Source organism: Mustela erminea, chromosome 6 (assembly GCF_009829155.1).
Source record: "Mustela erminea isolate mMusErm1 chromosome 6, mMusErm1.Pri, whole genome shotgun sequence".
Lineage (NCBI taxonomy): Eukaryota > Metazoa > Chordata > Mammalia > Carnivora > Mustelidae > Mustela > Mustela erminea.
The window spans coordinates 9,631,003-9,700,465 of NC_045619.1; the positions used below are offsets into that span (position 1 = coordinate 9,631,003).

General features: G+C 49.8%; 3 protein-coding genes across 6 annotated transcripts in view; 2 read left to right on the forward strand and 1 right to left on the reverse strand.

Annotated features, from left to right (window-relative positions):
* Nucleotides 1-12,940: 12,940 nt before the first annotated feature.
* Nucleotides 12,941-32,832, forward strand: DDX17 (DEAD-box helicase 17). 2 transcript variants are annotated; one of them, XM_032346275.1, is made up of 13 exons: nucleotides 12,941-13,232; nucleotides 17,560-17,710; nucleotides 18,131-18,230; nucleotides 18,828-18,961; nucleotides 19,273-19,338; nucleotides 21,452-21,593; nucleotides 21,961-22,121; nucleotides 22,206-22,378; nucleotides 22,716-22,826; nucleotides 23,072-23,133; nucleotides 24,528-24,587; nucleotides 28,581-28,823; nucleotides 29,820-32,832. In XM_032346275.1, the coding sequence occupies exons 1-13, from the start codon at nucleotides 13,183-13,185 to the stop codon at nucleotides 30,323-30,325; spliced, it is 1,959 nt and encodes a 652-aa protein (XP_032202166.1). In that variant the 5' UTR covers nucleotides 12,941-13,182; the 3' UTR covers nucleotides 30,326-32,832. The 2 variants fall into 2 exon arrangements, with proteins under 2 accessions (XP_032202166.1, XP_032202167.1); XM_032346276.1 differs by having other exon boundaries at nucleotides 28,581-28,817.
* A 231-nt stretch (nucleotides 32,833-33,063) lies between these two features.
* On the reverse strand, nucleotides 33,064-44,308 carry KDELR3 (KDEL endoplasmic reticulum protein retention receptor 3). Its single transcript, XM_032346277.1, has 5 exons — nucleotides 43,998-44,308; nucleotides 39,433-39,533; nucleotides 35,679-35,837; nucleotides 34,579-34,831; nucleotides 33,064-33,757 (listed from the first exon to the last, which is right to left on the reverse strand). The coding sequence occupies exons 1-5, from the start codon at nucleotides 44,086-44,088 to the stop codon at nucleotides 33,717-33,719; spliced, it is 645 nt and encodes a 214-aa protein (XP_032202168.1). The 5' UTR covers nucleotides 44,089-44,308; the 3' UTR covers nucleotides 33,064-33,716.
* Nucleotides 44,309-54,273: 9,965 nt separating this feature from the next.
* KCNJ4 (potassium inwardly rectifying channel subfamily J member 4) overlaps nucleotides 54,274-69,463 on the forward strand; it is a 23,634-nt gene continuing 8,444 nt past the window's right edge. The window contains exons 1-2 of one of the 3 annotated variants that reach the window (XM_032346280.1): nucleotides 54,274-55,189; nucleotides 58,141-58,241. The gene's annotated coding sequence lies outside the window, so the exon portion shown is untranslated. Of the gene's footprint in view, nucleotides 55,190-57,512; nucleotides 58,047-58,140; nucleotides 58,242-69,463 lie in introns of those variants that run through there. The other 2 variants (XM_032346279.1, XM_032346278.1) reach the window with 2 other exon arrangements.

Below are 69,463 nucleotides of genomic sequence, written 5' to 3' on the forward strand. Positions count from 1 at the left end.
AAAGGAAGCAAGGAAGGGCTTGCTTAACAGCCAGATGAGAGATTCATTATTCATACTCTTCATATACTTTCCTATGCCAGCCTTTTCTTGTTTTGTTAAGTGTGTTGCAAAGCCTGAACTCAACGACCCTGAGATCAAGACCTGAGCTGAGATCAAGAGCCAGGCACTTAACCCACTGAGCCACCCAGGCACCCCAGCCTTTAATATTTTAAAAGGAAAGTTGGGATTTTACTTAGCTGAATATAAAAGAAAAACTGAAAATAACAGTGTCTTAAACAAAATCAAGGTTTCTATTTCTCTCGTTAACAAGCAATCTGAAGCCAGGCTGTCCAGAGATGCTCTGGGGCCTCCATCTTGTCCTCGGGACCCCTACTTTGTCATCAGGCTTCTGTCTTTCTGCTTGACCATCCTTGCTCTTGGCTTCCATCCTCAAGGTCACCTTATGGCCTAAGACAGTGCTTGGAACTCTTGTCAGAGAAACCAAGCTGGGGGAAGAGCGAAGAAAGGCAGAAGGGCAGGAAAAAAGTTCCTCGCAGCTGAGTCAGCCCCTGTGAAGCAGTTCTCCCACACACTTCTGCTTGTATCTCATTGGCCAGAGCTCAGTCACGCAGCCATATCTACACACAAAGAAGTTGGGAATTAGTCTTTTGTTCTAGACAGCAATATGCCCAGCTAGAACTGAGAGTTCTTTAATTAAGGGGGAAAGCGACTGGCAGTCTCTACCACAAAATCTTTTACTTCCTCAGCAGAGATAAACTCATTGAAGGTCTGTTACATACAATGCAAGGGCATTTCAGAAGTTTTCTATTTGTACCAGTGGAGCTGGTTGAGGAGCCTATCAATTAGAATGCCTCCAGCTGCCGAGCACCAGGCTGGTTCAGTGGGGGGAGGATGAGATCCTAGATCTCAGAGTCATGACTTCCGAGCCCCACATCTGCTGTAGAGAATACTTCAAGAAAAAAAGAAATGCCTTCAGCAGCAGGTAACAGAAACCCCACTCAAAGGACTTAAGCTATGAGGAAATATGCCTTCTCATATAATGAAGAGTCCAGAAGCTGACCTTCATTAATTAACTAGTCAGTTCATTAATATAATTAATATAGTAATTAAGTTAATAGCAACTATATAATGTTGCTATTATATAGCAACAACAAGAAACAGAAAGAACGTCTTTCTGTTTCTTCACTTTCCCATCCTCAGTGCTGGTTGGTTCTCCAAAAGCTCCCCTCATGGTGAAAAGATGGTTACAGCACTTGTGCTTTACATCCTAATATGGCAACATCTAGATAAAGGGACAAGGAAACAAGCTGCTCACACAGCCACCTTCAGCTCATGGGTTGGCTGGAAGGTCTTAGATGACTTTACCCACATGTCTGGGATATTGGCAGGGATGGATGAAAGAGTGAGACTTCTGTCATCTTTCCATAGTCTAGCCTGAGCTTCTACATGGCACCGGGTTCCAGGATGGCAAGAGCTTATCAAGCTTCTGCTTGTCTCATACTTGCTAAGGTCCCATTGGCCAAAGCAAGTCATCAACCAAGCCCAGATCCTTGTGGGAGGGGACTATGCAGGAGCTCGAATGTCAGGAGTTATGGTACCTTGGAAGTCATCAGTGTAACAGTATTCTACAGGATACAATGTTGGGCTCTTATTGGCTGGGAGAATTCACCTTCAAGAGCTTACAATATGGTCAGAAACATGAGACACGAGATATTAGAAAGTTAAATGGCAACACGGGATTTAAATAACATTTTTAAGACTATGTAAACCTAAAAGCAGGCACAGACAAAGGGGTTTTGACCTGGGAAAGCTAGCTGAAATTTTCTCAAGAGGTGTCATATGGTGGCAAACGCTCCATGCCTCAGGGTCAGGCCTTCATACCTTAAGACAAAAAGGTATAAAAAATAATGCAGCTGATACTTGTGAAATGAAACATTACCAATACAATTGAAGACCCCTGAATATCCTCTAGAATTGAGTCTCTTTCCTCCCCCCAAGAGAATTAACCATTTTTCTGAATTTGTTGTCAAACACTCCCATACATTTCTTTGTTCTTAGATATCTGTGCATCCCTAAGTTAAAAAGCATACTGCCTTGTACTCCGCCAATACAAAGACACCAGTTAGTTGCCAAGTTCAACAGAAATAAATAGGAATGATTAATCAAGACAGTCCCTGAGCCATGGATTTGCAGGGGAAATCACCCAAATGATTCCAAATGTGGCTAAGAGACACAAAGCAAAAATACAGGTAGCTATGAGACCATTCACGCAGGGAACTGCCTCGTCTGGGGTGTGCTTGAGCAAGTTTGGGGCAGGTTCAAAGAACTGCCAGGCAGCCTGGACATTCACATTATCTTGACAAGGCACCCTCTACCTTGAGTAGCTCTTGCCAACCTTCCCTCCACCCCTTTGCCTCAAGGAGTTCCGCTCCTTGGCAGAGAGCAAAGAGCCTGTCCTGAACGTTACAATCCCTATTGGATTTACAAGTACTGCCAAGGGAGTCAACTCCCACATTTCCCAATTTAAGAACTGGTCTTTGCAGCCATTTCAATGGGTAGAAGAGGGAAAACCATGTGAAACTACTTACAGGGACTTATTTCCTCTGAGCACGAGCCCTTTTTTGGGGGGAGAACCCTGTAAGTTCTCAAACATAGATGCCTAGAATTATATATGTATGCAAAAGCAAAGGTCTCCTCTTTTGACTCTACCCAGGACCAATGAAAACCACCCCCAGATCAGGTAGGGTGTGTGTGTGTGTGTGTGTGTGTGTGTGTAGGCTTGGTGTCCTTGTTTCACAAAGTCCTTCCTAGGAGATCACCCTGATGCTGGTTGGTTTTCCTCCAAGTGTGTGCAAACTATATTTTGCCTCTGTGATCAAAATTATGTAAACACCAGAACTTTCCTTCTCATTATATAATACCTTAGAGACACCAGTTGGTGTTTAACTGACCCATCGATGTTTTCACTGTCTTGGTCCTTATGTTCTGATTTTTGGTGCCAGCCTGTTCTTCTTCACATTATTAAGTCTATGTATTTCCAAAGTACAATTGTAATTCTTAAGTGCAATTCTAAAGGTACAATTAAAGTACATAATTATATACTTTCTGGTCAATTCTCTTCCTTTCCACTCTGTTCCTCAGCAGGTCGCTGCCTGCTCTCCTCTCAGACACCCCACTCGGCTCCATACCTGATCAACATCCCCGTATTTGTCTGGAGAACACAGAGGAATCTATTTAAAAACATGACCTGGTCCCTCGACTTCCTGTTCAGTCGCTCTAGCATATAGCTACTCCCTCCCCTCCAGCTTGCGAAGGCTGATGTTTCCTCTCTAGGGTTGTCAAAAGTAAACCAAGGTTGCCAATCCCCTGTTCTTTGGGTCTGGATTTCCCAGCCAAGACAAGGCCCTGCTATAGTTCCAGAGATCATCAGAGCCTCTGAAACACGCACAGTGCCAGTCACACAGCTCTGGCAGTTCTGATCTTTAACCTTTGAGCTACACCTTGGCCGCAGTGACCCAGAAGTTTGCTCGGGTCCGTTTTATGCTTCTCCAGAACCAAAAAGCCACCACGGAAATGGCCTCAGTCGGTCAGTCTGTGGTCAGGCCAAGCCTGTGATAGTTGTTTTTCTATCGCTAGCACGCGAGGAGGGGCCCATAATGTCAGCCGTACCCGTACCTGGATTCAACTGCTGCAAAGCCTGGGATTGGCGGCACACTTGGCAGCCGTGGTCATGGGTGGGGGATGGGGACTGTAGGAGTGAAGAGTAACAGAGAATTCAGGGAGCTGGGAATCTAAAGAAAATTACATCACTATGCCTTATAATCTACTGGAACTTCACGGAATTTTCTCTGGACTGAGAACCAGTTACCTCCCATGTGGCTGCTTCTGCGCAGTCTCTGCTCTCAACCAGGATCCATCTTGAACAGGAACTCAGCCCTCCATGGGATCTTAATGGCCCCTCCGTTGAACACCCTCTACGGAGCACTGGACAACATTACTGCTTTTCTGAAGGTAAAACATTGCGTTCTTGCCTCCTCCTCCATGTCCCCCGTGCAAAACATTTTTACTTCCTCTGGCTTCTCAGGTTTTGCACTCCCATACACACCATTTAACAGTCTTTAAATTCATTCGTATTTGGCAAACCAAAGAGCCTTCAGCTACTAGGATCCCTTGATTTAGAAGGCTGCTAGGGAATTAATACAATTTTTTCTGTCACCAAGAAAATTTTTCTTGTCCCACCCTCTTTAGAAAGGTACTATTTGCTGAGGCAAAGGGCAGGGCGGATGCAATTCTGGGCTTTCCAAAAGATAAGTGCCAAGCATTTGTGTATGCGAATGTAGTATTCGTCACACCTTGATAATTATAATCCCTTCTTTCTCATCTAGAGTTTTTAAGACGCAGTAACACTGTTCATCTCTGTGCTTGTGAGTCATTCTCTTTAATCCTTGACTATGTCACCCCTAGTGAGCTGACTGTAGAGTCTCGACTCTATTCCTCCTCGGCTTGCTTGCATGCTGCGCTGAAGGGAGGAACTGAACAGCTGCCCCCGTTATCTATCAAGAGAACAGAAAAAATATCGTTTCCAGGTGGTGACTAATACTTCTAAATGCCAGAGGACAGACATAAGATCATGTCTCAGGGGCACCTGGGTGGCTCAGTGTGTTAAGCCTCTGCCTTTGGCTCAGGTCATGATCGCAGGGTCCTCTGAATCAGGCTCTCTGCTCAGCAGGAAGCCTGCTTCCCCCCTCTCTCTGTCTCCTTCTGCTCTGCCTACTTGTGATCTCTCTCCATCAAATAAGTAAATATGATCTTTAAAAAAAGAAGAAGAAGAAGAAGAAAATCACCTCTCTAAGTTTCCAAGCAGAGAGGGGACAGAAGTAGACTTTGAGCATTTTTATTTGCATGTATGGACAGGCATTAACAAAAATCACAAAAGTTTGAGCACTGTGAAGTGTGTAAACCTGGTGATTCGCAGACTTGTACCCCTGGGGCTAATAATACATTATATGTTAATTTTAAAAAAAGTAAAAATAATAAAAAATAAAAATAAAATCACAAAAGTTGGCATAAATAAATATTTTAAATGTGGGTGAAGATAGAGAACAGGGATTTGCTGAGGCAGGGAGGTGGAGAGGTTGGGCCCAGAATTTGGAAAACCTTCAATGTCAGACTGTGGAGCTAAGATCAGATCTTCTGGTCATGGGGAACGATAGAAAATCTTAAGCAAGAGACTTATATAGAAGAGAGAAGTAAAAACAGTGACGGTGGGATTCTGTTCTTCTAGGTCTCTCTAAAACAGCAGCCACTAACACACAAGTTCATCTGGAGTCAATGATTCATACCTCTCAGCCTGATTTCTGCCTGGCAGCAATTAACAGCACAGCCACTTTAGATGGAGCATGGCAACATGGTCTGGGTTCATCTCTTTAAGATTAGCGGTCTTCAAAGAGTTCCCCTAAGGAAATTCTGAAAACGGATTTTATGTTGATGCGACTTTTTCATTGTAGGTTACATTGTTGGTTTTTTTGTTTTGTTTTGTTTTTCTTTTTTTTTTTAGTTAGGCTTCACACTCAGTATGGAGCCCAGTGAGGAGCTTAAACTCACCACCCTGAGAACTAGACCCCAGCTGAGATCAAGAGCTGGATAATTAACCAGCTGAGCCACCCAGGTGCCCCAAAAGTGCTTTAAAAGCTCAAATTTATAACATGGTGAAGTACTGCCATTTTAACATGAAACTGTCACCTCCACATCACTCTTTTGAATGTATCCCAGTGGAATTTAAATACCTTAGCAGTTTGATACCCAACATCATCCTTTAAAAATACACTCGGAAGAGGGCCCCTGGCTGGCTGAGTCCGTAGAACATGCGACTCTTGATCTTGGTGTTGTAAGTTCAAGTCCCATACTGGGTATAGAGATTACTTAAAAATTAAAAAGTCTTTTAGTCTTTTTTTTTTTTTTAAGATTTTATTTGGCAGGGCGCCTGGGTGGCTCAGTGGTTAAGCCGCTGCCTTCGGCTCAGGTCATGATCTCAGGGTCCTGGGATCGAGTCCCGCATCGGGCTCTCTGCTCGGCAGGGAGCCTGCTTCCTCCTCTCTCTCTCTCTGCCTGCCTCTCTGCCTACTTGTGATTTCTCTCTGTCAAATAAATAAATAAAATCTTTGAGAAAAAAAAAAAAAAAGATTTTATTTGGCAGAGAGAGACAGCGAGAGAGGGAATACAAGAAGGCTCCCGGCTGAGCAGGGAGCCCAATGCGGGGCTCGATTCCAGGACCTTGGGATCATGACCTGAGCTGAAGGTAGACGCTTAGTGACTGAGCCACCCAGGTGCCCCCCCAAAAAAAAAAAATCTTTAAAAATAATAAAAATACATGAATGGGTTCTTCTTTAAGAGTTGGACATCTTATGTGGTTCTGTTTTCTCTTTGAACTCCTATTTTGTTTCCAGAATCTTATCCCACATTTTTATATCAAATGTGTTATTCCTCATTTATTTCTGTCACACAGAATTGTGGCACAAATACTAAAATTTTTTTTCTCATTTCATTTTTTTGAAGATTTTATTTGAGAGAGAGAGAGTGAAAGAGCAAGCACAAGCGGGATGGGAGGGCAGAGGGAGAAGCAAACTCACTACTAAGCAGGGAAACCAATATGGCGCTTGATCCCAGGACTCTGGGATCATGATCTGAGCTGAAGGCAGATGCTTAATTGACTGAGCCACCCAGGTGTCCCTTTTTTCTCATTTCTTATGATCCTAACGCTCCACATACTAAAATTTCTTCTGGATTAAGTTACCATAATTATTATTAGAACACAATTAAATAAAGCAACATAAATACATTAAAACTCTAAATAACTACTAAACAGAAACTTTTTATTGGGGATGTATCTTTTATTTTTTAATTTTTTAAAACGTTTTTAGTTAGTTAGTTTGTTTATTTTAGGAATCTCTACACCCAACATGGGGTTTGAACTCACAACACCAAGATCAAGAGTCACATGCTCTTCCTACTGGGCCAGCCAGGTGCCCTGGGAATAGTATCTCTTAATAAGATACAGGCAGATTAAGAAAAAAAGATCCTATATCCATGGAAGAATATTACTTTGGGCTATTTAACCCCCCCTCCCCTTCTATAGCTTATAGGTGCTGATAAACTTTGATCCATATAATTCTATAGGTAGAAATCAAAAAGAGTTTTGTTCTGGTAATGCCACTCAATTTTTTAATCTCCTTTCAAGTTATATGCCAAAAATCATATAATCTTGTTACTTTAATGATCTGCCATTTTAATATGAAACTATCACGTCCACATCACTCTTCTGAATGTATCCCGATGGAATTTAAATACCATAGCAGTTTGATATCCAACATCATCCTTTAAAATCCTGAAAGTTCCTAAAAATTCCACATAGCTCTCTTTTCATTTTGTTGAAAGCAAAAAACTAGAATTTTCCTAATTTGCAACGGGATGTGTTACCAAGTCATTAGGATCATTTACTTTTCTTACTTTTATGTCATCATTTCTAATTGTCCCTATATTTAGAACCTCTGAGATCGTACATACATGGCAAAGTCCATGGTCAGATTTTGGGTAGAAAAGAAGTATTCTTTTTGCTTATAAAATAGGAGGATGACATTTTATTTATTTATATTTTTAAAATATTTTATTTATTCATTTGAGAGAGAGAGACAGAGAAGGAACACAAACAGGGGAAGCAGGAGAGGGAGAAGCAGGCTTCCTGGTGAGCAGGGAGCTTGATGTGGGGCTCGATCCTATGACCCTGGGATCATGACCTGAGCCGAAGGCTGACATTTAACCCACCGAGCCACCCAGGTGCACAGGAGTGTGACATTTTAAACAAATTTCTCAGTTTTATCAACTTTAGAAAAGAGTGTATATAAAAGTTCATGTTTTAGAAATAGATTTCCTGTGTGTCCCTCCTATACCATGGTTGGAAGGCAAATTCTTTAGGTTACCTTGTTGACTGAAGAATGTCAGGATTCTCATCCTCTTATATCCAAAGTACAGTTAGTACAATTAGTTAGTTTTTTCAAAAAACTAACCTCGGGGGATGCCTGGGTGGCTCAGAGGGTTGGTCCTCTACCTTTGGCTCCTGTCATGATCCCAGCTTCCTGGGATCAAGCCCCGCATCACTGGGGAGCGTGCTTCTTCCTCTCTCTCTCTGTCAGCCTCTCTGCCTACTCTCTGTCAAATAAATAAAACCTTAAAAAAAAAAAAAAAAAAGACTAACTAACCTTGGTCCTACCAAAGCAGAAAGCAGAGGCAACTGTATTTCACATTTGGGGAGTTTAATGACATGAAATTGCAGAGTTGTAACACTGAGAGGAGAGAATATAGGTACAGAACTTAGCATAGGTGGTTGACATTCAAAGTAGTGTAAAAACCTATGGTTTTAAAATCTAAACAAAAGAAATAATTCTCTTAGTGGTTGGAAACTGAGTCTTGAATATAAATTTTACTGCTATAATAACAAACAGATAAAATGAAAAATGGCATTGTATTGTTGGCAGGTGGAGTGCAGAAGACAAACCAAATTTGCAGAAAAAATTGACAGTTGAAAGAGAATAATCATCATCTTATGATCCCATGGGGAGGTAGTACAGCATAGGGCTTCTTGAGCAGCTGTCAATTAGAGTCATTCTCAGCGTTCCCTAGGAGGCATTTTCTGACATTTTGTTGTCACAGCTTGGAGGAGGGGGGAGATTCCACTGGCATGTAGTTGGTAGAGTCCAGAATGCTGCTAACATCTTATCGCACATGAGATAACCGGCACAACAAATTGACCCCAGATGTCAGCAGGACCACGTGAAAGCTGTGCTAGAGCACCTAGGGTTGCGTCTCAGCTAAGCCAATTGCTGTGTGACCATGAGCCCTCGAGTGACTTGGGCTCCTAAGCCTCAGCTTTCTCATCCAGGAAAGTGGAGGGATGATAACAGGTAACATTCACTGAGTGTTAATGTGCCCAGGTACCGCTCTGAGTGTGTATTTTCATTTGCTCCTTCTAAAATCTTTTTGAGGCACTGTTGTTTCATTTACAGATGTCAACAAAATAAAGCACATAGCACATGCCTAGGATACAGTAAGCATGAGTACACAATAGCTGTCAGTTCTTAGGGTTTTGGGTTTTTTTTAAGGATTTTTTTTTTTTTTTTAGAGAAGTTTTAGGTTTACAACAAAATTGAGAGGAAGGTCCAGAGATTTCCTATATACCTCCGACCCCACACATGCATGATAGAGGAAAGATGTTGGGGTTCGGAGCTAACGCACAGGAAAGAATTCTTGAGATGTCTTTGGTGCAAAAAGGTGGTTTTATTAAAGCATAGGGACAGGACCCGTGGGCAGAAAGAGCTGCACTGGGATTGTGAGGAGAGGCCGATTATACACTTTCAAGTGGGGAGGGGGTTAGGGATGGCCTAAGTCTCTAAGGAATTTTGGAAGCAAGGTTTCCAGGACCTTGAGGGGCTAGCCATTGTTTGGAAAAGGTCATTTATTACTGTCTAATAAAACCTTAGTCACGAGGCCCTTCAGATGCGTATCAGTGGGTCATATGCTTGGGGGATGATCACCAACATATATCTTGGGTAGTAGAGAGAAAAGAACTTTCCAAAGGAATTTTTATATGTTAAAGTAGACTTACAGGATCCTGGGGATTGGGCTCTCTTAGCAAAGTATCAACATTCCTCAAGGAATGTCACTCTGCCTGTTTCATGGACTTGTCAGCGGGCTGTAGGTAGCCAGGAAATTTTTTTCTCTTGCCTTTGTTTCCCTATCAATGCACAGCCATTATCAACACTTTCACATTCATTACAATTGACGAACCTACATGGGCGTATCACCATCACCCAAAGTCCATAGTGTACGTTATGGTTCATTCTTAATGTTGTACATTCTCTGGGTTTAGATAAATGCATAATGATATGTATTCACCATCATGGTCCCATACAGAATAGTTTCACTCTCCTAAAAATCCTCTGTCTGTTGATCTCTCCCTCCCTGCTAATCCCTGGCTATCACTGATCTGTTTATTGTCTTCATAGTTCTACCTTTTCCAGAACGTTATGTAGTTAGAATCATACGTTATAGGACCTTTTTAGATTGGCTTCTTTCACTTAGCAATACACAGTTAAGATTTCTCAGTGTCTTTTTATGGCTCAATAGCTCATTTGTTTTTATTGCTGAATAATATTCCTCTACCCTGAGGTACCACAGTTTTTCTGAAGGATACACAGCTGAAGGACATCTTGGTTGTTTCCAAGTTTCGGCAATTATGAATAAAGCTGCTGGGAACATCTGTGTGCAGGTTTGTGTGTGGATGTAAGTTTCCAAATCTTACAGGAAATATCAAGGAGCATAACTGCTGGTCAGTACTTAGGTTTCAAAAAAAGATGAAGTGAACAAAGCATATTTCCTTTTCCCCAACAGTCTTAGCTATTCCTAATGAAATTCCTAGGTTCTCTGACCTCTCTATTTAAAGAAAATCCTTCTCTGTATTTAGGAAAAAATGTAGTAACTTTTAACCATCTTGGGTAAGAAAACAGATATACCAAGAATGAGAAAGCATACTATGAATTCACTTAATAATAAAAAACTTGTCTGCCATAGGAAAACAAAGTTCATGTTTTTTGGAGGTGGTATTAACCAAATAATGACGTAAATATATAATTATGTACTGCGAAAAGCCTTATGAAAACAAAGGAACCATGAGATTCTGTAAGATGGGGACCTAATCAAGTAGCAAAATATTATTTTACTTCAGCAAAACATAGGGAGGGTTTCAATGGACCTACCTTAGTTTATAAATTATTGTTATATAGAGAGCTTCAGATTTAATTACTTAGCAAATATGATAAATAGGCAAAACGGTCCAAATTATTCCTTAAGTGCCTGTACAGTCTAAATCACAGGAGCTTAATTATTGTGTCACTCCTACAAGGTTATCCTGGAGTCTTCTTTCATATCCCACTCATTAGCAAATTATTGGTTAAATTTTCATTTAGACCATTTTTCCTTTACACATTGCCATTAATCTGTACCAAGCCCCATCATCTCTTGCCTGAACTACTACACTTGCCTCCTAATTTCCTGCTTCTGCTCTAGCTCACTCTCAACTTATTCTCTATACCGTAGTCATAGGGGTCCTTTTATTGTGTCACTCTGAGAACTTTCTAGAGATTTCCATTTTACCTAAAGGAAAAGGCAAAATCCAATAGCAGCCTACAAAACCTTTAAATCTAGTCCTCTCCAGTCTTTATTCCTTGCTAAGTCAGCCACATTCTGCCTCAGGGCCTTTGCACTTGCTCTTTCCGCTGCCGGCAAGGCTAGCTCTCTCCCTTTAGGGCTCTGCTCAAGTGTCACTTGATCAGGGAAGCCTTCCCCCAGGGCACCCCATGTAACACTATGACACCCATACACCCCCCCTCCCCCACAGGCACAGAATCCCTATCCCCTTTCCGTGCTTTATTTTTCTATTTTAGTTAGCAATATTTAACTAACATAGAGACTCATTGTCCTAGCTCCCCCCACTAGGGCATACACACCACGAGGGCAGGAACCCATGTGTTGGCCCTAGCACAGCGCTTGGCCCATGTGGCGTTCGACACCCGTCCGGTGCTGCTTCTTGCCCATCTGCATCTACAGCCCCAGAGACAATTGATGGGCTTGTCGCGAAGCTCCTTTCCTTACACTCCTTTTGCAATAATTTGGGAAACATTCACAACAGAGTAGGAGACAACACTTGGCCCCCACAGTGAGGGACCCCCAATCTCCCCCCGGCACCCATCTGTAGAGAGAAAGAGACGTCGGATGAACGGCTCTCCGAGGGCCTTAGCTCCTGACCATTGTGGAGGCGATCTGGCCAGGCTCGTGAGACGGTCGAGTCCAGCTTGAGGGAGAAGGAAGCACTTAGTTTGGAAACCAGGTTAGAAGGAATTGAGAGGAATGCGGTCCGGCCTGATTAAAAACATGTGCTTACGCCTTCACCTTTTCTGTGTCCAAGGGCCATCGCCTTTAGCCCTTCTCGTCTGGGGAAAGCGCTAAGGGTCAGCCAGGGCCTCCTGAGGCAGGGCCGAGGAATGGCCACCAAGCGTCCCAGGTGTCTACCTCAACAGCTCTACCCACGTTTTGGTTGTTAGCCAACCGTGCTCAGCCAGGGACAGTGTAAATATTCTGCTCAGAAAATGCACTTCAGTGATAGTAAGAAGTGCTTTAACCTAACTGGGACGTCCTCAACCGATCACCTCCCAAAGAACGGACAACGTGCATCCATCATGGCCGCCGGCAACAGCGCAGCAACAGGCAAGCAAAGAAAATGGCGCCGGGGCGCGCGGCCAGTGACGGTAGGCCCAGGCTGGTGCGGCCATCTACGAGCGCCAGCCGGGGCCCCTAAAGACCTGCCCGGGCTTAAGACGCCTGAACACCCTGACACTTGGCGACTGCAATATGGAGGACAGTTATTGTGTCCGCAAAGCCACTTGCGCAAGGAGGCCCGGGTTCCGGCTCGCGTTCGGAACCCGGCAAAATCCTCTATTCTCCAAACAGAATGCGTTACGCACACTGCGCATCTTCGCAATAGTGGGCCGGGTAACGACGCAAAGAATGTTACGTCGCACGGGAGGCTCTTCCCCCTCACCCCACCCCACGTTCTAGTTCAGGTGGCGCGAGAGCTCTACGCCCGCTTCGTACTTTATTTTTCTTCTATTGACTGCAAAACGTGCCCGTCTGCGCAAGTGACGTAAAGTGCTTCCAAGAATAACCGTAGTACTCCGCCAAGCCCTCGGGCTATTCCAAGACGCTGTTTACGTATCGTCTCCGACGTACGTAGCGTTAAGCTGGAGCAGTCTCAGCGCCGGCCGCCATTTTGTGCAGTAGCTGGGAAGGAAGGAGACGCCTAAACCGCGGCACTGCCGGGTTTGAGCGTAGCCAAACCTACCCACTGTTTTTATAACCCCGATTCTCTGTGTTTTGCTCCCGTCTCCGACGAGAGAGGCGGCGACGGTGGCGTCTGCGACGGGAGACAGCGCGTCGGAGCGAGAGAGCGCCGCGCCTGCCGCCGCCCCAACAGCGGAGGCGCCGCCGCCATCGGTCGTCACCAGACCGGAGCCGCAGGCCCTCCCGAGCCCGGCCATCCGTGCCCCGCTCCCAGATCTTTATCCGTTTGGGACCATGCGCGGAGGCGGCTTTGGGGACCGGGACCGGGATCGTGACCGTGGAGGGTAAGGGGGGAGGGGGAGAGGGAAGGCCTCGAGTGTGCGTGGGCCGGGGGGAGGGGGAAGGTTGTTTGCTGAGGGAACCGCAGCTTGCGGCCGAGAGGGGGACCTGGAGCGGACTGCGGGCCTGGGACCGACGCCTCCGACAACGGGAGGCGACGCGTTCCTGGGACATAAGAGCGGTTATGGTGGGTGGGCCTGCGCCCCGGGATCACGGGTGACCCGGCGGGGGGGGGCGGCCTGGTGACGCCCCAGCCCCTCCTTGCGGACCGCCGTCGTGGCGGGGAGCGGGAGCGACCCCCGAGCGCCGCGGACCTGGCCGGGCCTCGCCTCGCTGCCCGGCTTTCGAGCCCCGCCGATTTGGGCAAGTCATTTGATCTCCAGGCCTCCGCGTTCCTCTGTAAAACACGGATGTTCTTGCTGAGAAGAGGAGGAGGTCTCCGAGTGCGGCCTGGGAAAATCTTGATGCCAAATGGCTTCCCTTACGTTATCTGTCGCCAGAGAGGACTGTGAATGGCGCTGCAAAGTAGAGACCAAGAGCCTGATTGCTAGTTTAAATACATCTTTAAATCCCCTTTAGTCGTATTTCAGATAATTCGAAGGGAGCACATTGGACAGTGAAGCCCGGGAATTGTTCACCATCTAAAGGATCATATTTGAGGAGGAAGGGGTTTTTTGTTTGTTTGTTTAATTATTACTACAGGATTCGTCCCCATAGCGCGTTCTTTTTTCCTCCAGTTGGCCTGGGGTATTTTCCCAGCGTGGGTAGAAAGTTTTCGATGGGATAATGCCACAGTTGAAAGTTAACAAGATTAAACCTGAAGTCTTCCCAGATAACAGTTTGAGATCTTAACATCAGTTAAAGGAAAAAGTTGATTAAGAGATTGATGTTCCTCTGTGCTGTTACTTTTTTGTAATAAACCTCTTACCTCTGGATAAAAAGTAATGGAAGGCCAGTTATTGATACATACATGACCTTGTGCAAGATCCTGGACCTTTTTGTGAGCCTAGTGGGCATCGTCATTGCCTTTACTTTGCATTGTTCTCAGGAATTGAGGTACCACGTAAAATTGTCTCTTAGTAGTAGGTGTTCTGTTAATGATACTTTCTCCAAACATTGTCTTTTGTGGTTCAAACACAGGACTCCCGTTCTAGTCACAAGCACTTCAATTATCACCTGAATTACAAAATAAAAAATTTATACCTTGTTAGAAAGGAAAATACATAATGTTAAATTTGGAGGGCTAGAAGTGGAATATTTGCTTAGTGTTTCACAGTATAGCTATATTTAGAAGTGAATTTCAGTGCAACCACTTAAGACAAAGAACTTGACATTACCCAGCAGAAAATGACCCAGTAATTCCTCTCTTAAGCTTTATACCCCAGATGGTAAAGCCCAGAGAAATCCTTGTACACGTTCCCCGGGATTCACGGACAAAAATGTTTTTACCAGCACTGTTTGTGACAGTTTTGGAAGCCATTCTTATGTCTGGATAAAGTGGGGGTGTCCATACAGTAGAATATAATACAGCAGTGAAAAGAGAAAACTTATATCAACACGGATGACTCACAAGTGAAAACTCAAGTTGTGGTAAAAAAGGATAATACCTATAAGGATACATACAACAAGACTCAAAAAGCAAAATTAGTGGTGGTAGGTACAGGGTTTGTAAACTTGAAATAGGTACAGGGAGCTACCAAGGTACTGATAATCTGTTTCTTGGATGTGGGTGTTTGGTTTAGAAGTTTAACCATAATACGTTTTAACAAAAATTAATTTGAAAAAGTGAATTATCCATACCTAACCCCATATTGACTATCAGATGACATTTTTTTAAAAGCTTTAAAAATTTGAAACAAAATGGCAGTTTTTCATAAGGTCTGTGTCCTAATTCTCCATTTACCATGAAATTTCATTTATGATTTGAATAGATATATTCTTTTTTTTTAATTATTACTATTTCTTTAAAAAATTTTCTATTTTTTATTAACATAATGTATTATTAGCCCCAGGGGTACAGGTCTGTGAATCACCAGGTTAGATAGCTGTATTCTTAACTGAATGTTAATGAAGCTGAAATGGATTATTATTTTGAAAAGGAAATGGAAGTGTGGTCAGTGTACATGTAAAATCCAAGTTATGTGCCTTGTACATTCAAACTAGCATGATAATTGCATGTAAATCTTCAGACCTGCATTTATTGCAAAGCAATCAAAATATTTAATGAGCAGTATAGTATGCCAGGGATTAGGATGTGTGCATCTTCGAAGGATGGCAAGAACGTGCTCAAAAATTCTGTAAGAGTAAAGAGGCCATCTTGAATATTGAGGGAAGCTTTAATTAGAAAGGTGGAAGACAGCATATTTTTAAAGAACCCTGTGTTTCAAATTACATCTGTGGTGTAGAATGATAGATCTTGGTTAAATGGTCAGGGCAGTAGAGAGATAAGAGAAACCTCTTTCTTCCTTTGAGTAAGCCTTAAAAGGAATGTCGCTTTCCAGAGTTCTGTGTTCTTGTGGATCATTAGTTTAAGGTCCAGGTAGCATGGGAATGCAGAAGCGTTGGAATGCAGGAGAAGCATTGAAACAGCATCTACTAGGAGCCACGTAAATTACTATAAACTAGGGTGACAGTCTCTAAAAATTGGTATTACAATTCTTCGTAAACCTGACGATCTAAAAACTTGGCTTACCTATTACAGATGTGCGATGGTTCATTTGTAAAAGGGGGGGGCGGGTTTATCCAGGTGGTCTTTAAAGATCATTGTCTGTTCAGTATTGAGCTTTGGGCCTGAGGGCAAGGTGAGGATGTAATCGATACTGTTTCTTCAATATATGTATATATCTTAGCTTCTGTTTTGATTCCTGATCTCTTACCAGTTCAGTAGTGTAAATGGAATCCATCAAGTTCTACCTATTGAGTGAAGATACTTAGTGGTCCCAAGAAAATTTTCCTGCCATCAGTCATTGTATGTTTGTATTTAGAGAAATGTCTAGCTGAGTAAGTTTTAGGAACACTCTGAATTCCAGGAAATTGAGACCCTTTAAAATAATACAGCTACTGCCTGTTAATTAGAAAGTGGAACCATCAGCAAGATGATATGAGTGGCTTAGAGTGAAAAAGGGAAGTTAAATTCAAATTCAGGAGTAAGGAAACTGAATGAAAACACAGTGTAAGTGTATACTACTTGTATAAGCAGCAATGCCCCACACTTTAATAGGTCAAAGTATGGAAATGAGGAAAAGTTGGAACATTGTGAGTTTGTATTCCAGTTGAACTTGTCTGTTAGGAATGTTAGATAAAACAAAGATTGGCTTTAAACGTTAGTTTTTTAAACCTTAAATAAGGGGTGCCTGGCAGGTTCAGTAGAGCATGTGACTCTTGATCTTGGGATCGTGAGTTTGAACCCTGTATTGGGTGTAGAGATTACTGAAAAGAATAAACTTAAGGTAAAACCTTAAGACTTTATGGTAAATTTATAGTTACTAATACTATTTCCCTGGGAACAAAAAGGTGGGGATGAAGAGGAAAAAGAGGTTATAAAACAGTTCTGGCTGTTCATTAGCACACTAAATGGAAGAATAGCCTACTAGCTTTGAGGGGGCCGAGTAGTTTTCTTTAGATTAGCAGGCAGTAGGAGTGCTTACCACAGTTCTAGATAAAAGGTTCAAGATACTCTTCCAAGTGTGGGGCGACAGGGCTTGAAATACTTTTTTTTTAACCTGTCCACAGTATTGCCTTTAATATTGAACATAAGCTAATGTCTTCCCTTGCATATATGTCTGAATATTACACAGGAATAGAGACTTCTGTTACACTCAATATCTCCAGCACCACTTAAAACACTACTTGGTACAGTGACTATTTGCTCAATGAATACAGTTATGCCAAATTGTACTGAGTGATTACTATGCCAGATACTTTCTTAAGCACTTTATATTCATCTCAGTCTCTGAAGTGATAGTATTTTGTCTACATAAGAAACGAGTACAGAGAAGTTAAATTGTTAAAAATCATACCATAAAAGGCAGAATAAAATTTCAAACCTTTTCAGTGATTCTAGAATCTGGTTGTAACCCCTATTAGTTTTCTAAACATAGGAGTTTGATTTTTTTCAGCTATTGTAATCATACCTATAACAATATTATTGGATAATAAAGGAAGTTCTATAAACTTTTCCCCATACCTTTGAATAAGAATTAAAAAAACAAAAACAAAAACTTGTTGAAGGGGGCTGGTAGTATCCTAAGAGAAAATCTTTTGCTTGTTTTATGCCACCTAAAGTATATTGCTTTTAAAATACTAAAAAACTAAAAATTTTGATGTTTCTAGATTTGGTGCAAGAGGTGGTGGTGGCCTTCCCCCGAAGAAATTTGGTAATCCTGGGGAGCGTTTACGTAAAAAGAAGTGGGATTTGAGTGAGCTCCCCAAGTTTGAGAAGAATTTTTATGTAGAACATCCAGAAGTGGCAAGGCTGACTCCAGTAAGTTTTGGGGATTGATTTCTTCATTTACCTTTTCTATACACAATAATGACCAAGTTGACATATTAGGCATATGATGGAAAGAGTACTTGGTCCTAAATTCCACTATTTCTCCCTCTTCCTAGTTCTCACCATGGGCAGATTACTTTTAATATTTCTGAGTATCTGTTTTTCTCCTGGGGAAAATGGAACTCTTATCACTTGCTACATTGACTAACAAAGTGGGGGGGGGGGTCCTTACAAATTGGTTGAAGTTAAGTATGTAGGAAAGTGCTGTTACAGCTATTAGAGATGTATTTTCCAGTGTAATCGTGGATTAAATCATTGTTCAGCTTCACTGGAACATAAAGTTTTGCATGTTTGGAATAACTTACTCTTTGTTGTTTTTTTTTTTTTTTTTAACTGTGTTTTCTTCCATAGTATGAGGTTGATGAACTACGCCGAAAGAAGGAAATAACAGTGAGAGGGGGAGATGTTTGTCCTAAACCTGTATTTGCCTTTCATCATGCTAACTTCCCACGTAAGTGTTCTTCAAACCAGGATTGTAAATTGTTAATTTTTATTGAACAGTACATATGGGTAATGGGTTATTTAAAGGTTTTGATTCAGGTTCAGTATTTTGTTGAAGAGTCAAGTAGAAACCTTTCACAAAGATGGTAATATATGTTCTGTTTTGTTTTTTAACTTCAAGGCTGGAAGTAAATGCTGTATTGTTGCATAAGAGTTTTTTTATATTTATAAGTTCTTTGTTTTAAAACTGAGTTTTTCATCTTCTTCTAGAAGTTTGCCTCTGCCTTTTAGAAAACAAAGAATTGGCTTTCTAGCTGGGTATAACTTGGCAAATAATATCTGACCAACAACCATGTGCCCATGCTCTGTTAGAGACACTAGGTCTGTGGTTTTAAAGTATTGAAAGGAAGGGGGATAGATAGCTAAGGCAACAGTCCTCTGAGGTAGTAGTCAGCAGGTCAGAGATTAAGTAACTATAGAAAGAAATGGCACTTTTCTTGGAGAGATACAAAGCTGGGTAAATCTTTCCCTTAAGTTGAACAGTTTTTTAGAGTTCTGGCTGTGTCCTTAGTTGTACCTAAAAGTGCTGACATCTGTTCCCTTACAGAGTATGTGATGGATGTGTTGATGGATCAGCACTTTACAGAACCAACTCCAATTCAGTGCCAGGGATTTCCTTTGGCTCTCAGTGGCCGAGACATGGTGGGCATCGCTCAGACTGGCTCTGGGAAGACTCTGGCGGTAGGTACCACCAGCAAGGGAATGTTAACATGATGGTAATTTATTTTGCTATTCTGACTATCCTGCTAATTCTTAATTCTTAAAAAATTCTGATTGAGATAGTATAGGTAATATTTCAGGTTTCTTAGCTATGGGAAATGTGTGCAAGTATTTTGTGTTCTAATTCACCTTGCACATAATGTGTAACAGCTGTGAGTTCTGATTTCACTTTTGTGGTTAGGCGTTATCAGTTAACTGTGATAATTTATGATAATGGTTTAGTTTTAGAATAAAACTATTGTTTTATTGTTCTTTCTCCCCTTCTCCCCTAGTATTTGCTGCCGGCGATTGTCCATATTAACCACCAGCCGTACTTGGAAAGGGGGGATGGCCCAATTGTAAGTGTGTTCATAATTCTAAAAATAAGCATAATTTAATGATAACTGTTTCAGGCACTGTGCTTGGCCTGTGTTTTCAGATTTCATTCTCCAACCCACCCTCCATACCTGGAAATAAAGTTACCTCTACCTTCTTGATAAAATTTTGATACAGCGCTATTAAGTGATCAGTCTAAAGTCATACAGCTGTTAAGTGGCTGAGCTTGAATTTGAACCAGTCTTACTCTTAACCGCTATGGGTACTGCCTTAATACTGCTTCATAATACTGCATTTATTCTGCAGTAAATTTTTTTTTTTTTTAAATAAAGATTTTTATTTATTTATTTATGTATTTGACAGAGATCACAAGTAGGCAGAGAGGCAGGCAGAGAGAGGAAGGGAAGCAGGCTCCCTGCTGAGCAGAGAACCCGATGCAGGGCTCAATCCCAGGACCCCGGGATCATGACCTGAGCCGAAGGCAGAGGCTCAACCCACTGAGCCACCCAGGCACCCCTCTGCAGTAAATTCTAATACAGTTTTGAATTGCTTGTTGATTGTGTGAGGAATAAGGAAGTATGAAATGATGTCCCTGCCATGTATATGTAAGTCAGATTTAGGCTATGTATTATTTGTGGTTAAGTAATATTTTTTTGTAAAGCTTTTACTTATTTATTTGACAGAGATCACAAGTAGGCAGAGAGGTAGGCAGAGAGAGAGGAAGGGAAGCAGGGTCCCTGCTGAGCAGAGAGCCCGATGCAGGGCTCGATCCCAGGACCCTAGGATCATGACCTGAGCCGAAGACAAGAGGCTTAACCCACTGAGCCACCCAGGTGCCCGGGTTAAGTAATATTTTTGTAAATGTTTATAGGGCAGTCTGGTTTTCTGGCTTTATTATTTTCACTTAAGCTACTTTGTGTAAAATGTGTGTAGTGGTTATGGAACGTTTTTTAATACCTTCTTAACCTGCTTTTTAAGAATTGAGGGAGGTCTGACGGGCTCTTGAGCTCAGGGTTGTGAGTTGGAGCCCCATGATGGGTGTAGAGATAACTTAAAAATAAAATCTTTTTTTTTTTTTTTTTTAAGATTTTATTTATTTATTTGACAGAAGGAGTGGGAGAGGGAGATGCAGGCTCCCCACTGAGCAGGGAGCCCAATGCGGAGATCGATCCCAGAACCCTGGGATCATGACCTGAGCTGAAGGCAGACGCCTAACAACTGAGCCACTGAGGTGCCCCTTAAAAATAGAATTTAAAAAAAAAAAAAAAATGAGCTTGCATTTGATATGTTTTTACAGACAAGTACATTGTTACAGTGTGTCTCAAAATGTTCACAGAAAGGATAATATGTTACTTTGTGATACGAAATCTATTCCCTATGGCCAGTAGAATTAGCTTCATTATTGTTGGCTAATATCTCATGTATTTGTACACAGAACAAGGTGTGTTGTTAACAGTGTATAGGATAACCTATTTCAAAGAGTTCTAATTTTGTGGTGTTTATGTATAAGTCATTGTTTTTGCTTACAAGTCTAAGCTTAAGATAGAGGTCAGAGAAGTATCTGCTTGTCTATTTCCTTATTCATTTGTTTTTTTCCTAATAGTTAATCCATGGTTAAAGCCACTTGTTCATCTTGTAAGAGTTGTTTAGTTAAAAGTAGGTAACAATCTGTAAATGCACTCAAACAGCACACAGACTATAATGCATCCTGTATCAAAAGTAAATTCCGGGGCAACTGGGTGGCTCAGTGGATTAAGCCTCTGCCTTCAGCTGGGGTCATGATCTCCGGGTCCTGGGATCGAGCCCCGCATCGGGCTCTCTGCCTAGTTGGGAGCCTGCTTCCCCCGCTCTCTTTCTGCTTGCTTCTCTGCCTGCTTGTGATCTCTGTCAAATAAACAAATAAAATATTAAAAAGGAAAAGTAAATCCTGTATCAAAAGCACATGTCATTTTATAAGCTAAATGTTCTCCATTTTTTGCCACACTCCAGTGCACTTGTCTTAACCTGTGCCTTTCCCATCTCCTCACATAATTTTAAAGTACCAGATTAGACAATACAGAAAGAACTTAGATTACCTTTTTGGGTTTTTTTCTTTTTTAACTTGGGATAGGTGTCTTAAACATGTGTTTGTTTTAGTGTCTAGTTCTGGCTCCTACCAGAGAGCTTGCCCAGCAAGTGCAGCAGGTGGCTGATGACTACGGCAAATGTTCTAGATTGAAGAGTACTTGCATTTATGGAGGTGCTCCTAAGGGTCCTCAGATTCGAGACTTGGAGAGAGGTAATTTTTTAAAAAATTAATGATTTTTCTCATTTTACCAGTTTTTATGAGTGAAGTTGGAGAGGAAAATAAAATAGTGGGTTCTTGTTGGGGAAAAAAGGTGTTTCAGCATCTTAGAAATTCTCAGGTGTGGTTTAATTGCTCTTAAAGGAATGCTTAACGTAGTTAGAGACTGAAACTTTGTGGCGATTTGATGATTATACATAAACCTTGTTACGTCATGCTTTCCAAGTACTGTGTTAAAATTCAACTGGTCCTCTGCAGCATCAAATGCAGCCACCAGAGCTGGCACTTCTTAGTTAGCTGAGACTGGTACAGTTTTCATAAATAATTCTTAATTGGCTCCATCTTTGGTGGTGTTTTATAGGTGTTGAGATCTGTATAGCTACTCCTGGACGCCTGATAGATTTCCTGGAGTCAGGGAAGACAAATCTTCGCCGATGTACTTACCTTGTTTTGGATGAGGCCGACAGGATGCTTGATATGGGCTTTGAACCGCAGATCCGTAAAATTGTGGACCAAATCAGGGTGTGTAAAACTGATGGTACCCTGTCTTTATGCTCTTTGGCTGTCACAGTTCTTTAGCCTAAAAGAAAGCTTTTTTCCTGGTAGCCTGATAGGCAGACATTGATGTGGAGCGCAACCTGGCCGAAAGAAGTAAGACAGCTTGCAGAGGATTTCCTTCGGGATTACACCCAGATCAATGTGGGCAATCTGGAGTTGAGTGCCAACCACAACATCCTCCAGATTGTGGATGTCTGCATGGAAAGTGAAAAAGACCACAAGTAAGATTTTACTCTTTTGATAATGCTGTTAAAGCTTTCCTAATAATCCTCCCAAGAGTTAAAGCACGGAAGTCTGAAATTTTTTGAGGCCCCAAAACAGTAAAAGCAGCACTAGCTTTCCAACTATCCATTCTTTATCTCATTCTCCAGAGCATTGTGGTTATAAGCAAGGATTCTGCACCCTTAAAATTAAGTCCCAGTTCACATAGTTATCAGCTGTATAAAAAAACGTGAAAAGAAAGTACTGTGGCTTTGGGGAGTTGATATTGTAGACGTAGCTTTTACATTATGTATGGGGAGGTCATCTCTGAATGTGTTTATTTTTACTCGTCTTCAGGTTGATCCAACTCATGGAGGAAATAATGGCTGAGAAAGAAAATAAGACAATAATATTTGTAGAAACAAAGAGACGCTGTGATGACCTCACTCGAAGGATGCGCAGAGATGGGTGAGTCCTGCGCGGAAGTAATTAGCCACAGGTATATATAGTTCAGTAGGACTTTCTAAGTTGGTGTGATGGATGTTCTATACTATTTCAGTAATATCTGACTGCACTTAGCTCTTCGGATGGACAGGGTAGTCTATTCATGTAGCGTAATAAACCTTGAGAACTCCATGTGGTAGTGCTTTTTAAAGTTTAGTTCGCCTCTCTTGAAAGTATTTCTGAAATATTGGTCACTTTTCTTCTGACAGTTGGCCAGCTATGTGTATCCATGGAGACAAGAGTCAACCAGAAAGAGATTGGGTACTTAATGGTGAGTTCAGAACTGAACATTGTCCATATTCTGTTTTAGGAATGGGCAGACTTTCTGTAAAGGGTCAAGAAGTAAATATTTTCTGCTTTGCAAACTGTACAGTGGCTTGTGTCACAGTCATTGGCTGTGGTGTAATAGCAAAAAGATGGTCCTAGGCAGTGTGTAAAGAAACAATCTTGCTTTGTTGTAGTAAAATAGTTAAGACAGATATTGCCAGATTGAATCTGTAGGCCAGTTGGCCCACCTTTGCTCTTGTTAAATGAGCATTAGGGACGTTTTGTAACATATCTCTACTGTCCTTGAAGGTCAGTAATACTGGCTGTTCATACTTTCTCGTAACTTAAACCACCCTTTATTTAATAAGATCTTGTCCTTTTTGATGTTCTGATGTTTATCCACCTGGGAATTACCCAAAACCCTATTCTTCTGGGGCTTGGGGTTGGGGGGTGGTGGTGTTGTTTTTAAGAGAGAGCTGTTGAGCAGGGGGAGGGGCAGAGGGAGAGGGAGAGAGACTCTCAAGCTGACTCTGCGCTGAGCTCAGAGTCTGTGTGGGTGTCAGTCTCACGACCCTGAGATCATGACCCAAGCTGAAACCAAGAGTTGGATACTCAGTGGATGATGCCACCCAGATGTTCCTACTTTGGGGATTTTTATGGAGGCTTCATGGCATAGGCCTGATTCTCTCTTCCCTTCCCCAAGGATGGGGGGTGAGGCTGAAAGTTCCAAGCTCCCTTATAAGCATGGCTTGGTTTTTCTAGTGACCAGCCCCATCCCGAAGCTCTCCAGGATTCCACAAAGTAGTGTCTCAGCACAAGACAGCTCTCATCACTCAGGAAATTCTGAGGGACTTGGGGTCTCCGTGTCGGGAACCAGGCAGGGTCAAAGACCAGGAATAAAAGATTCCCCTAACCGTCTCTGTACAAGGGTTTTAGGAGCTCAGGGCCAGGACTAGGGGGCAGAGACTAATACACATACTTTGTTACTTCAAAGGAAAGTAGTGTTTCTCCTTTGATACCACATCTTAAAATTGCTTTCTTCCCCACCCCCTACTTCTGGCTTTATTTCATTTGGAAGGTCGTAATTCCAGGGGAAAAATTCTAGCTCACTTTAATTTTGTTATAAATTGCTACATAGTTAGTAGTACTTCATTATTAGAGGTGTTTTTTGGTCCGTTGTCCCTCTGTTACGAGTGAGTATAATAAAGCTATTCAAAGAAGTACTGTTTCCCTTGAATTTAAAAGAGCTCGGCATGTTCTGACACCATTATTTGAAGTTTAACCTGGTAAAATAAAAAGGCCAGATGGTTAGGAATGTTTGTATGGTCATTTTATAAAGGTAACCACTCAGCCTTGGTTGTATAACTTGGCTTTCTTGGCACTCTGCTTGTTTTACAGAGTTCCGTTCAGGAAAGGCGCCCATCCTCATTGCCACAGATGTAGCCTCCCGTGGGCTAGGTTTGTATAGATAGGGGTCTCTGTCAATGGTATATGTATCTTTCGGTTTAAAGATTTGTTTGTCATTTCAAACTAGAGTTTGTATATACGTTTGTTGAGGTAATTGTTTACAAGAGAAGAATACAAAGTGTGACCCCCCCCCCACTTCTTTTAACCTTGGTTCTTGTTTTTTTGTTTTTTTGTTTTTCCTTTTATTTTCAAAGTCTCTTCCTGCTCCTGACAAATAGGCTTTGGTCTGCAGCAAGGCCTAGGCATGACTGTGGAAACAGTTAGAGGGGCAGGAGACATTCAGTTGAACAGCTCAGCTTCTTCCTGGTTTTATTCTCTTCCCTGGCTGGGTGGAAGGAGCCTGATTGAACCTGGCTGATGGAAGCTGTGTCCACAGTTGTCCTCCCTGTGCCAGTCCATCTGTACCAGACGTGTGTGTGGAAGCCCAATTCCATGAAGGCTAACATCATATATTCTTGGGACTTAATAAGTCTATAAATATGTTATCATTCAGCAGTTAAGTCTACATTGCCCAGTTTTATTTACTGGTATAAAATTACCATGGACACTCAGTTATCCCCTCTTCCCACCCATGTTCTATATCATCAATGTGCTGTTTCCCAATTTAAGAACTTCATTTGAAGCTCGTGTTCTTCTGGAGTTTTCCCACCCATTATGATTTAAGATTTAAAGAACAACTTTGTGGTACTTTATCCCGTTATTCTGAGGTAAACAGGTATAACTCAAAACTTTTGTATTAGAAAAAGAGGACATTATCTCTATCACAAAGATATTTTTAAATTATTGGCAGGTGTTTAATCTCTTGCCTAGTAAGGTCAGAAGTACCGTATTCCCTTACAGTATTTAACATAAAGGGGATAAGTGTTCAGCCGGAGTACAAAAGAATGAAGGCTTTCTATACATAGCACTCATCATTCCCTCCTTCAGAGGTGGTGACCTGCAGCCATGACTGAAACTTGTCTCTGCCCTCTGAGGTCATGTCTGGATCTGTGCGGTTAGAACTCGGGCCTGTTGGGAGAAGAGGCTGAGGCCTGAAAGCAGTTTACACAAAAGCTTTCAGTGATGGTGGTTTTTAAACAGGCTTGCTATGTGCTGGTAGCTTCTTTGTGCATCTTGCCTAGACAATTAAAAATATTTGTTCCTTTTCCCCCTGCATTTCTAAACCAAATCAATTGGCTGCCATTAGAATAATTTAGACTCTTACCCTGCCCCCACTCATCCATGTGAGGGGAGAGGGAAGGTACCTGAGTCTGTTTCTTGTTACTCAGCATCAGTGCTTGTTTCGGGCCCCTTGTTTGCTGCCTTGTAAAAATCAAAAGGAGGGGGAAAACCCACCAAAATGGCAGAATGCTGACCAAGGTCCTACAAGATCCTGGAAAGTGAAGGCTTCTACCTCACAGACAGGGGTGCAATTTTCAGCTGAGTCACCAGGCCTTTTTTCACTTCCTGTCGAGCGATGGCCTCTTAAATGTTCCCTTCAGGTAAGTTCTTCATTCCCGTAGTTTTACAGTAGTCCTCCTCAGGAAGCCACTAGTCCCTTTCCACTGGGATAGTTTTAATTTTTTCCTTTTTTTTTTTTTTTTGTTTTTTTTTGTTTTTTTTTGTTTAAACTACACACTGTGAAACTAAAAGTATTGAATTTATTTTGTTTTGTTTTTTAACAGAAGCTTTGCTAGCAGCTGCAGATCACTCAGTACATGGCCGAGGCAAATCTGCATTGGCCCGAAGCCGCTCTAGATGAGCCTGTTGGTTCCTTTCAGTCCCGCCCACTTAGCGAACGGATGCTCAGGCCATGTCCTAGGGCTTGTCAGACAGAAAGTTGTTCTCCTAGGCAGCTGGCCAAAACATTAACTTCTCAATTTCTTATCCTGATACAGCATCTTCTCTAAAGGCAGCAAGATTATATTGTGGCAGCGCACAAGTAACATCAGGGCAGGCTTGACTGGAGAAAACCAGATTCTGCGCTTGCTCCTGTGTGCCCTGAGCCAGCCCTGTGTGTACACACAGGACACCTTTCTAGTGTGAAGACCTGGCACCATGTCTGTCCCCTGTTGAAGCCCTCCAGAAATACTCCTAAGTCTTAGTTTCTGAACTGTTGACTCCAGTCCCCAGTGCTTTCTGCTAGGAAAGCACACATCTGCGCGTTCAGTGCAGTCCCTCAGCTTGCTCTGCTCCCCATGGTCAAACACCGTGGGACTGACTAAGGAGCATTATCCCAGCTCCGAAGACCTGGCCATGGAGCCTAATTCCCATCCCCTCACCTTCCGTCCATCCTGGCCGTGTCCATTTTTGTTTTTCCTTTGTTGCATCAACGACCCTAGCCGGAGACTCACGCTGCCCCCTGTGATAACTGCCTTCTCGTCTTTCTGGTGTGATTTCAGGACTTTAGGGGTCAGTAAAGACTGAGGAGCCTTTATTGTAATAAGAAACAGACATTAATGCCCCTTTCTTCACAGGCCCTTTAACAACAGCTGAATTTTTTTTTTTTTTTAATCATCTCCCCTTTCCCCTGAAATTAATCCAGTCTGGGCAATAGATGCAGTCTGACCCTTTGGATGTAACTTACATTTTTTTATTAATTATTTTTTTCTACAATCACCCCAATTATCCTTGGGGGAGGCGTTGGAGGACCTGAAATTTTTACCCGAACCCAGGTTCTCCGGCGCTTGGCAACCAAATGGGGCTACAGAGAAGCATCTAAGCCAGTTCACAGAGCGAGCGTGTGTGGGGACTTCTCACTGCCACGGACCCTTGATGCATGCTCCCCGCGCTCCAGTGGTCCCGTGTCAGAAGGCGGAGTTTTCGAAAGGAGGCCGCCAAAAATAAAAGGCAAAGAGACGGGATCGGCTGCAGCGGTTTCCCAAAGGAGGAGGGAGTGTGCATCGGTCTGGTAACAAACAGAGAATGTTTTTTAATTATTTATATCACAAAAATCTGTGTTTTATCTAGGATATTTTCTGAATATTCTTTGTAAAATGCAGATTTTTTTTCCACAAAACATTAGGATTCTTTGTTATATTAGATTTGTTTGTTTAAGTAGGTAAAAATATACATTTAGCTGAAAGCATTACACTAACATTTACATACTTGAAGCATTAGGAGGTTATTGAACCCAATTCCCAGCAGTGGATAGAACATTAAACTGGATCTCAAGGTTTCATGGTTTTTCCCACCCTCTTTGGCTATTTAATTTCCCAGGTTACGTAGATAATCTTCAGTAATTGAAGCAAGTACTGAGTTGAAATAACCTTGAGTTGAGCAAAAAACAAAAACAAAAACAAAACCCCTCATTTGGCAGAGCTGGGCTTGGTTTGGTAGTACAGTGAAATTTTAGTGTAATGTGCTCTTGTGGTAATTGAAAGGGGAAAGCTAATTCAGATAATTCTGCAAAGGAAAATAGGTGTGTACTTAACTTTGGCTTTGATGAGTTTTTTAAAATATGAGAGCAAACATTTTTTAATCTAAATATTTCAATTAAGTCTCCTTGAAAATGTAGTAATAAAGTATATGAAGTTTCTTTTCTCATTTTGCTCTGTGACTGGTTTAAAGGTAAGTTTGTTATACTACTGGTAGATTTTGCCAGGCTTCTCCCAACAGAGTAGAAGTAATTGGACCTCGTACCTTATCGGTAGTACCACTTCTGCATTTCCAGTGTTGAAAAGGAACTGGAATTTGGTGACAATTCCTGCCGGTATATTGGTTCAAATACAGAGGCAGGAGTTTGGATGGTTGGATGGGATTCCCTTGGGAGTTTTACAGCTTGATAAAGATGCCACTTCCTGTGCATGTCCCGAGAATCATTAATCCTCTTTTACTCTGTTGGGATGAGTCTTTTTTTGTTCCTGTTCAGAGTGGTTACTAACTTACTCTTCTTTCCTCTTGCTGTCATCTGCATTCGTGCTTCCCACCTGTTGTTGGCATGTCCTTTACCTTCTCTTTCCCTGCCGCACCAACCTCCGCACTGACTCGTCCTTGGCTTGGAAGATGTGGAAGATGTCAAGTTTGTGATCAACTATGACTATCCAAACAGCTCAGAGGATTATGTGCACCGTATTGGCCGAACAGCCCGTAGCACCAACAAGGGCACCGCTTACACCTTCTTCACGCCAGGGAACCTAAAGCAGGCCAGAGAGCTGATCAAAGTGCTGGAAGAGGCTAATCAGGCGATCAATCCCAAACTGATGCAGTTGGTGGACCACAGAGGAGGCGGCGGAGGAGGGGGTAAGGGTAAGTCCTGGAGTTTTCCAGGTACTGCCAAGGTATCTTTCTGTGCTTATTGTGCGGGTTTTGGGTTGTGTTGTTTTGTTTTGTTTTGTTTTTGAGTATGTTGCTTAATAATGGGATAGTGATTAGTAGTTTTTCATAATCCCTCTTAAGTAAGACCACGTGAAGGGTAGGGGCGCTGTCAGGACTGTCCTTTTGCAGCCCAGCATTTCCGTAGACGGTGCTTTAAAACGGACCTTTGTGTTTTGAAGTACACGGTGCATGTTCAGAATTAAGCTGAATTCTGGTTGCTTTTAATACCTTCAAAAAAGCCTCAGTGTATATTAATAGGTTTTTGGCTTTTCAGGGGAAGAGATGAGTGAGTTCACACTATTCTGTGGTCTTAGAAACAGGTGTAGTTAATGGCTCTGAAAACTGGGTAGTGCAAAATATACTAGGATCAGAGCTTCTTGACTACCAGTTTGGTTATCGTTTTGTCCCAAACTGAACTGCATGCTGAAGCTGTTAAAATTACCTAAGAAGTTTCTTAAATAACAAGGTTTTTGTTTTTTAAGTGGGTTTGGAATTGTGCCTGGGATCCCAAAGCTTGTGAGGTAACTGCGATGCCATCAGGTCCACGAAGGAACGTTTGAGAAGCACTGCGTACTAGTAGAGGGTCTGGGGAGGGGGGTCTGAACTTGTTTTTTAACCTGTGGTAAGTCACCTAAACTAACTTTCCCGTTGTTCCTGCGTTTTGAAGATTGTGTTTCTTGGTAAATCCTCAAAGGGGAAAGGGACCTAAAATGGTGACGAGTGGAATGTTCATTCTTTTGAGTATGTCCGATTAAAGAACCAAATTATGGGTATAGTTTCAAAGTAACTGATTTGGAGGCTGGCCTAGCTAAAGATCTAGAAAGAATGTTGAGTACTTTGGTACCTCATAGAGTCTTTGCATCTGGTTGTGTTGGGTTGTGTATCTGGCGTTATTGGCATTAAAAATACCTCGTGTCCTCCCCTCAGGAGGTCGTTCTCGATACCGGACCACGTCTTCAGCCAACAATCCCAACCTGATGTATCAGGATGAGTGTGACCGGAGGCTTCGAGGAGTCAAAGATGGTGGCCGGAGAGACTCTGCAAGCTATCGGGATCGTAGTGAAACCGATAGAGCCGGTTATGCTAACGGCAGTGGCTATGGAAGTCCAAATTCTGCCTTTGGAGCACAAGCAGGCCAATACACCTATGGTCAAGGCACCTATGGGGCAGCTGCTTATGGCACCAGTGGCTATACAGCCCAAGAATATGGCGCTGGCACTTACGGGGCTAGTAGCACCACCTCAACTGGGAGAAGTTCACAGAGCTCTAGCCAGCAGTTTAGTGGGATAGGCCGGTCTGGGCAGCAGCCACAGCCACTGATGTCACAACAGTTTGCACAGCCTCCAGGAGCTACCAATATGATAGGTTACATGGGGCAGACTGCCTACCAGTACCCCCCTCCTCCTCCTCCCCCTCCTCCTTCACGTAAATGAAACCACTCAAGTGGTAGTGACTTGTGCAGACTTACTACATTTAAAGGAACGCTGTCTTTCCTTTTTTTGTTGTTCTCTTCCCCTTTTTTCTTTCTTTTTCTTTTTTTATTTTTTCCCCAACCATTGTGATTTGTCTTTCATGCAGATTAGTTAGAATTCACTGCCAGGTTTCTTCTGTCCGCCAAAATGATCCAGTCTGCAATAACAGATTTTGTAAAAACATATATATAGAGCTGACTGGAAGAGATTTTTTTTTTCCCCAACTTCTTGCATGTTGAGGATACTTGAGCTATTTTTCATCTTAAAAGAAGAAGTAAGGTATTAGGCCCTTTTGTGGGAGCCCATTTTCTTGTCCTGAGTTGGGGGGGTGGGGGGAGGGTAAAGGGCAGAAGACGGCATCTGGGCTTTAGGTTGCTTTCCTTACTGGGTTAGAAAACCAAGAGGGAATCCCCGCACATTTTCTGTAATGTTTTTTAATGTTCCTCAGGCCTGATGAGTTAAGACAGTGCTTTCTTTGCCATTGTCATTTTGGCTGATTGCTTGTTAAGTGCATTTGACAGTTTAAAAAAAAATCCTGATTGGTTTTGTCTCCCTCCTATTCTGCCTTGCCCCTTCCCAATTACTGAAAAATAACCATTTTAGTCCAGATAGACATTGAGTTTTTGAGTTGAGTGTATCTTTTAAATTAAAAACCCCAAGTGTTTATTGCAATGGTTAAATGTAGCATCTCAGCATCTGGTGGGAGCTGCCTGTCTCTCTTCCCCACATAACCAGGGACCATCTGTGAAATTCATTTTCCGACTAGATAGCCGCTCAGAGCAGAATGAACATAAATGCTCACTGGAAATTCATTAACGAGTTAAATAACTTAACCAGTTAAGTATGCATTCACCCCACAGTATAAAAACCACCTTTGATTATAAACAGAATATACTCTGGCAAATTTTCTTTCTAAACTCTTACCTGTAGAGCTAGAATGAAAGCACCTCTTTGCTAGAGCTGCTCAGCCCTTTTGGCCAAATTATCTTGAATAAAGAACCTTGGGGGTCTGTTAAGAAAGTTCTTAATTCTCTTCATACTCTTCTCTGCAGTGCTTTGTAACAGCTTTTGGATGCAAATTTTCTTCAGCATCCTTTTGCACTCAGCTTTTTACAGGTAGGTAGTGCTTAAGGAAAGTTACAGAGGACTAAAGCCTAAATCCTCACTTTTCTTCTTGAAGGTAGGTGAGTTTGTCCCCTTCATAGTGATACTGTTTTACTGAGACCTCTGTAGCACATGGGCCTAGGAGGAGTTTTCTGCTCTCGTGTTCACTGTAACAGGACAGGGAGATCAGACAGCCCTAGACCCTCTTCCATATCCAGTGTTAAGAGTATTAATTTGTTGTGCTCTTACTGGGTGTTCGTGAATAATGTAGTTAAAGGGGGAGCGCTCCACTGCATCCTTCGGCTAAGGCCTGAGGATGCCTGCTGGTTTACAATATCTAAATACTTGGGTTTTTTTTTCTTTGTTTTTCTTTTTAAAATTCTTCAGGGAGAGAGAAGGGATGGTTTCTGAGGGGTTCTGAAAAGTGTGGTTGAATGTGCAACATACAGGTAGGTTGTCCAGCATAAGCTGAAACGTACGCATGTAAGAACTCCGACGTGTTGTCTCTCCCCTCCCCCATTTTCTTCTTAACTTTACTTCCTTTTCCCCCTTCTTCCATTTGAGGCCGAGGGAGGATGGTAGGCACAGGAAAACTTGACAAAACTGCTCTGTGCTTGTAAAACCAAAGTGCCCCCTCTCTCCCTGCCAAAAAGAAAAAAAAAAAATCACTGTTTTTTGGTCGAAGCTCTGACCAGTCCGTTATAGATAATTCTTCCTACACCAAAACTGTTTTTAAACAGGTGCCACCACAAGGGGTGTCGTCCTTACTCTTCGCAGGTCTTCAAGCATCCCTTTGTGGGAAAGGTCTCTGGGCAAGCACGTGGTATTTGGTCTGCTGCTTGCTTCCCTTTTTCCGCCAGGGATGTTGTGATCATAAGTCAAAACAACAGCATATTCCAAATCTCAAAAGCTATTGTGGCCTGAGCACAATTGAAGTCTAGCAGAGTTTTTCCTATGTAGCTTTAGAGTAACTCTTCTGCTTCTCTGTCACTTATAATTCAGGTTCTGCCTTTGCCTCAGAGCATGAGCAGAAGAGTCCTCATGTGACGCTAGTTCTATTGCAGTCCTGGGTGAAACTATTTAAGCTATGGGGCTGCTGCTCCCCAGTTGCTCCCTAACAATTGATTGTGTGGACTTCTCTCATCTGAAAGGTTGGTGGCTTTTGCTCGGGATCAGTGCTCTGTTCACGTTCTTGCTGGTCTCTGAACACATTCCTGTTGCGTTAAGACTTGAACGATGTGTAGATGCGTGATGTTCAGGCACAGGATGCTAAGAGCTGTGTTACTCTTCTTAGTTTGTAAATTGTCCTTTTGATACCATCTTGTTTTCTTTTGTAGGTATAAATAAAACACTGTTGACAATAAGGTGTGAACTTTTTATTGCTTAAAAATTCCGACTAGAGTCCAGTGGTAGTTGTCTTAAACAGTTTATTTGCTTCAAGACCAAGTTTGGGGGTGTTGAACTGAGTAACCACCTTAGCACCTCAGACTGTGAAAGGGAGGTGGGATCAGTGGTCTTAAAGGAAGAACAGGAGTCCCAAAGCAGCAAAGCCAGACACCTGGTAGGTAAAAAACTTGGGGCAGTTTTTTTCTTACTGGTAAATGGTCGCCATGGTAAGGGTGCCCCCCCAGGTTACTGGGATTAAAGTACCAGGTAGAGCTGCCTTGAGCCGTATCAAGACCCTCGTCTGCTTTACCAGTGAGGCAGAAAGCAGAGTCTAGCCAGAGTCGAGAAGTTTGGCTTTTACTTGTGGCTTGAAGACAGATGAGAAGTGAAGTAACACTTCACACCTGTAAGACCAGATCACCTGTGTATTGGTCCCTAAAACTTGATGTGGAAAGTGAAAATCAAACAGCATGTTCCGATACTTGAAGTCTGGTCTTTGGGGGCATCTGCTGTATACACAGGTCTCTCTCCAGATGGGACTGACTGTTCCTAGTGTGAGGCTCTCACGCTCTCACGCTAGTTTGACCCATACGTGGGTTAAGCACCTCTGATTTATTGATACCCAGGTGACCTGGGGTCCCACTTGTATAATTCACCTAGGTTTTTTACTGCTGCTATAATTTACGGGACACATTAGTGAGAACGTCTTTTACATAGAATGATCAGTGCTTTGTGGGAATCCACACTAAGCATTGTTCTCATTTTAATTTTAACATTTGGCCCAAGTCCTGTATTAGTCCAGAACATTTCACATAGTTTTGTTCAGTGTTCTTATTAAGGCGTAGAACCAACTCTGGGACCCTCAAATTGGCATTGGAAGACTTAACTTCTTTCCTTTAAGGACTAGAAGAAAATGGAGATAAATTAGAATTCATCACACCGATGAAAGACTCCCTTACTAACTGCAGTCTCTAGTTCCCCGTTCATAATAGGCATCTGGCTGTGCAAGCCAAGGGGGACACTGCATCCCAGCATAACTACAGACAGTAAACACCCCCCCCCATCTTGGTTACTGATCCCACTTTCCCTTAGGCTGTAAACTTGACCTCCCTTTCTGTTCCACATGCCTCTCCATTCGAGATTTGCCCTCCCTTTCTGTTCCAGTGCCTCTCCACTCGAGATTTGCCAACACTCGGGTGACCCGAACAACTGCCCCATCCCTGGTCTCCCTGCGTGCTGCCTTTTACTCTCCACAGCAGCTGCCGGGCTGGTTCTTCAGCCTTCCAGTGGCTGCACTTGGCAATCACAGCGCAAACCCATAACCCCTGATTCTGCTTGACCTCTGAGCCCTCCAGCTTTATAGACTGTGACCACACTAGCTTTGTAGTCCTTGTCACACCAACCTGGTACCATTCTCAGGGCTCCTACGTAAGCCCTTCTCTGGAATGTTCCTCCTGTATTTTTCTAACCAAGTGTTCGGTCGGATGTCCTCCCACAGTTCCCTTCTCTCTACGCAGCATGCACGGTACAGCCAGTATGGAACTGCTCTGTGCTCTTTCATGGTGCTTGTTTCCTGAAAATGCTCGTTCATTTTCCATCACGGAAAATAAAAGCACCGTGAGGAGCAGAGACTTATGTCTCTACATGCACTTCCAGATCCTCTCCTACTGAATGGGTAGCTCCCTGTGCCCGTGCCAGCAACCCTGCTCCGTTCTGGCGCCTACCTTTGGTCACATACAGGTAGAAGAAGTCACAGTAGAAGATGGTCTGTACTACTCCAGACACCACTGCGATCTGGTCGTAGAAGTTCTCCGTCTGGTACCGTCTGATCCAGTTGGCTAGGTAGAGCGCCCGGTACAGCCCAAGAAAGAACAGGTAGTGAGTAGTGATGGTCTCTGCCTCTCCGGTTTTACTGATCATGAAGAGCTGGGGCAGGATGGCCACCGATTCCAGGTAGATGGAGAAAGTCCAGAGGATCTGAGCCAAAGAGACAGGTGACCAGAGGAGGTGGATCAAGACCATGAAGGGACCCATTTCTTTAAAAGAATGTAATCACTAAAATAGTAATGTTTACTGGAGTAATCTAGTGAAGCAAAAAGAAAAGTTTCTGAAATACTCAGCGTGTCATTCTACCCCTGTCTCTAAATATAAAATATTTCTAAAAGAGGAAAGCAAACTGCTCTTTTTGTTTTTGTTTACATCCCATGAACATTTCTTCAGAACATAGTTTTTAATTGTTGCAGAACCTTATTGTCTAAACTGGTCTTTTTTTTTTTTTATTTTTAAAGATTTTATTTATTTATTTGACAGAGACCACAAGCAGGCAGAGAGAGAGGAGGAAGCAGGCTCCCTGCCAAGCAGAGAGCCCAGTGCGGGGCTTGATCCCAAGACCCTGGGATCATGACCTGAGCTGAAAGCAGAGGCTTTAACCCACTGAGCCACCCAGGTGCCCCTGTCTAAACTGGTCTTAATTGAAGCCATCGTTTCTCAGAATGCAGTCCGTGAACACTGGCTGGCAGTCCCCCAGATTCTTGGGCTGCAGCCCAGATCAGCCCAGCCTGGACTGTGCTCTAGAAGCCACCTGTTGGACAGAAGTTCTCAGCCGTAAGTTGGTGCTGTGATGGGTGCTGCTTTGTTGACATAATGACCATCTGGATGTCCCCATTTTCAAATTACCAACTTTTAAACTTCTAACAATATAGGAGTCATCGTCTGGCTGTACCACAAAGCAAGCCCAGATACTACAGAGGATCCGGAGGGAAGGATGTCAGGGAACATGTTTACTTTACCTTTCAGAATTAATACTCTGGCTCCCTGCCCTTACCTCCAGGGGAGTAAAACTGTAGTTCTCAAGGAAGGAGAGGCCAATGACAGGGACCAGAAGAAACTCCAGGCGGAACGTGTCATTCTCACTGTCGAATGTTTTCCGAAATTTCCCATAGATCATGTACACTGTGATATAGGCACAGAGGAGAAAAACCACCTAACAAGGGAAAGAGACACATGGGAATCAAGTCATTTTTCCAACCTGTTTCCTGGGCTCCCAAGCCACCCTGAGTTGGGACCTTCCCAATCAAGAGCTAGTGCATTGGCCCAAGGGGGACAAAGCGAAATGTGTGTGCAATTTCTCCTGAGTCACTGGCCTAGATTCTGAAGCGAATGACCCTTTGGTTAAGCAACTTGATGCTTTTTTTTTTTTTTAATTTACTTTTTTTTTTTTTTAATATTTATTTGACAGAGATCACAGGCAGAGAGAGAGGAGGAAGCAGGCTCCCTGCTGAGCAGAGAGCCCGATGCGGGGCTCAATCCCAGGACCCTGGGATCATGACCTGAGCCGAAGGCAGAGGCTTTAACCCACTGAGCCACCCAGGTGCCCCAGTAACTTGATGCTTCTAATGACAACTGAAGGCACTAATCATGACAACTCGAAGGTGCCCAGGCTTTTCCTTAGTGCAGAGCATTAGGGAGAAGCCCAGCGTTGGTCTCTGTCCAGGGATTTAGCAGTGGCTAGAATTCCAGGGCTCTTAACTCAAATTCCTGGATCGGCTTCAGTGACTTGTGAGTACTCTTGCACTGGGACTGAATGAGCTTTGAATCAGCTGATCCTTGCTCCTGCAGAAAAGTTCTCTTTCTAATCACAGTAGCTGCCCTCCAGCATGTGATGGTTTTATGGTTTGCCAGAGGTTCGCAAATTTGTGTGTGCATCAGAATCACAAATGTCTGCCTCTTTCCCTCCTGCCCCGAGTTCCTACTGATTTCGTGGGTCTAAGTGGGCCTGAGGATCTGTATTTCCAGCAAGTTCTATGTGATGCTGATGCCGCTGGGTCCAGGAACTCACTGGGCTTAGAGAACTCCTATGTGTACTTCAAAACTCAGATAGTTTCTCACCAGAATGCCAAATATCCTTTGTGTCACCATAGTCCCATGGGAACACATTCACTGCCACCTGGGATCCCATGTCCTGTATATGTGTCTTTTTCCCCTCTGGGATAGTTCTGTAAAAGTGTCCTGACTTGATGTCCACCTCTGAATCCCCAGCCCCTAACTCAGGGCCCAGCACAAAACATGCTAGAATGAATAAATGAATGAATGAATGAAGGAAGGAAGGAAGGAAGTGGTGATCACTTCCTAACTTCATAAACGGAAAAACGCTTTTCTGAGGTTCCTACAATTCATCTGTGCCAAGGGCTGGGTCTGCAGTCCGTCTCAGCGCTGTCCGAATCAGATCCTCGGGTAAAGGAAGGAACTAAGTAGGCAGTATTTGCTATTTCTGTGTTGACTTTACATAAGACCATGATTTTAGGACTTCAGACGGAAGGTCACACTGTTAACACTAACAACATCATAACATCTCTGATATGGAGGGGAAAGAGAACTTGCCTTGGTTAAGTATCTTCTAGGCCATTTACATATACTCTCTCAGATGAGAAAGTAAATGTATATTGTAAATATATATTCACAATAGTCCTGCAACACAGAATTCCCCTCACATTGCCTTTCTTAAAAAATGGAACTATTAGATCATGTGCCTAACTAAAAACGACATTTCCCAGCCTCCTCTGCAGACAAGGATGGTCACTAATGTGCAGGTGAGTTACTGGGTACAGTTTAGAGAAAGCTCTTTACAAAGGGCTTACCCGGCTGGCAGACACCCTATTGCTTTCTCCTCTTCTACCTCCATCCTACCCAGAATGTGGTGTGATGGTAGGGAGTTCCAGCAACCATTTTGTGACCCTGAGGCAACCTCGAGGGTAGGTGTCACATTTGGACTCTGTATAAATTTGCAGGGCCTCTTAACTGAATTTCAAGATGGCAACAGCAAAGCGTTAAACCCAAGTGTGGGGCTCTTCTGAGCAACTGCGTGGGTCACACATCCGTGAGTCCTGGTCACACTGAAATGCAGCAGAAAGTTAAAAGGAGCTGCCATCCCAGCCCTGGACTGCCTATCTCCAGATTCCATGTTAGGAGGAAGGTAAAGATAAACCTTTATCTTACTAAAATAACTTTCTAAAAAGTATTTATTTTAAAGAGAGCACGAGCGGGAGGGGCAGAGACCGAGAGAGAGAGAATCAAGCAGATTCTGAGCTGAGCACGGAGCCCAAGGTGGGGCTCGAGCTGAGCTGCAAAGCTTTTTAGAAGTACCTCAGGGGGCGCCTGGGTGGCTCAGTGGGTTAAAGCCTCTGCCTTCGGCTCGGGTCATGATCCCGGGGTCCTGGGATCAAGCCCCGAATCAGGCTCTCTGCTCAGCAGGGAGCTTGCTTCCTCCTCTCTCTCCGCCTGCCTCTTCTGCCTACTTGTGATCTCTGTCTGTCAAATAAATAAATAAAATCTTAAAAAAAAAAAAGGCAATAAAACTTTTTAATTAAAGGAAACGTCACCCTATTTTAATTATTTGCATAGGCTCACTCCTAATCAAAGGTTTTCTTGCTTATTTTATTATTTGTCTCCCCACTTAGAATAGAGGTTCCAAGGCGCCTGGGTGGCTCAGTTGATTAAGCAACTGCCTTCAGCTCAGGTCACGATCCTGGAGTCCCGGGATTGAGTCCCACATCGGGCTCCCAGCTCCATGGGGAGTCTGCTTCTCCCTCTGACCTCCTCCCCTCTCATGTGCGCTCGCTCGCTCGCTCGCTCTCTCTCTCAAATAAATTTAAAAAAAAAAAAGGTTCCATGAGAGCAGGAGCCTCCTATGTCTTCTTCAAGTACCTGGCTCATAGTAGGTACTCAATAATAGTTGTCAAATGGATGTTGGATGAATAATCTCTCTGAAAGCTCAGGGTTTGTGTTTGTTGTTGGTTTTGTTTTTGTTTGTTTTTGCTTACTTTTTTTTTTTTTAAGATTTTATTTATTTATTTGTCAGAGAGAGAGACAGCGAGCACAGGCAGACAGAGTGACAGGCAGAGTCAGAGGGAGAAGCAGGCTCCCCGCACAGCAAGGAGCCCAATGTGGGACTCGATCCCAGGACACTGGGATCATGACCTGAGCCGAAGGCAGCTGCTTAACCAACTGAGCCACCCAGGCATCCCATGTTTTTGCTTACTTTTTAACCATTATAACCAATGCCAACCTTTACTGACTATTTAATATATGATGGCTATTGGGGCACCTAGGTAGCTCAGTGGGTTGTGTCTAACTCGTGTTTAACTCTTGGGGTCGTGAGACTGAGATCAAGCCCAATCCCTGTTTCAGGCTCTGCACTCAGCGGGAAGACTGCTTGAGATTCTCTCCCTCTGCCCTTTGCTCCCTGTCCCCCTCACCCCGCAGGCTTACATGTTGTGCACGCTGTCTCTAAAAATAAATCTTTTAAAATATATGATGGCTACTGTGTATTTGCAGGTATTACCTCATTTAATTTTCACCACAAGGCCTCTGAGGTGAGTACTAGTATTATCTTCACCTTGTAAATGAGGAAAGGGAGGTACATGGAGGCCAGATGCCTTGCCCAAGCCCAGGTCCCATGCAGCTGCTAACACAGGATTCACATCCGGGTTTGCCTGCCTCCACAGCCTGAGTTCCCAAGCACACGGTCTCAGTGTGCCGGGCTCCACAGGCCCTGCCACCATGGCCAACCCGCCCCTCACCTTCATGACTGTGTTGTAGATGGAGATGAAGTTGGTGAACAGGTCCAGGTACCTGGTGGTGAAGACAAGGGCAAAAAGGATCTGGCTCTTCCCGGAGATGCCTGTGGGCAAAGGAGGACAGGAGACAATAGAACACAGACTCCTGGGCCCACCAACACTCAAGAAGTCCAGAGCTTGAGCTGAAAAGGTGTGCAGGGTGTCCAGTCCTACTCAAGTGACAACACCCTGTCCCTGCACGGTCCCTCTCTGAGGGTCAGCAACGGCCCTTCCTGCTGGATCCCTTGAGTTCCTCTCATGTGTACAGACACCGGGTTCCCAGGGCCCCGACACGGGCCTGCCCAGGTTCGGCTCTCGCCTTCAGGGAGGCTGTGGGGTGGTGTGGAGGCTTCTCTTCTCTCCGCCCCCAGAGTTCCACCAACGGTCCCCAAAGCTCTGTCTTTTGCAGAGCAACTCACAGACTTTACAATGTGTCGACTCACAAGGGAGACCAGAGCAGGTGGAGGAAAAAGCAGGCCCAGTGGAGCATTGTTTTATTTTCCAAACTGTAAAAATTAAAAATGCCTTTTTTTTTTTTTTAACTTACAAAAGTTCTATTTTTACCCTTCGTAAAACAAAAAAGAGAATACATAGCTATAAATAAGAAAGCAGCAGCAGCAATCACCTGAATCCCAAAGACTCAGCGGGCACCTCCCAGATCTTCGCTGTGCACACCTACGTGCACACATCGATTTGCCACAACCGGGGTCGTGCTTCTCATGCTCTCTCCTCACCTGCTTTGGTCTCTCTTTTTTAACTTTTTATTATTTTGAGCTAATTTTAGATTGGCAGAATTGTAAAGATAGTACCGATCGGTCCCACACACCCTTCACCCAGCTTCCCCTAACGTTGACATCTTGCTTAACCACAGGACATTTGCCAAAAGGAAGACATTCACATGGACATGGCACTGCCGACCAAACTCCGGGCTTTAGTCCGGTTTCTCCCAACTGCCCGCTGACATCCCTTTTGTGTCCCACAAACCAATCCAGGAATCAGCACTACATTGAATCTCCCTGTGGCCACTTCTGCCACATCACGGAGGTGGGTCCAGGGCAAGGGGAGCCCCGCCCCCCGCTTCCTCTCACCGGACAGATAAGCCCACACCAGTGTGGACACCTCAGCAAACCACTCCCAGCCGTGATGCCTGCGTTTCTGATCTGAAGGTCAACTCTGTCCTCACTCACCCAGCCTCCCCAGAGCCAGCAGAGGACAGTGTCTGTTCAGAACCACATCCTTCCCATGGCTTCTGCGACCAACCACACCACTGGCTCACCACCCCTGGCCATTCATTCCTGTCCTCATCACCTGATCGTTGGAGGGCTACCCCGGCTTCTCCCCGTCCCTAAACCAGGGATGTCCCGGGTCCAGACACTCCTCTGAGTTCCAGCCTATCGGTGCGAGCCTGACCGACCTCCCCATCCTCCCCTCAAGCCCCTCCTCCTCTCTCCCCTCCTTTGAGAATGCTACCATTGTCCCCTCCATGCTCAAGCCAGGAAACCAAGAGCCATCCTAGGGTCCCTCCCCTGTGTTCCTCCCCCTCTGTCTTCCCCAGCTCCACTACCCCCACTTCCATGCCCCCTACCCACCCAGCACCCTACCTGGTGGTCTCCCTGGTCTCCCCAAGTCCGACCTTGCTGCCAAACCCCACTCCATTCCACTTCCCGACCAACGGCCTATAGGTAAGGAAAACGCCTGGGGACTTTGGCACCGAGAAGTGACCATTACTTGACTAAGGGTTTGGTTCCTTTATTGGCCTCAGTGGTGCCTTATCTAGTCCTCTGGGGCTGGGACATTTTGGGGGGAGGGGACATGGATTTTCTTTCTTTTTATTTTTAAAGATTTTCATTTATTAGGGAGAGGGAGAAGCAGGCTGCCCACTGAGCAGAGAGCCCGATGTGGGGCTCCATCCCAGGACCCTGAGATCATGACCCGAGCTGAAGGCAGAGGCTTAACCCACTGAGCCACCCAGGCACCCCGAGGGGGACAACTTTAAAGACTGAGGATGGATACCGCCGAAGCCCTCAGGTTCTGGAGGGCGCGGGGGGCCCGTGCCAGTCTTCCTATCAGCATGGCAGGCCTGAGCCCCACCATCCTCACTGTGAAATGAGCAGACTCACACAGGTGGGACAGGACTTGGCCAGAACGAGAGTGCCTCCCTGCGGGTCTGGGCCTTGGACTTGCGGCAGTGGGGCTGGCTCAGGGTGGGGGGGGGAGGGAGCCCACCCCTAGGCATGAGGCGTGGAGTCCAGGCAATGCTAACCTGAGGCCAGCACTGGGCTATGCTGCTGCTGCCCCATCCCACAGAAGCCTTGCAGAGAGGTCCTCAGCACCATTTAGGAGGGTCCAGGAGGGGCGTCTAGTAGGGGACAATTTGCTACCTGCCCCACGGCCTTCCCCTCCCCCTCCCCTCTCTGTGCCCTTGGCCTGCCAGGTTCCCAGGCTTTGCTCACATTTTCCTCAGTGCTTGGGAGTCCTGGCAATCTTGAGCACCAAGGTTTTCCCACTCCCTGGAACACAGTGAAAATTTTCCACCAGCGCTAGCCACACACACACAGACCCAGGATGTGGGAACGAACAGGAGCTGGTCCCTGGCCAGAGTCCCTCAGGGAACGGGGGTGTGAGGGGGTACGACACATGTGAGCACATACGGGACCCACGGAGCCCTCCCTCCACTTCACACATGGGGAAACTGAGGTCTGAAGTCACACGGTGCATCAGTGGCTGAATGAGAACTAAGTCCCAGTGTCCCACCTCTGTGGGGGATGGGAGAGGTGGTCAGTGAGGGTCTCCCCAGGCTCCGCATCTTGGGGTGGGCAGGGCTAGCACCGGGCACCTCACCTCAGATCCCAACCAGGCCTATGGCCACCCCTCTCCACACACGCACGGGATGCCCCACCCAGCTGCCCTTCGCCTTTCCCTGTAGCACTTAGCACGTCTGACACACCGTGTCATTTACTTGGCTGCTCTGGCCGCTGCTTGTTGGCAGTCTCCCACCGCTGGAAAGCCCGCCCCCTGGGGCTCGGGGCCCTGCCCCTGTGGTCCCCGTTCTGTCCAGGGGGCCTAGGGCCGTGCTGGTAGAGCGGGGTGGGGAACAGCGCCCCCTCCTGGCCATGGTTGCTCATCCCAGCCCGGGCCCTCTGCAGAAGCGCAGGGACAGGCCCAGCTAGATTCCTCCCCTCACCAGAGCTGCCTCACTCCCCCGAGTGGGAATCTGAGGGGCCGTGAGGGCCTGTCTCTCCAGAGGCGGAAAACTGGAATGGCCTGCAGGTCCAGAACCACTCCGTCTGCAATGCCTCCCACGCCAGCACCCACCCCTCACCCTCCGCAAGCCTCCCTGGCTGGCTGACTCCCCACTGCTCTCTCTGCCTCCTCTCTGGAGAGGCCACACAGCTTTCGGAGTGACCTGCTTCAGATCCCTTCGGGGCCCCCTCCCCCGCTCCCCAGACTTCCATCACTCCCCAGTCCCAACTCCCTACCCTGAAAGTCAAGGCCCCCCTGCCCCTCATCTCCCTTACAGAGACCCCCAAATCAGGCTGCTCACTCTCCCTGGGACGTGCCCTGCCTTCTGCGACCTGTAGGCTTTTGTGCCCCCAGTGCCCTCCCCCCCCCCCCCCCCCCCCCCCCGGCGCAGCGCACCCTTCCTGGGCGACACCCTGCCCGTCCACCAGGACCCAGCGGATCTGCTCCCTCCACGAAGCCTTGTGGGGGGGGTCTGCTCTCTGCCTCCTTGGCCCCCTCCTAGCCTGCACAGTCCTCTGTACCCCCTTGCCCCCATGCCAAGCAGAGGGTGGGCACCTTGGGACAGCAGGGGACAAAGATGGCTGCAGCAGCCTCTTAAGGCACGGAGTCTGTGGGGTCATCACCAGCGCCATCTCGAAACTTCTCTAAACCCCCAGCGGGGCTTCCAGACTGCTGGGCCAGAGGGGGACCTCTCCTGCCATCCCTGGGCTTCTGCTCATGGGCAGCTCCCTGCGCACCAGGGCCAGGCCAGGTGTCCCTCCTGCCACATCACAGCCTCCTGCGGGAAGGGAAGAGGGCCCAGGAGGGGGCAGGGGAGAGTGGTGGGGAAAGGAAGGAGCAGGCCCCGGGAATTGGAGGCCACTTCCTGTGTGCATACCTCCCCCACCTCCAGATCCCACCCTGGGCCTAAGGCCTCCAGCTCCTCCAGAGCAAAGGGAGCCACTGGCAGGAGGAGAGGGTCTCACCTCCTCCTAATCTCCCTCCTCTTCCCACCAGCAGCGGCAATGCCAAGGCAGAGAAGGTGGGGGTGAGCGGAGGCACAAGCCCAGCCACCGTCCCTTTCTCCGCCAGCCCTTCTTTGATAAGGCAAAAACTTCAAATTTTCTTTGGAAGCTGAGCTGTGCAAAAACAAGTTTCTGGCACCGCCAAGCCGAAGCCCTCGCGCTGAAGGGAAATTCGGGAGCCCCCCCACCCCCCCACCTCCGCCATCCCAGCCTTGCATGGGCTGCCCGACCCAGGCCCACCTCCGCCCCCCCACACACACCACCGCCGGGGGCGACCCTCACCCGCGCAGCTCTTGGACCTCCAGATCTTCCCCAGGAGCAAGATCATGGCCAGGAGGTGGCTCAGGTCGCCGAGGATCCGGAACACGTTCATGGTGCCCCCCGGCGGCCCCGCAGCGCGCGCCGCCACCTCCCGGGAAACTTTCTGGCGGGCGAGACGGCTGCCACGTCCCCGGCCCGGCTCTGGGTCCCGCGCGCCGCTGCCCGCGCTCCGAGCCCCGCGCTCCCCGCCCGCCGCCCCCTCGGCCAGCGAACACTCCCCGGCCGGGCGGTGACGTGGCCGGCCGGCCACCGTGCCAGGCGAGCCAGGAAGCGCCGCCGCCCAAGATCCCGCCTCCCGCCCGGCCCAGCGCCTCGGGCCTGGGGCGGGGCGGCCGGGGCGAAATGGGGGGCTTCCGGCCGCGGCCTCTGCCACCCCCATCCTCCCACGGCCCCAGCGCGCCACCCTGAGCCAGCCACGGCGCCCCTGTCGCCCCTCAGTCCCCTCATCTGCACCCCGGGCTAATAAGGCGTGGGTCAGGGTGGAGTGGGGGGTTCCGCGGGCTGGCCAGGCGTGTGCCTGGCACACGCCTAGGGTGCTGGAAGTACCCCTAAATGTGACCATCAACTTGGGGTTCAACTCCTCCTTGCTGGGAGCCTGATTCGCAGCTCGCTCACCTGTTCACTGGGAGGCCCACCTGGTTCTGCCCTGACCAGTAGGAGGTGAAGCCATGGTGGTCAAGTTTGGAGTCAGGCTGACCTTGGGCTCAGCCTCCACGCTGTATGCCTTCCCATCCTGGCCGCAGCTGATTCATCTGTAGGATGAGGTTACTGTACGGAAGATGTCTGTCAGGAGATCCAGGGACCCCCTAATGTTTTCCTTTCCTTGGTACAAGATGACACACAGGAGCACAGACCAGGAGATTCCAGAGGGCTGTGGGCTGTTGGCCAAGGTGGGAAGCAGGAAAGGGGCCAGCAGACAGGAGTCCTCCCAGTGCATGTGGCCTGAGCAGGTCTGCCCACCCTCTCCGGTCTCTGCATCTGTGAGAGCGGACCGCCTAAGCTAAGGGCCCTATCACCACCCTCCTTTCCACCCCAGTAGGCCCTTGTCCCACCCAGGCCCTTCGTTTCTCCCTAAACACTGGCCTCCTCCCGCCCCCATCCCCACCACAGCCAGAGAGGCTTTGCTGTGATGGGATCTGAGACTCAGAGTGTGGTCTAAGGGCCCCGCAGCACCCGCATCCCGGGCTGGGAATGCGGTCTGCAGCCCAGCTCAGCTGAATCTGCGGGTGAACAAGATCACCGGCTGCTTCACGGGCACATGGAAGTCTGAGAGGCACTGATCTCGACGATGCTGTGAGGGAGGTGCCGCTACTGGTCCCATCTGACACTAGGGAAACTGAGGCATGAGAGGTTAAGTCATGCAAACTTTAAGTAGTGGAGCCTAGATTCCAATACACAGTCTGACTCCAGGATTTATGCAATTCGTGTGTTGTTGTTGTTGTGTGTGTGTGTGTGTGTGTGTGTTTAAGACTTTATTTTAGGGGCATGTGAGTGGTTCAGTCCTTAAAGGTCTGCCTTCAGGTCATGATACCAGGGTCCTGGGATCAAGCCCCTTGTTGGGCTCCCTGCGCAGCCGGAAGCCTGCATCTCCCTCTCCCTCTGCCCCTGCTTGTGTTCCCTCTCTCACTGTGTCTCTGTCAGGTAAATAAATAAAATCTTTAAAAAAAAAAAAAAGATTTATTTTAAAGTGGACTCGAACTCATGACCCCAAGATTAAGAGCTGCTTGCTCCTCTGAGCCAGCCAGGCACCCCCACGGTTTATGCAAATAAATTAATACATTACACTGTGGGTCATCATGGGAGATGATGAGGTTTCTGCCACCAGAGGTAGGTGAGCAGGGGGTGGGTCCCCATTTGTCAAAGATGTCACAGTGGGGACTCCTGCCCCAGCAGGGACATTGGGATGACAACAGCCATCAGGTAGTTCTCTCCAGGACGCTTTAAGTCCTCACCTTGCAGGTGACAGCTATGGAGGTCCAGGGAGGGGAGGTGCATGGGCCAAGTCTCTCTGGGAGGAGAAGCCGGGCACTCATCTCGGGGCTGTGACAGATTCTGAATGGGCTGCTCTGTTCCCTGCTTCCCCCCCGCCATCCTGCCCAGATGCCTCTCTTCCAGCGTTGCCCAGAGAAGGCGGTGGCTATTTAAACCCCTCAGGTGCGGCTACGGTTCTCGGCCCTCCCAGCTGGCATCTCCCGCTCAGCGCCCACCTCCTCCCCAAGCCAGGGAAAAGCACGTGCATTTGCCATTTGGTGAAACATCTGTCCTCCTGAGAAGCAGTCCCAACTGCCGCGGGGGCTGGAACAAGGCTAGAATTCTCGTCTTCCCTCTCTTTCTCCAGCCACCGCCACCTGCTGCCCCCCGCCCCCAACTATCCCCCAGGAGAACTGACCGAGGCCAGGGAAGGTCTGAGAACCATGGTGGTGGAAGGGACAGAGCCCAGGCTGTGTGGCCCCAGGGCCAAGAAGATCTTGTCTTGGGCCTGCCATAGTGCACTTGAGCCTGCCATGTCCTCTCTCTCCTTTGGCCTCAGCTTTCCCATCTGTGAATGGGGATAGGAAGGGGAAAGTATTGCCAACTGGTGACCGGTTCTCTTTGCATCTAGTGTTTCCAGTCTCTCCAGGAAACCGATATTCCCTATGCCTCAAGACAGGGAGCTCATCACCCCCATTTAAAAGAATTCTTTATTTATTTATTTATTTTAGAGAGAGACAGCCCACAAGCAGTCGGGGCGGGGGTGGGGGTGGCAGAGGAAGAGGGAGAGAAAATCTCAAGCAGACCTCACGCTGAACACAGACCCAACTTGGGACTCAATCTCATAATCCTGAGACCATGACCTGAGGCAAAATCAAGAGTTGGCCACTTAACCGACTGAGCCACCTGGGCACCCCATCATCACACCCATTTTACAGATGAGGAAACTGAGGCTCAAATTTGTCTCTTGCTCCCCCAGGTCACATGGACCCCTCTCCCGAAAGTTCTACCACTCTGTTCTTAGTAATGAGCCCTGCCTGTGGAGAAGAAGGAAAACCATGAGTTCATTTAAAATGCTCGGCCCTCGCGCACGCCAGCACTTTGGCCACAGGCACCATCAGACTCTATCTGTCCCTGACGCAGGGTGGTTCTGGGCGCGTTCCTCATTCCCGCACGCCTCACTTTCCTGACACCCCAAATGTGTCTGCTGTAGGAATGTAGTTGGGGGGAAGCCAAGAGGGAAATTTCCTTCAGCTCAAAGAGGGCAAAGGTTCTTTTTTTCCTCATTAACAAAGCGAATTGTATATTCAAAGTCAAAGGAGAGAGAATGGGGGAGTAACTCAATTATAGGGGGAAATGTGTATAATAATCTCTTCTCCTTCCTGGTCCTACCCCTTTGTTCTACGTCACCGCCCTGCCGAATAGCCTGCCAGCGGTCTCAGATTCTGTGTGGAAGGAGGTCGTGGATGTAGAGTGAAAACCACTACCCTGAGAACACTCCCCCACCTCACTGGCTGCCTTTCGCTGGGCGGGGCCGTGGAAAAAATGGGGAGCTCTGGGCCCCAGCTCCTGGGACTCCCTGCAGGTCACTAGGGGCCGCTGTGGCTTCCTCCAGCACACGCGAGTGGATGCTCGCCTGTGGAAAGAAAGAACTCTTCCCAGGCAGCCCCAGGATGTCCCACTCCCGAGGCACGGTCAAGTCCATTCCCTAACCTAGCCTCAGGGCAGCCTTTCTCTTCATGTGCTTCTGCCCCAGGTGTTTGGGAAGCACCCCAGTCCCCAATATCTTTTGAATGACATGTTGCAGGGCAAGGGCAGTCCAAGTTTTGCACAGCTGGAAACCAACGTTCCAAAACCTCTCTTCCACTTTCAGTTCCAACCACATTTGCGGAAGACCAGCTGTGTGCTGCTGCCTTACAGGCTGAACCTAGAGGCAGCTTCAAGGAGCCCTTAGGGCACTGTGGGAGGGGGAAGGTGGTGTCTGTGCCTGCGTTAAATACAGCACAGATGGAGAGTAGTTACCCTTGATTGGCAGAGAGTCAAGAAGAGGACTGCAGTTAGGAAGCCTTCAAACGATGCCCCAGTGGGTTTTGCAGAATGAGTAGGAGCTTGCCTGAAGGACAAAACCTGGGAGAGGAGAGTAGGAGTCCCAGATAGAAGCAACTAGGTAGGCACAGAAATATGATACAACCCACCGTGGCTGCACATATTATTTGTACAGCTCTTTAAAAGGGGCCAATAGGGGTGCCTGGGTGGCTCAGGAGGTTAAAGCCTCTGCTTTCAGCTTGGGTCATGACCCCTTCTTCCTGCCTGTCTGCCTACTTGTGATCTCTGTCAAATAAATAAATAAAATCTTTTAAAAAAATAAAATAAAAGGGGCCAATAAACAGGAAGAAGAGAGAGGAGGGGGGAAGGATGAACATCAGGGTTAGACAGATCTTTGTCCAAATCTCAAGTTTCACCACTTACTGAGGAGCTGTCGGAATTCCAGCAATTCGTTTCACCTTTTCAAGTCATACTGTTCTTATGGGTAACCTGGGTATAAACCAAGTACTGATTTCATAGGTTAGTTATCAGAGGCGAAGTTTGCTGGGTACCTAAAGCGCTTTGCAAGAAGTAAACCACTCGGCAAACGCCAGTCCCTTGCTCCCCTTTAAGGGACACCAAGGCCCAGAGGGGGTCCCCAAAGCAGAGCCAGGAGAAAACAAAAATTCTGTGTTCTCAGAAGGCGATCACTCCCTCTCCGGTTTATTCCAGAAGTGCAAAAAAAGACAATTAAAAATAACCTCTGAGCCCAAGGATGCCTTCTGGAGTGTTCGTTAGAAATGTTCTGTGTCTTGCTCCAGTGGTGATTACCCGAGTTTTATGCATATGTAAAAATCCAGCGGGCTGTACTCTGATGTATGACAGTTTGTAAGTTACACCTCAATTAAAAGAAAAACATAACAGATCTTGCGACGCGGCCCCCTTCGCCGCCGGCGACAGGTGTATTCCTGAGACACCCAAGACCACTCTCTGGAGCGCCGGGCAGGCCCAGCGCCCTGAGCTCCAAGTCGTGCGCCGCGCGCCTGGGCCGCCTCGAGGTTCCCAAGGCAACCGCAAGCCGCTCACTTCGTCTCCCGAGTGACGAGGCGTCAGCAAAGACCCGGAGCCCGGATCACAGAACCGGAGCCACGGAGCGACCGCCGCGAGGCGTGGGGTGGGGGTGGCGGCTGGGAGAGATGGTGGCGGGCAAGGGCGGAGGGGAGCGACTGGTGCCCTTCGTCCTTGCGCGGGCATTCTTGTGGGCATCTGGCAACCACCATTCCCTACCCCTGAGGCCACAAACTGCTGGGTGAATACACCCTTGGGATTCACTCTCAGCTTTCCAGGTGGGGAGCTGGACCGCTTGGCTACTCCCCGATACCACGGAGTGAGTCAGGGGCCAAGGCAAGCCCTGCACCCCGGTGGCCTGCTTTCTAGCTTGGGCAGCCCGGCCGGGTGGAAGGCTGGTAGGTAGAGCTGGGTGCTGGCACCTCCTTGGGCTCTGGTTCCAGCTCAGCCAGTAACTTGCCATGTGGTCCTCAAGTCCCCTCTCCTCCCTGGTGGGAGAGATAGGACAGCTCAGAGTAGCTGTTACCAAGTGTGTGGAAGGACGAGTGTAAAAGTGGCTTATAAACTATAAAGTGTCGTGCACCTGTTAAGGACCATCACTACTGTCACTCTGTTGTCTTGTCCTCATCAGTCGGGCCCCATCTGTGGGCTCAGCCAGATGCCTGGCAAACCTGAGGCTCCCCACTCTCTATGCCAGAGGTTTGCAGTCTCGGGGTGAGAGTTCCCCTCCCGGAATTCCCCCCTCCCCAGGGAACGGAAACAGGGTAGCTCTCCCAGGCATCAAGGGATGCTTTGGTCCCCAGACCGCCTACTAGATGGATTCAGAGAGAGCAGCCTCCATTCACCCTCCCGTACAACTCCTGTTAATCTTCTACCCCGTGGCTGGATCACAGAAGTTCCCCGCGAAGGGAGGCTGTCTGGAGAGCCCAGGATGTGGTTCCTGCCCGGAACCCGATAGTAACACCCCTTAGTGCTCTTTGAATGCCACATGCTGGGCATGTGCTTGTACAAGTTGTGTATCCATGTGCTGTGAGACCGGATACACATCGGGCTGCGTGTGTGTGTGTACCTGGGCCAGGCACGCACGCATGCACTGGTGTTTGTGTGTATTTGGGATTCATATTGGAGCGCGTGTATGTAAATGTGTGTATTTATGGCTGCGTGCTGTGTGCCTGCAGGTGTGTGTTGTGTGTCTGAGGCATATGTATTTATCCGTGCATCTATTTGTGTCTTTGGTGGTGAACATGAACATCCAGGGGGCATCTGTGGGTTCGTACTTGTGGTGTGTGCAAGCGGGTGTGTAACACCATGAAGTCTGTAATCGTGCACGTGTGGGAGTGCACAGGGGGTTTGGGTGTGGGGGCTCTTTTCTGCCCCATCTCCCTTCATCTGGGTGACCTTCCTCCAGCTGAGGACTGTGGCTCAGGCCACAGGCGGACTGGGGTTCGCCCTTGACCCCTCTGCCCACCTGGAGCTGCCCAGGTCACTGGCTTGCCCCTGGTCTTCTGGGGCATGGGGGCAGCGGGAGCGAGGGCGGGTGGATGAACCTGGGTCCAGGGCTCGTGTGCCAGCCCCCCCCCCCCCCACTGGCGTCCTCCCCTCCCCACAGCAGGAGCAGCAGCGGGAAAGGTTGGCGGAGGGGGCCTATTTTGGGAGCGTCTCCTTAGCAACAGCTGCCGCGGCCGTCTGCGGCGGTTTTTCTATAGGTGCTAAAATATTCCACCCTGGTGACTACTGAGTGCTGGGGGGGGGGGGTGAGGGTGGGAGTGGAGGGCCAGAGAGACCCCTGCAATCTTCCATCCCCAGGCCAGAGCCTGTTGCGATGGGTCTTGGCCCTCTGGACTCCCCTTGCCCCTTTCCCCCACTTTTTCCGCCCTCGGCCCTCAGGTCTGCTGGGATTTTGGAGTTTGGAGGCAGGCCAGTTGTGTCCCAGGCTGACTTCTCATCTCAGCAGCTGGGCTGCCTCTGTTTGTCCCATCCGTAGAATGGGCTGGCCAGACTTTAAGGAACTCTCTAAGTCCCAAACCCCTAGACTCTGTGACTTTGGCGTTTTGAAGGAGTCCATCCGAGATGCCTCCCCTACTCCTCTCCCTGCTTGGCCTAATCTTTCTCGCCCCGCAGTCCTTGGGGCCCTCTGTACAGGCTCTCAAGGCCTCTATGGGACCAAGGAGGCCTGACTGGGCTCCCGGGGTGAGCCAGCTCATAAGCGTGAGGGCTCTGCTGGCCTGAAACGACCTTTCCCCGGAAACTAGGATCCCATTTCAATTCTGGCTCAGACTCTGACTTACTCCCTGAGTGACCCTGGACAAGGCCCTTCCCCTCTCTGTGTCTTGGTTCAGTTTCCACACCTGGGAATGGGGGGTGGGGGTGTGGGGGGAAGTCCTAGAGTCTCCCTCCTGAAGACGTTGTGAGAATCAGATCTGAGAATGGAAAATGGGCTGGAAGCTTTGGCAAAATGTCCAGTCAGACAAATGTTTTATTTACCATCATTACCCAGCAAACTTCACGGCAAGTCTCACCCTTCCAGAGAGCCGGCCCTGACCACATAACAATATGACCCGTGCCTCAGTTTCCCCATGGGTAACAAGTACCTGCATCATAGAGTTCTTGTAAGGATTAAATGAAATAGTAGCTTGTGAAGGCCTAGAATGGTGCTGGGCCAATGGTATCACCCCAGGGGACCCTTCTGTATTAGCCGATGACAGAATCTACTTGCCCACTGGGGACCCAGTCCAGACTGTCCCATTACAGATGAGGCTTCTGAGGTCCAGAGAGGATAAGCAACTTGCCCAGGGCCTGAACGTCCAAGTCTCTCTCCCTTGCCCCCTCGATTCATACCCCTCCCCACTTCCACCTCCTACCCCCACCCTTCTCAAATATGGGCTGAACAACCGTGAATTCTCCCCCAGTCTTCGGCCATCGCAACAATAGGGCTATCACCCTATGACACGATAGGATGTCACACAGAGGAGGACACTGAAGCCCAGAGAGAAGTGAGCTGCCCAGAGTCACACAAGGCTTGGGGGATGGGGATTCTTTATCCTGGGGTCCCTGAACCTCTCTCTGACTGAAGCTGCCCTTTCTGCCACTCCCAACCTCCTCCCAGTCCACCCTAGCCTCCACCAGACCCTCCTTACAGGAGATGAGCAAGGGGTGGGGGTTGAGGGGGGTCCCAGGCTGAAGCCCCACGACTAGCAAGGTGACCATTACTAAAGGTTTCCTCAAAACCCTATGATGTCACAGCCACCAGGCCTCCCCGTCCCATCCCCCAGAAGTCACTATCCCCAGCCCCCTACGTTTTCCTCAAACTTGTGCCCAGTGACAGCCTCAGGACTGATACCACAGGAACAGGGGCTCTGGATCTAGACACCTCTGTCCCTGTTCCCCATCTCTTCTGCCCCTCCCTCCTTCCCCCCACACCCCACTTTTCCAGGGCAGCCACCAGGCCAGGACTCTGGCTAGGTCAAGAGACCACAGGTCATTTGCTTCACCCGCATCCTCTTAATTTCCATGGAAAGGTGTGATAGTGACCAGGCACTTACCTGCCACTAACCCAGAATTCAGATTCTGAAGTTCATCCATCCATTCACACCAAAGATTCCTGGGAGGGAACTCCGGTCCGGCTGCCTGCCTGCGAGGACACCGCAGAGTAATGAAGGAGACGGGCATGGAACAGGTCATCCGGTATGGGGTTCCACACAATATTGGAGGGAGGACTGAGAAAGGATGGTCATGTTTATTGAACATCTACTATGAACTGTGAATTTCTTTTGCATCTACCTCCCCTAATCTGCCTCTGTGAGGTGGGGGTAGACTGCTAGGGACCCCCTTTTACAAACAGGTTCAATAAAAAATTGGAGTACCAGGGCCAGATGAATGAGTGAGTGGGTAATGAATGACTTCTGCTGGGGGCATCAGGAAGCCCTCCCAGGGGAAGTGGTGGGGAGACTGAGCTGGGAGAGCAGCAGGAAATCTCTGGGCAGAGAAGGAGGAAGGGCACTTAAGGCAGGAAGAACAGCACGGGCAAAGGCAGAGAGGTGTGGAAGCATCTGGTATGTTCTGGAATCTGTGGGAATCAGGGTGTATGTGTGGTTATATAGGGTGCTGGATAAGGTGGGGCCTGACTGTACATCATACTGGGGAGTTGGGACTGGATCCCAACTGGAGGTGGGGAGGATCCATGGGGAAGAGAGACAGTCATGGTGGTTAGTGTGCTGGCCTCACGCTCAGGGATCAGCCTGGAGAAGATGCTGGAGGAGATTTCGTCTTCAGAAAATTCTCAATCCCTCTTTAGGGTGCCTAAGTCTCTCTACCTCTCAAATGAGACTAGCCACAGATGGCCAGGCTCCCAGGGAAGTTCTTCTGGCTGTCTAACTTAGTTCTCTCGACCTCCACCCTAGCAAAGGAGTACTTTCCTTCCTCAAAGGGTGTGGGTGGGGGGGAGGCAGGATGCCCAGGGAAGTGGCTGGCTGAAGGCAGGGTGCTGGGGGCTGTGAGATGCTGGAGACTCCTCCCCATGGCCCAGAGCATGGGGCCCAGCCTGGGGCACACTCAGACCAGGATACTGCCCTGTAAAGACAGTGTGGAGTAATGGGGACGCAGAGAATAAGACACTGGGGTTTGGTCCGGCTCTGCCACCTGTGGGTGACCTTGGACAAGCTCATGACCCTCTTCAGCACTCAGTCCCCCAGTCTGGAAAATGAGGAGTTGCTGTCTAGGTGACTGTGAGGGTCCCTTCAGCAACGCCACCTCTGTCTTCCGGAGCGCAGTGCGTGGGGTCCTTCAGTGCCGGTACTTCAGGAGCGGAAGGGGATCGCTGAGCAAAGTGGCCAGGAGCCTCCAGACCCAGGACAGACCCTGTCCCACCCACCCCTTCCCAGTCCAGAGGAACCCTACCGACCTGCCCCTGGGGGCTAGAAAACCCGGGAGCGGATTCTCGGAATGGGTTCTGGGAGGAGCGCTCCTGGAGGGAGGAGGAAAACCCGGGCAGGATTTGCTGTAGGAGCGGGGCCCCGCAGCCCCCAGCCCCCGGCCCTGCCCCGCGCGGCCAGCCGACCGAAGGGGGTTTGAAGACCCACTGGGCCTCGGGGAAGGGGCCAGGCGGGGCCAGGCGGGCCGTCCGGGGCCCCGGGGCGGGGTGGGGGCACGCGGCCTCCGCACTGGGGCGCGGGTCACGTGTGAGGAGGGGCGAAAGTCTCGCAAAGCGGGGCGGCGTGCCGCGAGTTGGGAGTTCTCTGCGCGCCGCGGGCGGCGGGAGCTCGGGCTCCCGGGCGAGCCGGGGACGCGGCGGAGGCGCGGGCCTGGGTCCGAGACAGCGGGGGCCGCACCGAGAGTGGGAGGGAGAGAGAGACAGAGAAGGACAGACGGAGACCGGGAGGAGGACAGATAGAGACGCGCAGGGGAGAGAGCCAGGGCAGAGGCGGAGGGAGGCAGGGGAGACACTGGGAGGGCGGCAGGCAGAAGATCGAGACCCCGCAGGGAGAGACGGAGAGACTCGCACGGGGACAGAGGAGACAGGCAGAGGGACAGGGGGACGGAGACCCGGGGGTGGAGGGCAGCCGGGGTGGGAGGCAGCGGATCGCGGTCCGGCCGGCTGCGGGGTTCTCGGGGCCGGGGCCGGAGGCGAGCGCCGCGGGGCAGGGAGCGGAGCGCAGGGCGCGGAGACAGCGCGGAGTGACAGCGCGAGAACAGCGGGGTGCGGCGGAGGGCGGGCGGCTGCGGCGGGGGCGGGGGGCGCGCGCGCGGGCGGTCGAGAGCCATGGGCCCCCGGACACCCGCGTTCTGAGCCGGGGCCCGGCCCGACGATGCTGACGCCCAGGCGGCGCCGGGGGCGCGGCGCGGGGCAGCGCTGAAAGTTGGGCGGCCCGCGGGGAGCGGCGCGGGACGGCCCCGAGGCGCGGAGACCCGGAGACCGACGGACAGACCCATCGGCAGCCGGGGAGGGTGGGCGGCGCCGGCCCGCCGAGTTCGCGGGGAGGGGGCCCCGGGAGTCCCCTCTCCCCGCCCGGGACGCCGCCCGCCCGACCGCGCCGTGGGATGTAGAGCCCGCTCGCCGCCTCCTGGACCTTCGTCGGACTCTCCGCCCCGCGGTAAGCCGGGCCCGTGCCCACCGCTGGCGCTGTCCGTCTGTCTGTCCCGCCGCGTGCGTGTCTGTGTGTCCCGTCGAGGGCGGGGGGCGGTGGGAGCCGTCAGCCCCGCCTGCTCCGCGCCTTATCCCGCGGGTCTCCGCCGCCAGGCGCGCGTTCCGCGCGGTCCAGCGACTCCCTGGGAGCTGGCGAGCTCTGTCTCTCCGTCCGTCGGTCCGTCGGGAGCGTGAAGGTCTGGGTAGTGGCCGGAAAGGCGGAGACGGGTGGGTAGAAGAGGCCTTGACCTCCTGCCCCGGCCGCGACCTTTCCCTGCCTCCACCCACCCCCAGTTGTCAGCGGGTTCTGAGGAGCTTCAAGGCAGGTGACTCGTGGCAAAGGGTGTGGGGGGGTCCCCTTCCCACTTCCCCAGCTGCAACCTGTTTGCAAATGGCCCTCTGATTTTGTCGGAAAACATCCCACCTCTCCTGCTTTGAGCGCCGGCTTTGGGCCAGGTGATCCCCGGGTGGGTGGGCAGGGATCCATCCACGAGGGGGTTCACATGTCAGAGCTAGAGACAGAGGCTGTGGAGAGAGGCAAAGACTGCTCTTCTGTCCCTACAGGAGAGCCCCAAGGAAAGAGAGGTCTGAATGAGCCCCTGAGCAGGGAAACTTGCCTGCCTCCCCGTGGTGTCAACATCCCACTTCGGCCTCCAGAGCTTAGGCTCTAAGAGGGGGAGAGAATGTGGGGAGATGGCCGGTGGGAGTGTGGCGGAGGGACTAGAGGCCGGGCAGGCTGGCGAAGTTGGCAAGCCAGGGCCTCCAGACCAGTTGGGTGCTGAGCAGCAGGTTGAGGGAACGGGGAGCTGAGGGATGGAGGTCCCAGGGCCATGTGTGCCAGACCCAGAGAGGAGTCAGACCCGTGTGTGTGTGTGTGTGTGTGTGTGAGAGAGAGATAGAGAGAGAGAGAGAGCAAGAGAGCGAGAGAGCGAGAGAAATGCCTGTTCTGCTTCCCACATACAGTCCTATGACCTCCCAGGCTTCCAGAGTTTGGGGAGCTATGCAGGAGTTTTGGGGGCCTGAGAGCCACAGTGTGGCCCTGCCTTGGCCTGGGATGAGAGGAACAGGAGACAGAAGAGGTGGTAGGATCAGGCCTGGGGTGCAACATGGCAGGAGCAAAGGCTATTGGCCGTCGAGCTGACCCATATCCAAGTTGGAGTCTGGAGGGCTGAGCCTAGAACGTTCGACCGTTCTCCACAGGGAGGAGGGCTCTTTCTGGAGTTTTCCACACTGGGAAGTGGGCTTCACCTACCCTACATTCAGGCTTCTGGAACTCAGCTCCCTAGCAGGGGGACCAGCACCGTGAGCAAGTCCCTGTCCTCCCTGACCCTCCACTTCCATATTTATGGAATGAGGACATAGCTCTTTGCCCCACTGACCTCCAAGAGCTCAAATGAGCTGAGGGCTGTTCACGGGCTGGGGAAAGTGCTGGGCAGACAGCGGTAAGGACTCATTTTACCTTTGGGAAGGTGGACAGCTAATGGGGAGAGAGGATAGCCTCAAATAGAGGATTGACCAAGAAGGGGAGTGTCCAGAAATTAGAGGAGGTTCTGGGCCTTGGGAGCTATTCCTCGGGAACCTATGGTTACCCTTGAAAAGGAAGCTCCTCTCCCAGAAGGAAAAAAAAAAAAAAGCCTCTGGGGTGACTGGGAACGGAAGGAGCTGGCCTTGAGTATCTGCTGGGTGACCTTGGGCAGCTGATTTGACCCCTCTGGGCCTCAGTGTCTTCAACTGGAGAATGGGGATGTTGGTACTGACTTCACTGGTTTGCCAGGTGATTTACAGACCATGTCAGGTTTCTGAAAGCAGCTTGCAAAAGCCTGGAGCATAGTAGGTTCTTAGACATTTGCAGAACCCAGAATGAAGTAGCTCCAGGAGATGCTGTGGAAAGATTTCTTAGCTTAGGATAAGAGGGAAGGGGAGGAGGAACAGTGTAGGCTTACAGGGCGGGTTGGTTCTTAATGTGGATCTGGGGGAGGCGGGGGCGAGTGCTGAGGGGGGTGTGAGGAGGAGGGGGCCCCTCTGCGGGGACCACTGAGTCACGAGGACATGTAAGCGACATGACAGCCAGCAACACGGTAACCAGGAGACTAGTGGCGGTGGGAAACAGAGCTGGAGCGGTGTGTTGGGGGGCGGGCGGGACTGGCAGTCCTGGGGCTAGAGGGTCCAGGGAGGAGCCAGGCTGGTCTTTCAGAGTGAGGAAGGGACCCCGAGGTCAGGTGGGCTTGGGCGGACAGGGGGCCAGGGTGGAAGGTGAGGTGGTGAGTCCGGGGTCTGCCGGGCAGGGGGGCTTCTCCCGCACCTCCCCAGGCTCCTCGCTTCTCTCCTCCACATCTCCACTTTTCATGCCTCTCCCCCCTAGGATGCCAAATTTGGCTCACGCAATCTGTCGTCTCTCTTCTGAGATTGGCACCGGGACCAAAGCCGAGCAGCTTACTTGCATTACATCACTGCCGCTCCCCCTGCACGAGGAGAGGGAGGGACGGAGGGCCGGGGGGCAAGCGGCCAACCCTCAACTTTCATTCCCATCTTCCTGCTCACTCTTGCCGCCTCAGTCCCAGGTGGTGGGGGCTTCCAGGAGCAGCCAAGCAGGGCCTTGAGGCAGGAGAGGGCTCCGATCTTGGAAAGATCCCAGGGCCAGGGCTGGGAGGTCAGACCACGTTGCTGTCCCCCGGGTCTAGGTGGCACCTGGGAGGCAGGGAGCCTAAGTTCAGGATGATCTGAACTTGCCTCGCTGGGTGACCTTGGGCAGCCCCCACCCCCCACCCCATGCCCTGTACAGTGTCTACATCTGTGTGGAGAGCAGTTGGCCACTCGAGATCCTGGTGAGTCTCCTGGAAGAGATGCCCTTGAGCCCTGCTGCTCTCCTGGGCACAGAGGAGGAGTCCGGAGTTTTGAATGGTTCTCTGTGACTTTCAGCAAGTAACTCGACCTCCTTATGCTTCCGTCTCCTCACCTGTCAAATGGGGACGAGAGAACCCTCAAAGGCACGAGATGGGAAAGAGATAGTGGACGCGAAGGTGAGAGACAGGGGAAGAGATGGGGTCTCTGGCCCTGAACCCCCAGACCCTCAGGGGCCTGGTGGCTCCCTGCATGCTGGGCTGGGGGGGGGGGCGGGGGGTAAGGGGGTGGGGACAGTAGCCCAATAGGGACAGAAGGCTTGGAATTTAACTCACTGGTTGGTTGTACTCATTTTACAAAAGTGGAAACTGAGGCCCAGAGAGAGATGTAGACCCCCACGCAAAGTCACAGTAGTGGTTTGGGGGTAGAGGGAGTAGAGCTGGGGCCCAAACCCGGGGCCCTGGTTCTCAGCCCTCCCTGGAAGTAGGTGGGCAAACAGGCAGATCCACACCCTGTGGACCAGAGCAGGACTCAGGAGCTTGGAGGGCCCAGTTCTCAGTTTGGCCTCTTCTGTTCTCCCTGATTCCTCCCTGGCTCCTCTCATCCCTGAGCACTAATCCCATCTGCTGTTCGGTAAACTTGAAGAGCTCCCTTTGGGGCTCATTTTAAAGCGAGTCCCAAGCAGTCCCGGGCAGGGACAGGCTAGATTTGGGGTTAAGGTAGAAGGTTATGACCCCTTCTAGAAGATTTCCAGAGCTGGAGGTAGAGGGACAGGCTAGATTTGGGGTTAAGCTAGAAGATTATGGCCCTTTCTAGAAGATTCCCAGAGCTGGAGGTAGAGAAAGACAGGGAGCCTCTGAGGATGTCTTGTGAGATAGTGAGCTCCTCATCCCCAGAGCTATTTAAGTAGAACCAGGTAAGTACCTGCCAATAATTCTGTCCTATGGGTGAGGGTGCTTGACATCTCCACCTCCAAAATCCCAGGAGTCTTTCATATCCCAGGAGAGGCTGGGGGGGCAGCACCAGTCACTTACGCGCCTTCCAGCAAGGAAACTCACATCCTTACGCCAGGCATTGGGGTAGGAGCTTTTTGCAAAGGCTTTCCCTTGTAATCCTCCCAACAGCCCCGCAATGTGCAATGTCGTGTTACAGACGGGGGAGCCATGGCTCAGAGAGTCTGTGATTTGCCCAAGGTCACACATCAGGGAAGTGAGTGGATGAGTCTGGATTTGCATCGGGCCAGTCTGATGGGGGGGGGTGCGGGTGGGGGGCTGTCCCTAGGACTTCCTTGAGAAAAGAATGGAAAAAGTCCCTCCCCTGGGCTGGGGTTCGGCAGGAGGTAATGTGTTGCCCCCACAGCACGATGCCCCCTCAATGATCTTTGGGGGGGCTCCATTCTGAAGACATGGATACAGACAAGCACCCAAGGAAGAACTCACTTTCAAGGGGAAAGACTAAAGCAGAGGGACAAAGAGGGACCTGTTCAAAGGTGCCCAGAGAGTCAGATTTGGGCTGGGGGGGCGTCTGTTCCCCACCCTGGTGGGTCAGGGGGTCCTTTGGGCCCACGGTGGTATGAGGTCTGGGACCGGAGGGGCCGACTGCTTGGCGGTCTGGCAGAGGGCTGAGAGTGCTGGCTGCAGGCAGGGGACTCTGCCTCGGGAATGCAGAGGAGGGCGCAGGAAGAGAAACCAGCAGGGACAGCTGGTCCACCTCTGTCCTCCCTGGTCCTACCCCAGCGCCACCCACAGATGTCAGTTTCGTCTGCCCTGTGAGGTCACGGGGAACCTGTGGGTGGGACCTGCCTGGCAGGAGAGGAGGAGCTTGGCGCCTGCAGCCTGGGGTGTGGCTCAGATGCGACCTTAGGTCCGCTCCCCACCCTCTCCGAGCTTGCTGTGCTGTGCTGGCCAGAGCGAGGGAGAATCTGGACTGGGTGATCCCAGAGCGCGGCCATCTCAAAGTGCTCCTCCCATCCCCACAAGGACCCGGGGCCCCAAGGCAAGGGGCAGGCAGGAATCCTGGAGGTTGGCATAACCTTTAAGCCTCCGGGGCGACTCAGCCCTCCTTGGGGTGTGGGGGGGAAATCTCTGGGCGCAGCCCTTCTTCTCCTTTTCATCTTTATTTTTCTCCTGCTCCCTCTTCCCCTTGCTACGTGGGCTGATCGCTGCTCAAACTTTTAATTCAGATGGTAATTGAAATAATAATACGGGCTGAGGCCCCTCTGCTTGTGACGCCGCAGCTGGTGCAGCTCAGCTATGAATAGACCTTGAGTCACACACGCGCGCTCCTGCCGGCGCGCACACACGGGGCTCGTGGGGTGGTGGGTGGGGTGCAGCATGGGGGGCAGGGTGGGCTCGCGCTCCAGCTGGTTCTGGGTCTCAGCCCCCCACTCCCCCTGCTCTCAAAGGCCTGGGATCCTCCTGCCCCTGCCACCCACTTTCTGGTCCCTAAGGTGAAGCCGGGCGCCTCAGGACCTCCGCGGTCCTCTCTGTTTACAGAAGGGGACACTGAGGTCCAGCAAGGGGGAGTGGCTGGTGGGACACAAATAGAAAGTGGCTGGATGAGGTTTGAGCTGGTGGGTTTTGCTTGATTCTGAGACCACTGTTCTGTTTCAGGACATGCAGGTGGGCAAATGGGGGAGGGGAGTGCTGGGATGAGGCGCTGCCCCCACCCCCGCCCTTTGGCGCCCTCCCCCACCCCCACCCCCGCCTCAGTCCTCCCAGTACACACGCTCGCACACTCTCTTGCCCTCTGGCACACACTCGCACAGCTCTCTCACACACGCCCTCACACGCACACTCAGAGGCCCGGCTGCTCGGGGAGGTGGTGCTGACGCTCGGTGGCTGGGTGGACAGGGAGGTTTTCTTGGGGGTCCTGCGGCTGGAAGGGGGACAAGCCCCCTCGTGCCAGGCTCTAGGCTAGGCTTTGTATCCATGGTTTTACTGAGTCCTCCTTGCCACCCTGCAAGGGCCATCACTCCCACTTTTCAGTTGGGGAAACTGAGGCTCGGCTAGAAGCCCGAGTTTGCCCAAGGTCCAGCAGGTAGAGACAGCCCTGTACCATTGTCCTGCTGGAATGCGCCCAGGTCCAGCCATTCTGGGACCATCCATTCAGCTTGAGGAAGGAGGAAACATGCATCTCTTCCAGCCTGGGGATCCCCTGAATCTCCCGGCGCCAGTTCCCCCATTCCTCCCTGTGACCCACCCCCCAGCCAGTGATTGACTGACTTTCCTGCCGGCAGCTGGAGTGTCCAGTCTCAGTGGGCCGATGGGGGGCAAAGTGTCCTTGGGGGACATCGGCAGGTCAAGGAGAAAGGCTACCAAGACAGGTGGTCCTTGGTGTCTGCACCCCAGCTGGAGTGGTGTAGGGAGAAGGTGTGGTCATGGTCATGGCCCTATCAGCTGGGAGCTTTGGGCTAGGCCTGCTCAGGTGGACCCAGCAGGGGCCTGTGGAAGGGCAGAGGGGAGATGGGGCTGGACATGGGGAGTGCAAGTTGAGCAGAGGCCCCGCTGGGCCTGGGAAGATGGGGAAAACTCTCCCCAGTGTTTTCTGGTGACCCCATCTGCTCCTGTAACTGCTTTTTCTCCCAGACTCTGCTGGGACATGGAGCAACTGAGCCCAGAGACCCACAGTGAATCACCCAAGGTCACACAGCAATGGTGCCAGAGCTGGGGCTGGACTGGCCCAGAGCTGCTCCTGACTCCTCTGCCTCCCACCCCTGGGACTGCCAGCACCTGCCCCCTCTCTCAGACTCTCCCTATCTTGCGGGGAGCGGTTAGAGGAGGGAGGGAAGAGCCAGTTCTCTTCAAGCCGCCCTCTGGGAAACCCCCAGACTGGAGGGAGAAAAGGGGCAGCAGACAGCCCCCTCCCCGGGTCACAGCTGGGGCAGCTAAACAAGGAAGTCAGGCAGGCCTGGGATTGAATCCCAGCTCCACCCCCCTTTATGCCTCGTGACCTTGACTGGGTCACTGTACCCCTGGGAACCTCTCCAATGGGATATGCTTGGCTTTTCCCTTTTATTGCCCTGTCTGCTGTCAGAGTGTGCCCCAGGTCTACCTGGGCTGCCAGATAGGAGGTGACCTGAGCTGGGCCAGGGAGGAGGGGGTACATGACTGTGAGGGACTAAACCCATTTTACTGATGGGGAGACTGAGGCCTTGAGGAGGGAGTTTGCCCAGCCTTGATTTGGTGGCAGAACTGGCGCCAGCTTTTACCGTCTGGCCTCTGAGACTCCCTCCTCCACACCAGCGAAGTCTCTCCCCTACCTGCCCAATGTCAGCCTCTACTCCAGACTCTCACTGTAGGCCTGAGAAGTCCAAGCCCTCTGCCCTGTGACAGTAAAGGGGCCACTCAGCCCAGGGCACAGCTGCGGGGGCCAGTGATTGGGAAACTCCATGGGACCCTCTAGGGGAGGCGACAGGCACGGAGCTGGAGGTGGCCTGGTCATGGGCAACAAGGCGGGAGAGAGCAGAGGGGGCCCCGTCACTCGGACACAGGCGTATCAGAGCTCCCAACACCCTCTCGGTGGGGAGCTCACCATGTCCTGGGGCAGCCCACTATGTCTGGAAGGTTCTACTAATGGATACCTATTGGTTCTACTAATGTAGAACATAGGTAGATGGTTCTACTAATTGGCTTTTGCTCTCAGGGAAACAGCTCATTCCCTCCCAGAGGGGAGCTAGCTTCCCCCTGCTCCCCAAAGGCGTCTCTCCTCTGGACTCCATAGTCCCAGCTGAGCCCTGTGGAGGGGAAACAACTCTGGGTTCAAGTCCATCTCCACCCCTGAGAGGCTGTGTGGCCTTGGGCAGCAGATTTACCTCTCTGAGCCTCCATCCCCTGACCTGTGGGGTGGGCTTGTGCCCCTACATCTGTGGGTTGCTGGGAAGATCCATGAGCTTTGAATGTAATGCAGCCCGTCGGTGACAGGTGACAGGAGCCACTGTATGGCCCGACCAGTCAGGGGCGACTCCTGCTGATTGCCAGGTTCCAGCCCCCGCGCACACTGGCCACCCCCTTCAGACGCTGCCTCTCTAGTTGTCCTGGCTGTCAGCGCCCGAACTCTCTGCCGAACCCTCCAGACCTGCTTGGGTGGGGGCAGGGCTGGCTGAGCCCCAGCGCTAGGCTGTGCAGCTGCAAATCCTCAGGCCACCTGACCTTGGAAAGAGCCTCTCTGGCTGGGTTTCAGAGCCATCCCCCAGACACTGGGCAACAGGGAGGAGAAGCAGCCTGGTGGGGCAGAGCGCGGGCATGGCCTCATGCTGGAGCTGGCTCGGGTCCCTGGGCTGACAGGCTAGGAGAGAGGAGAACGGACGGACAGCCAGTCATGGGAGGGATTTACAGATATTAGCTGCCCGAATAGCATGGCAGAGCCTCACTCCCCACACTCTAGTGGGCTGCTGGAGAGGGAGTGAGCCCCCTGACATGGGAGGTGTGCAAGCAGCTGCTGAACGACATCTGCTAGGGGGATGGCGGCAGGTTCTAACACAGGGCCAGAGAAAGGGATCAGACCCAGAACCCAGAGCCCTTATTGTCTGGGCCACAGTATGGAGGTCCCGTGACCCTAAGGGTCTAACAGTCTGTGCCAAGCATTCCATCATGACCTCCAACAACTCTCCCAACAGCTGTGCCCTCCAAAAAGCCCATGGTCCTAGCATGGGCAGTTGCAGATTCAAGACCAGCCCTAGAGGCCTGTGCCCCCACCACGCCCTGCCCCAGCCCCAGGGGACACCAGAAAAGAAAATAGACAAACCCTAGATCCCCCGTCTCAGCCAGCTCAGGGCTCCTGAGCACCGGGCAGGACAGTGTTCTTCAGGGTATGAGCAGGTCCTGATCCATTAGTGGCTGTGAAATGAACTGAGTGAGCTCACTACTTATTTTTTTAATAAAATAAAAAAGAAAATGTGAAATCCTTGGTATGTAATGAGGGCATTATTTTGCAATGCTCTCGTTACCTTTTTAAAAATATATATGTTGTATAATGAGTAACAATGTACAATGTGTTTGTTTTTAATCTGGGTCTTGGTCAGAAAGTTTCAAAGCTCCCGCCCTGTCTAGAAATCCTAGAGCACTCACAGAGGCTGAGGTGCGCAGGTCCCCTTTTTTTCTAGGATGCTAGAATATAAGTACCCAGAATTCTAAGAACGCCTCTTGTCCAAGAATTTCCACACTCCTGTCCTCAGATCTCCCTTCCCTGGCCCAGTAGCCCACTTTGCTCGGGGCTGTGAAGCCCCCCAGTCAGCCACCCCACCCCATGGCCCCGGGCCCACTCTCTACCCAGCCCACATCAGCCCAGTTGGGAACCCAGGCCTGCTTTCTCTTTGTGTTTCCCGCTCTCCCCACATTTTCCTGGGGACCTCTCTCTAAACCCTCTGGCCTTGGGAACCCCTCACCTTCTGTCCTCACATGTTAACACAAGGAGCTCAGCCAAGCAGGCTTGTGTCTTGTCTTACTCTCTTCTCCCCTCCCCCAGCACATAGTAGGTGCTCAATAAACGGTCCTTCATTCCACGGGGAGGTACAGAGCTTCCCCTGGGGAAGGCGCCACCCTGTGCTGCGGACACACTAGGCAGGGGGACAGAGGCCACTCCAGCTCAGCACAGGTATAGGGTAGTGAATGAATGAATGGAGTCTGAGAGTCTCTGGCCTCAGGAACCAGTGGGACAGATGGCCGGGACGGTAAGCACACTGCACTCCTCCTGGTATAGCCGGCTCCCCATAGGGACAGTCACTCCGGTCTGGGGCTAAGCTGGAAGTCTGGGGCAGGAGCAGGGGCTGAGTGTTCCTACCCCTGTCCCTGGGCCTTCAGAGACCTGTCTGCCTGCCTGGACCTCCCCCCCTCCCCCCTAGTCCTTGGAGCTTCTCTTATGGGCGTAGAGTCCTGGGTGTGAATCCGGGACCCCCTACTCCCCCCTCAACCTGGGGGACCCCTTCGGAGAGAAGCTGGAGAAGCCCGGGCTCTGTGGGAGGCAGAGGCAAAGGCCCCAGGCCTCTGCCGTTGTCAGTCACTCGCTCCAGTGCCACTGAGACTCTCCTTCTGGCCTCCACTCAGAGACCACCTCCGCGGCGGGGAAGTTCTCCCTGACTACGACGACAAAAATAGCACCTCCCTGATCACACGCTGTCATAGCCCCTGCTTAGGTCCCCCAAGGGAATGATGACAACGGAAATTATCATGTTTCTTTATCGGTCATCGGGTGTTTGATCAGTGCCTACTACGTGCCGGGCGCCGGGGTTCTGGGGTGAAGCAGAGGTTCGAGATCCCGGCACTTAACGGTAATTGTACGTGAAATGGGTTTGGCTGGGAGAAATGCCGCAGACGGAGAGCTCCCGGGGCCCTCCTGGAGGAGGCAGCCTCTGACTCAGACCTGAACAGTAGCAAGGTGTTCGCAGTGACGTCTGGGAGGTTTTCAACCAGAAGGAACAGCCGGTGTAAAGACCAGAGAGAGGGATAAATTTGCTGTGTTCAAGGCACAAGAAGAAAGGCCCGAGCGGCAGAGGGGTGGGTGGGGTGGGGAACAGGCCAGGGCCGTGTGGTAGGAAGTCCCAAGAGCTCCAAGTGGAGGGGCCCCGGGGGTCCTCAGCCCCTGTGGATGTGGGACTGCAGGGGGAGAGGTGGCGGGGGGCGGCTGGGGAAGAGTTGTGTGGTCGTGGCGTGGCCTGGAGCAGGCGGAGCACTGTGGGCTGGGTAGACAGAGTGGGGGGCCGGTGTCCAGCCCCCGGCCCCCAGCCCCCTAGTTCACCTTCTTGGGGAAGCTCCTGAACCCCGGTGAGGATGAGAGTGACAGCACCCATCGCCAGGGTGAGGATCAAAGTTGTGACCGGGCTTGGCTCACCGTGGACACTCAGCGTTAGTCGTTCTACCGTTATTACGGCGATTGGCCGGGGAGAGGATAGGAGGTGACCCTCAGCCCCTTCAAGAAGGGCTCCTGCACTTTACGGTTTATAAACTCTTACCGTCCACCCCCGTGGTTCGTCTTCACAGCATGCCTACGAAGTGGGCGTTATTCCTCACCATCTTATGGATGTGACTCAGAGAAGTCAAGGCATTTTCCCGTGGCCGCACAGCACCGAAGTGAAGCGTTCTCAGGCTTCCTGGGATCACAGGCCCTTTTGAGGACCTTATGAATGCTCTAAGCCTTTTCAGAAAAATACACATATGTACGCACTAATTTTAAAGCCTTCTATGTGTCTTTTTTTTCTGTAGGTAATACATTCATACGGCTCTAAAATTAAAAAGACACAAACAGGAATACAGTGAGAATTCCTCCCACCCATCCCCAGCCACCTGCTTCCCCTCCCCGGAGACAGCCAGTGTCACCAGCTTCCTGGGGCTCCATCCACAGACAAGCCCAGACAAGCAAATATGTGTGTCTATAAATTTCGTTCTCTCCTTTTTTTCCACAAATGGTAGATACTATACTCAATGTTCATCACTGTTGCCTTTTTTTTTTTTTCTTCTTCTTCTTCTTCTTCTTTTTTTTTTTTTTTGCTAAAAGACACATCTTGAAGACCCACATGGCTCCTTCCAGGGCTCCCTCCTCTTTTGCGCCGGCCGTGGGGTGTGCCATTCTCCAATGGCATCGGGCTGCCTCCGGGCCAGGCTGGGCAGACAAGGGGCCCGGCTCCCCCCTCCACGTGACTGTCTTCGGGCTAGGGTCCCAGGAGAGCACCCAAGTGTCGCAGGCAGTCCCATGGCTCTCTGAAGCCACCCAGGGCCACGCAGGGCGAGGCAGGAAGTCAGCCTGGGGTTTGGCTCAGACTCGCCTTCCCTGCTCCTCTGGTCTTCCCCCATCTCTCGTGAGGCCCATCGGAGAATCCAGGGAACCCTGCGCCGGTGTGGGTAACAGATGTCAGCCCCCATGCCCTGCCCCCCACCATGGCTCTGGGAGACCCTCTCCCGCACTGTCAGCCCCGGCTCCTGTGGGCTTGTTTGCTGCGGGAGCGAGGTTGGGGTGGTGATCTCCATGCCCAACCCCTTCCCCAGCTGGGGCACATGTCCTGGACATGGGCTGTCCCGAGGCCACTTCTGCTCCTGTCCCTGGCCCACTGCAGCGACTATCCCGAGCCCCTTGCCTTCTTCGGCGCCCTTGTCCTCACTTGGTGGCTGGGGACGGACAGCATCCGAGTAGAAAAGGGCTGAGGGGTCGCCGGCCTCACATGGTCTGGGCTGGTCGGGGGTCACCAGGCAGCTCTGCTGGAACCCCTCTTCTCCTGGCTTTCGGGGCCCTGCTATCCGGGCGCTGCTGTGCCTGGTCCTGGGCCACCTGCCGGGGATGCCCAGCGGTTTGGGGGCCCTCTGCTCTTCTCCCCAGCATTTCTGCCCCAGGTGGCTGCAGCCACTTGCACAGCTTCCCACGCTGCCACAGGTGGTCAGCATCAGCCGTCTCCATCCCGACCTCGGGGTGCAACGGCCTGCGGCTTCTCCACCTGCACATCCCGCGGCCACCACACATGGGGAAACCATCACTCCTTAACCTGGGTCCTCCTGCAGCGTCCCGTTGGCGCCTGTTCCCAGCACCCCTCTTCCCAGCCGCCTGTGCAACCCGCCTCTGTACCCTACAGGCCACCGTCTGGGCCTTGCATGCACCGACCCCGTGCGGGGCCCCAGCACCTCTACCCCCGTGGGTGCCTCAGGCCCAGACAGTGGAGGCCTCTGAGGCCAGACCAGGGTGGGGGAGCCACGGGAGCCACACAAGTAAGGTTGGGTATATTTTTTTCTTTTTTTAAGTAGACTCTCCGCTCAACATGGGGCCCAGTGCTGGGCTTGAACTCATGCCCCTGAGATCAAGACTTTTTTTTTTTTTTTCTTTTAAGATTTTATTTATTTGACAGAGGGAGATCACATGCAGGCAGAGAGAGAGGGGGAAGCAGACTCCCCACTGAGCAGAGAGCCTGATGCGGGGCTCGATCCCAGGACCCTGAGATCATGACCTGAGCTGAAGGCAGAGGCTTTAACCCACTGAGCCACCCAGGCGCCCCTTTGAGATCAAGACTTGAGCTGATGTAAAGAATCAGACGCTTCACCAGCTGAGCCCCCTGGGCACCCTGAGGAGGTTTTATTTCTTAAACCTGGTGGAGGATACACAAGGGTTTATTGTATTATTATTTATTCCTATTTGTCTTAAAAATTTCATATAAAAATTCGAAAAATCTAACCAGGTAAAACCCCAGTGTCTGCCCGCCTGTGTCCTGTGGCTGTGAGGGTGACACTCGTAACCCCTTCCACCCCCTACCTCTGGGGGCCTCATCCTGGGCAAGTTTGCTCTCCCTCCTCTTGCTCACCTCCCTCCCACCAAGTGGACTTGCTGCAGATTCTCGACACGCCAACCCCCTTCTGGAATGTTCTACACCCCACCTTTCACACAGACACACAATTTTCCTCCCCGACTTGACTCCCAGTCACTACTCAGACCTTAATTCCCATGTCACTTTCTCAAAGAGGCCCTAGGGGATCCCCACCAAACCAGAGTCCCTTGTCCTCTCTGTCACAATCGCAGCATGTTTCCTTCAAGCAGCTTATCTCCATTTCTGACCACCCCGCTGTGCAGATGCTAGAATGTGCGCAGCATCTCTCCCTGGCTGACCCATAAGCTGGGCGAGTCCACGCCTGGGTCTGACCCACGGCAAGAGTGTGATTAAGTAGTTACTGACCGAGTAACTTTGGAGGAAGAATGCACCCAGCTGACAGAACCCCAAGAAGCCACAGTGAGGCCGTGGGGGTAGAGCACAGGGGGTTGAATCCTACCACCAAGGAGAGCTGAGATTGTCCTGGAAAATAGGAGCCTCCAGGGATCTGCTCTCACTTTCCAATCCCTGTATAGGAGAAGGGCACAGGTGTTTGGGGACAGTCCCTTTGGTGGGACTGTCAGGCCAATCGAGGTGGTTCCTGTGGGGCTGTCTGTGGGGGCAGGAACCAGGCACTGGCTGGGCAAGAAGGGGCACGGATGCAGGTTGAACCAGTGACCCTTGGGTCCTGCGGCCACGAGCTCCTGCCACTTGGCTGTGACCAGAAGGCCTCTCTGGACATTCCCGGGAACTTACTTTCTGAGCCTGTTCACCTGCTGGCTTAGTGGCTGGGCCGGAAAGTTGGGGGTTGGGGTGTAGAGCTGGAAGAATGAGTCAGTTCACCCCACAGTGCTCAGAGCCCCCCTGGGAGCCCAGAGTCTCCTGTGTGTCTGGCCCTGCAATCAGGTCCCGGGTCCTGGCCCTAACTGGCCCTATGCCCAGCTTCTCCTCTCCCAGGAGGACTGACTCACAGAGCCTGGCACATAGTAGGGCTTCATAAACATTTCCTAAGTGGAAGAAAAGTGCGATGTGGCCATGTGTCCCTGGGCCAGGGGAGTCAGGCATCTAATGAACGTGCTCTGGCCTCAGCCGCCTGTGTCCAAAACCTGGCTCCACCCCTAA

Bases quoted from the DNA above. Each gene is read 5' to 3' on its own strand.
- DDX17 (XM_032346275.1), top strand. From the start codon at position 13,183: ATGCGCGGAGGCGGCTTTGGGGACCGGGACCGGGATCGTGACCGTGGA. The intron at 13,233-17,559 runs GTAAGGGGGGAG...TGATGTTTCTAG, and splicing joins CGGGATCGTGACCGTGGAGG to ATTTGGTGCAAGAGGTGGTG. The intron at 21,594-21,960 runs GTAATTTTTTAA...GGTGTTTTATAG, and splicing joins GATTCGAGACTTGGAGAGAG to GTGTTGAGATCTGTATAGCT.
- KDELR3 (XM_032346277.1), bottom strand. From the start codon at position 44,088: ATGAACGTGTTCCGGATCCTCGGCGACCTGAGCCACCTCCTGGCCATG. The intron at 39,534-43,997 runs GTGAGGGTCGCC...CTTTGCCCACAG, and splicing joins GAGGTCCAAGAGCTGCGCGG to GCATCTCCGGGAAGAGCCAG. The intron at 35,838-39,432 runs GTGAGGGGCGGG...TTCCCTTGTTAG, and splicing joins TCTACAACACAGTCATGAAG to GTGGTTTTTCTCCTCTGTGC.